This window comes from Mytilus trossulus, chromosome 7, assembly GCF_036588685.1.
Source record: "Mytilus trossulus isolate FHL-02 chromosome 7, PNRI_Mtr1.1.1.hap1, whole genome shotgun sequence".
NCBI lineage: Eukaryota > Metazoa > Mollusca > Bivalvia > Mytilida > Mytilidae > Mytilus > Mytilus trossulus.
The window spans coordinates 73,863,537-73,935,625 of record NC_086379.1 but is presented as its reverse complement, the minus strand read 5'-3'; the positions used below and the strand labels follow the sequence as shown (position 1 = coordinate 73,935,625).

The 72,089-nt window shown below is 31.5% G+C and overlaps 1 protein-coding gene and 2 long non-coding RNA genes across 3 annotated transcripts; 2 read left to right on the top strand and 1 right to left on the bottom strand.

The window, feature by feature from the left end:
* Positions 1 to 1,870: 1,870 nt before the first annotated feature.
* LOC134725781 (uncharacterized) lies at positions 1,871 to 7,490 on the bottom strand. Its single transcript, XR_010108592.1, has 3 exons — positions 7,390 to 7,490; positions 3,626 to 3,825; positions 1,871 to 2,441 (listed from the first exon to the last, which is right to left on the bottom strand). It is a non-coding gene; the product is annotated as an uncharacterized LOC134725781 (long non-coding RNA).
* Positions 7,491 to 15,935: 8,445 nt separating this feature from the next.
* LOC134725780 (uncharacterized) lies at positions 15,936 to 17,318 on the top strand. Its single transcript, XR_010108591.1, has 2 exons — positions 15,936 to 16,214; positions 17,044 to 17,318. It is a non-coding gene; the product is annotated as an uncharacterized LOC134725780 (long non-coding RNA).
* A 29,591-nt stretch (positions 17,319 to 46,909) lies between these two features.
* On the top strand, positions 46,910 to 59,458 carry LOC134725778 (collagen alpha-1(I) chain-like). The gene is made up of 5 exons (XM_063589932.1): positions 46,910 to 47,026; positions 55,192 to 55,245; positions 55,997 to 56,056; positions 57,425 to 57,539; positions 59,080 to 59,458. Exons 1-4 carry the CDS (start codon positions 46,976 to 46,978, stop codon positions 57,509 to 57,511), a joined length of 252 nt encoding a protein of 83 aa, XP_063446002.1. The 5' UTR covers positions 46,910 to 46,975; the 3' UTR covers positions 57,512 to 57,539; positions 59,080 to 59,458.
* The last annotated feature ends 12,631 nt before the right edge of the window (positions 59,459 to 72,089 follow it).

Here is a 72,089-nt window from a genome sequence, read left to right as displayed (position 1 = left end):
TTCTCTACATTTTCTTATAGTCTGTTCATTCTCTACATTTTCTTCAGTTGTCATTCTGATATTTGATAGCTTATTTCAAATCAATCAAACTACTGACCCTCCTTATATTTTTTGTTAAATCATTGGACAAATAACATAAATTTCAATAATTCTGATATTGTTCATAAATGTATTCTAAAAGTGCTGAGGGTGTTAAAATATTTTGATGTTATTTGTCACTTGTTTGCTTAATATAGTTGACAATCTGTTGAAAGTTTTAATTAGACTTAATGTTCAATGCACAAAGCCATGTACACTATTTCAACAAGTTAAAAGATCTGATGGCAATCCAATTTCAGGTGACTAGTTTTTTGGACTGGTTATATATGTTAATCAATGGGGATATATCAATTAAGGCAAACGAATGTGTAAAGGGATTTACTTGAAATTAACATGAAAACAAGATCTTCAAACACTTCACTGACTTCTTTTAATGTGCTTCTTCAACAATTCACAATTGTTCACTTACACCAGATCTTCAACCACTTGTCAGGTACTTTCATGGTTTGCACCTTACTTCCAGCTCACTTTTCATCATAGAAATTATCTCACTGTAATTAAAAAGTGTGTAATAAATATATAATTTAAAGAATATCCTAAATCTACAAAACTGTACACTAGCTGAATTATTTTTGTAGAATTTTTACTTTTGAAACTTTTGTGAGTTAAAAGAAAGAATAGGCACATTTGTTTGTTAGAGGTGAAGCAGGGGAGAAAAAGCCAGTCTTACTAGGTAATTTGATATTGCTCAACCCAAGGCATTTAATTGAAATGAAAATTGTCAGGTATAACTAAAATTGGGGTCTTTTCTAACAGATATAAGAAGTACTTGATAAATTGCATGCTCATATTGGTGATTTTGAATCTGTTCAAAGTTTTGATTTTTCTACCCTGTATACCACATTGCCTCACATTCTCATTAAGAAAAAATTCACACACCTAATTAAATGGGCATTCAAAAAATCAGAATGTGAATATATATGTTCAAACTCTTTTAGGTCATTTTTTAGTAGCAATAAACAAAAAAACTATGTTAATTGGACATGCTTTGATACTATATATGCCCTTGAATTTTTACTAGATAACATTTTTGTTTGCTTTGGGGATTCCGTATATCGTCAGATTATCGGAATTCCAATGGGGACTAACTGTGCACCACTTATTGCGGACCTCTTTTTGTATTGTTATGAGTTACAATTTATGACAAAAATAAGCAAAGACCCATCAAAACAACATCTGATAAACAAATTTAATAATACTTTAGGATATTTGGATGATATTTTGGCTCTCAATAATGACGACTTCAGTATGTATATTAATGAAATTTATCCTGCTGAACTTACTTTAAATAAAGCTAATACTAATAATGACCACTGCCCTTTCCTCGATCTTGATATCTATATCACTAACGGAAAGCTGAATACTAAAATTTATGATAAAAGGGATGATTTTTCATTTCCTATCGTTAATTATCCGGACTTCTCTTGAACTGAAATTTAATGTGCATATTGTTATGCGTTTATTTTTCTACATTGGTTAGAGGTATAGGGGGAGGGCTGAGATCTCACAAACATGTTTAACCCCGCCGCATTTTTGCGTCTGTCCCAAGTCAGGAGCCTCTGGCCTTTGTTAGTCTTGTATTATTTTTATATTAGTTTCTTGTGTACAATTTGGAAATTAGTATGGCGTTCATTATCACTGAACTAGTATATATTTGTTTAGGGGCCAGCTGAAGGACGCCTCCGGGTGCGGGAATTTCTCGCTACATTGAAGACCTGTTAGTGACCTTCTGCTGTTGTTTTTTATTTGGTCTGGTTGTTGTCTCTTTGACACATTCCCCATTTCCTTTCTTAATTTTATAAATAGTATTTTTGTTGAAAATCACAAGAATAAATTGCTGCTAAGTCGGCTGAAAAATAAGTTGGTTTACATAAATAATGTTAAGTTGTTACCATCAATAAACATACAACTTTCAGAAAACGATTAAATATTACAATTTTCTTTAAAAATTTGAGATATGCAGTTATTTATCTATATATAAACACAAAAAAAATAAGATAAATAAGTTTCATTTTAGTTTTGTTTGATCAGGGGTTTCTTCCATTAATCATACACCCCCAACAGCTCCCAATAGTAGTGGAAAACATAAAGGCATGGTATGCAAAGTACCGTTTAGACTATATCTAATCACATGCTGGTAAATGGACAATAAAATGAAATCCTTGTGGATCAATATCATATTTACTAGTGAGGCTTGTCTTTTCTTCACTATTTCATCTGTGACAGACAAAATATAGGCATATACCACATGATGTGTCTTGAACTTCTTCCCAGTACTGTGTGGTGATCATAGCTGAAATCATCATGCACTCCTGTCAAGTGAAACTGAAAATTCTTTCAGCCTAGAATAAAGTTGGAATACAGGTGTATTAGTTGCAGAATAACATTTTATATACTCTATATATAATTGATACTAGGATTTATAGATGTTCGATTAATTGTATGAATTTTTATAAATATATATATAACACAAATATCATAAAAGTGGAATGCATGAACCTAAATTAAGGACTTTTGCTATATTGTTGGTTTTCTTTTTTGTTGACATTTCATAGGTAATGTAGGTAATGTAAATGTACATGAATATAACTGTGTTAAAAAACTATAAACTTTCTATCCATTTCATAAAAGTTCTAACTAGAAACTTGAAATTGTAAGTCTACAATGTAGGTAATCAAGTGATCACAGGTACCCCTGGTTGCAAAAACACTCTTACTGTAGTTGCCACAAACCAAAATTACAATTGAGGGTGACATGTATTTTAAGTTTCCTCACTTGTGTTAAATTATAATGAAATTGAAATAGATTTTTTCAAATGGTGCATAATATCAACTAGAAACATAAAATAAATCCAAATTTCAGGTAAATAAGGGTAAAAACTCAAAATTAAACTTGATCTGTCATTAATGAACCAACTTGCACTGTGTTCTTTAAGTTAAAAATAGTTGGCAAGAGATTTTTAAAAAACTTCCAACATTGTCCAAGGTGGATAATTATATAAGCCATAAGGGGCATTATCATTTAGTCATAACTCTTGATAACAATAAACATCAAAGTTATCATAATCAAACTTGACCAGTATAATATTATACAAGACAATATGTTCAAATTTTAATAAGATTTGGTGATCATTAATTATTATCATCAGGAAAAACATGCCAAAACCCACCTCTAGTAGTAAACAAGGGACAAAACTCTTGAACAGTATATGTTAAAACCATTAATATCAAAATCAACCTGTACATGTAGGTTATTAAGGTCCTAGAATGATGTGTTTAGATTTCATCAAATTTGGTCAAGTGATAATTTAATCAACATCATAAAACTAAAATTTTGAATGGTGGACAAGCAATATACTGACAATCATGTGCATCAATAAATACCCCATCTTTTCAAGATACGAGGTATGATAATAATTGGGAGTCAGGAACATTTCAATACTTGCTATCATTTTTAGTACAAATGTAGTAAGATATTTTCTGAAAGGTGTAATTAAAGTCTTTCACAATATATACTTTTTTCAAACATTTCTGATTTGATCATGCCCATGTTGATAATTTGCATGTGATAAACAGTTCCAAGAATCCAGAGGTTTTCTGATGTTAAGCTTAAGCTTAATGTCTGTGCCTTGCCCAACAAATTTCTCCATGCATTTTCAACAGTTTCTTAATTTTTCGTCAGTTAATAGTAATTGTATATTCTGCCAATATAAATGAGAAGGTTGACCTGAAATGTATGATTAAAGATTTCTATATACAAATTATAATTTTTAGATAACTCCTAAAAGATGTAGTGGAACTAATGTATGTACACAATGTTTTCATAAAACTTGAATGAATAAATTTTTACAAAACAATATCTTCCTTTGAGGTCAAGCTTGAAACAAGTAAAGGTATGCTTTTTTTCTATTAGGGATGTTTTTTAGGCCTAAGGGATGATCAATTTAAACATACTTGGTGTTCATGGGAGGTCATTTTAAAATGGGGGGTATCCACCAATACACAGTGTATATATAAAAAAAATATAATTTCATATTTATTTTCACCATGTTCACTCATGTACATCTTTTATCGCACTTGACACTCTATCATAAAGCAGATTTTAAAGTGACTTTACTGATTTTCATGTAAGTTTAAGATAAACAGCCTTTTTGTATCTGGGTTTGGGGGAAATAAACTCTCAATAATTAAACTAGAAAAGATCAAATTTTGGAAATCACATCAAATGTAGGATATAAACAACATCAAATCTAAAATACATGATTGTTTGTATTGTAAAAAATCTTTGTTTTATCATATTCAATATATATTGGACATAAGAACAACCCTGGTTAAATATTTAAATGCTTTTTTATACATGTATATCTATTCTTTCATTTACTTTGTTTTGTACATAAATCAAGTAACTTAGTTTTCCCCTAGAATTGTTTTATATTTGTTATTTCAGGGCCTTTTTGAGTTTTTTTTTTTTACTATGCATGGGTTTTGTTCATTGTTGAAGACAATACATATGTACAGTGTGTTTATGTTGTAATGTTACACTGTTGTTTCAGATAAGAGTGAAGGTTGGTACCTATCAAAACATTCTGACGTTCAATCCAGCTGCATTTGTTTGCACCTGTCCTATTAGTCAGGAACATGATGTTTAGTGGTTGCCATTTGTTGATTAGGTTTATAAGTCTTTTCGTTTTTATATAGATTAGACTGTTGGTTTTTCTATTTGAATGGTTTCACACTTGTCATTTTTGGGGCCCTTTATAGCTTGCTGTTTGGTAAAAGCCAAGGCTCCATGTTGAAGACTGTACTTTGACCTATAATGATTTACAAATAGTGACTTGGATGGAGAATTGTTTCATTGGCATTCATACATGTCATATAAAATCTTCTTATATATCTAGTGACCCATAGTTATGAACTAATATCAGGCCACACTTAAAAATATTTTGATTTGCCCAAACCCTACCCAAGGTTGAGACAGTGGGTAGGTAGGTAGGCATTTTCTTTTTTTTTCTTTTTTAAAAGAAATTGTAGTATCAGATGTCTATTAGTCTTCATGCCTATTTGATTAAAAAAAAACTTCTTCAAATTAGGACAATAAAAGAATTTGAGTAGGCAGCTTTTTTCTGGGTAGGTAGCGTTTGGGCAAACAAACCTATTATTTATTTTGGGATCATTCACTGAAGTTTTTCATCAGTCAAATGTATGAATGGTGACAGAACTATATATTGTTCAATGTACAGGATTACTGTAACTTATATATTTACTCATATCACTCATTTAAAGGGACACTAGCTACACAAGATATATGAAACACCTAATATATTATTTTTCTTGACTTAATCAGTAATGAAATACAAATAGTGAAATAATAATTCCTTTTTAGTACCCAATATTATAGGTTCAATTTTGTCAAAATAAGCAACAACAAAAAAATTGATTATGAATTATTCACTTGCAAGTGAATAATTCTATCTCATTGTATTCATATGAACTTTAATTTAACCCCTTAGCTTGAGATGGATAACACATTAATTGTATGTGTAAAGTTATTTAAAGGAAGAGAATGTCAACATTAAAAGTGAAACAAAAGTAAATCATTTGATTGACTGATTCAATCCACAAATAAAAATTCTAATACAGGTAAAATCGATAATAAACATTCAATTTTTATCTGTAATATGCAATTAAATAGACCTAGAATAATTCAACAGCACCTGTTTACTAATTTATTTATCATTATATATATATATTTATGTTTACATCGCTTATATGGTCATCGGATGGCTATAGATGTCAAATAGATAAATAATTAGAAGGTGTCTAGACTTAATTACACGTACACGAAATAAAGCTACGTATTTTCATGCCTGTGCCTTGTTTATTGTTTTCTTTAGCCTTATAATAGTTTGGATAAATGTTTTACATTGTTATAAATCAAATATGAGAATTTGATTAGAAGCGTTGAACATGAATTTGATACATGTAGCTAGTGCCCCTTTATTGTTTTACAAGTCCCTGTCATTTAACATGTTAGTATGTTTTATATAATAACATAAAACCAGATTTTTTAAATGGTTGTCAAACTGTATATTACAGTTCAGATCACAAGTTTTCTCTTTCACATTGCATGTATGTATAAGTTTTTCTCAAAACTGAAGGCAACATGTACAGTATATGGTTTAACATCCCCTTCATCTGAACTCTCGTGGATAGTTGTCTCCTTATTTAAATATGGAAGGAAAGAAATTAAGCATTAAGAATCATGATATTCATTGCAGGATGTAAAAAGAGGGAGAAGATACAAATATGGTAATCAAAAACAGACAAAACAATTTTAAAGACTTTGCTTATTGTTGAAGGCCGTACAGTGTTAGTGACCTATAGTTGTTAATTTCTGTGTCACTTAATGTGTAGAGTTGTCTCATTGGTATGCCATATATTCTCTTTAAATGGATATATTCAAAATATGTTTTCAAAATTACAGCAAAACACATGAAAAATGTGTTCCGATTATCGGAACACATTTTTCACGGATTGGAATAAATGCCAGGGATAGAATATTTATTCCTACAGGTATAGATATTATGACAGTTTAAAACAAAGTTTCCAGTGGAACTTCTGTTTGGCTAAACATTTATATGTTCAGAGGCGATTGGGGGGGAGGGGGACCCTTTTTGGGAAAAAATTTGGTTGCTTATAAAGAGAATCACTGAAGCGTGACTGGGGCTGGCAGTCAGTGGGCCCCACTTATGAAAGTTTCTAGATCCGCAGTGATGTTTACACAGGGACCAAATATATACACTAATTTTTAGGATATATGTATCTTGTTATTGAACCTCTTTAAATGTTTAATTTTTACCTGAGCTCCTATTTTTTCATGGAAAAAACAAAAAAAATACAAATTTATATTATTTCAGGGGGAATAACTCCAAAACAGGTTTACAGGATTTTCTTCAAATTTCAGTAAAAAATAATACATCTTGTCATACTGCTCCATTTTCCAACTGATTTTTAAACTATAGCTTATCATGGTCACAGTTAAAAACTGAAAAATAAATTTTAGGGGGCAAAACTTCAAAATAGATCTGATTTTCTATACATTTTTTTTTCTTCTTCTCCACTAGCTAGTATCTATATATAATAGTGAAACCCCGTATTACTCCTGTACTTGTATTTCTTGTAAAAGTTCCATACCTATAAATGTGGAATTTATCTTCAGAATAGGACAGATTAAAAATGTTTTGTAAAACCTGAGACTACTATAACACATATAGTCTCAGGTAAAACCTACAATGCGTTCCAAGGATAATGGCGGCGCCTCTTCATCAACATCGTGGTAAGTTCCGAATAGAAATGAATTTTTTCCGATTTTTTTTTTTACAAGTGTGGACACATATAGGTGTGGATAGTAAAGTAGAGAGCACTTGGGGCAGAGCTGAGCATGACGTAACTATGGTTAGATGCCCAATGATAAAGGAAGAAGCAGTACTACATGTATTTATAAAGAGAGCACCTGTTCTACATATGAAAATATGGTTCCTCTATAAAGGGGGGTTAAAGATAACTTGAGTCACATTAGATTAAGTAATTGTTAGATTTGTGTAAGTATGTTTGAGTTTCATCATTACTGAGTGTATATATTAGGCATGTTGTGTCCTCTTTAAATGTTGTTTGAGCTATTTCTTTGTCTTTTACATATGGTTCAACTTGAAGGTCTTCTATGTGAAGGTGTGTGCAACGATGAGTCATCTCGCCTCAGTTTCAGACTGAGACTACTGCACGTTATAATATAGTCTCGGCTTCAGATAAAAAGCAAAAAGCAAGAAACATATACAAAAAAAAATAAAAACTGTGTGTTCCGGGGTTCGACATAAGTATATTATTCAACAACCTGACTGTTTCGGCAGGTAACTCATGATAATCTGAAAGAGACAACAACTTAATTGTCGCTGAAAGTTTCTACTTGCTTAGAGAGATACTTCCGATATACTGTCATTACTGACATACAATGATATGAAATTAGTGTTCTGATTTTGTGACGAGAATTTCCATAGAGAAAGCTGTCCGGCGCCGCTTCATCCTTTAATAGATCAGCTCGAGATTATTATTTAGTTTAGAAACACTAAATGCTCCTTCGATGAAAATGCTGGGAATAAAACTATTTTCCAAGGTCTCTAAGTTTATCTCTGGTATATTTTCATCCACATAAATCCTTTCCTATGATAAAGTAGTCCTAAACTTTGAAAAAGCTTTTAAAGACCGAACAGCCCGTTCAGTTCTACTGAGTAGTGATTTCCCCCTAATAATTTTGTGTGAAGGTATTTCATGATTTCAGGAACAATATACGATGAAAAAAATGGGGGTCACCGATTTAGTTTTGTCACTATAGCCACCTTGAATTTTGATTGGAAAATACACTTTGTTATTAATATTTTAAGCTTTTATACCGTACTTATAGGATATGATGGTTATTAGTACTTCTGTTATATCATTATATTAGGGAACAGTGCATATCTTTTTTACTTTGAATAAATTATTGTGAACTAATCTAAGTAATTTTATTGCACACTTTCCATAATTTGGTGATTTCAGAGGGATGCTTCTTTATATAAAAAATAATCATTTTCGATATTGTCTTATGCTTTTTATCTACAATTGTTATTCGAATGCGGTCTCGGCTGTATATCTGGAAGTTCAATCAAACATACCATCTTTATAATCTATAATTTATAAGGTCAACAATAATAAATCAAATAAAGTGTTAGTCTCATGGTATATGGTGGTTAGGCCGCAGTTTTAATTTCCGGATTTAGGATAAAAAAAAAATATTGGCTTCAACATAGTTGTACCGTTTTACCCTATTAGAATAGTATAACTCCATACCATCTGCAAAATGTGTATCATTGCTGTGTTATTTTACTTGAATAAGATAACCTCATACCATATACTAGCATGGTTATACTACTGTGTTGCTCTATTTCAATAGAATAACCCCCTAACATGTGTTAACATAGTATACCATACCCTCTATTGAACAACGTAACATCACTAACATAAGATCTATTTAATAGGATAACCTCAGTTGCATCGGGTGTTAAGACTTATTTTCTTTGGAAGAATTTAGGGCAATAACACTGGGAAATGATACAAAGAAAAAGAGGATAATTACAAATAACACAATTTTAAAATCATTTTACCCAACTATATATTAAGGATTCTACGCGATCGACAAGCGCAACATGTGGTTTATTTAAGTTTATTGTGACATTATTAATTGTAACTTGAAACTAAATTAATATTAACTTTTTACAAAATATTAATTAAAAACCCAACAAATCAATAGAGGTTAACATTTCTTTGTTACTTCTATAGTTTCTGAAAATGCCTGTACTAGATGAGGTATGTTACAGTTGTTTTTGCGTCGTTGCATTGGTTGGTATAGTGAAACCTTTGGTTTTGTTATCTTTAAAGGACACCCCTTTCTAATTTACTTTGGAGATCGGTATTTTTGTTCTTACCTTTAAAACAAATTAGCATGTTAACTTGGTTTGCAGCAATGCAAGCAATGAAGATTTTATTTAATCGAACAACTGAATGTCCATTGTCTGTTGAACTGCATTTATATTGATGGTTAGAAGCTAGAACGGATGCTAAGATTTGAACCTCCTTTTGATTTAAGTGGCAAAGCCACTCATTTCTATCCTCTGCTATTTATATAGTTGTGAGTACTAAGTTATAAGAAGATATGGTATGAGTACCAAAGTGACAACTGTCCATCCAAGTCACAATATTCTAATGAAATGAGAGGCGAAATATACCTGAGTGAAATTCATACTTATAAAACAAAAATAAACTTTAACAGCTGACTATGCGGTATGGGCTTTGCTCATTGTTAAAGGCCGTACGGTTACCTATAGTTGTTAATGTTTGTGTCATTTTGGTCTTTTGTGAATAGTTGTCTCATTTGCAATCATACCACATCTTATTTTTTATATTTAAGCCACGGCTTAAAAAAAGAAAATAAAAGCAACAGATAAACAACTGTTCACAAAACACAACAAGAATACTCAAGACAGATACACAGGAACTCCACCAAAAAATTAGAGTGATCTCAGGTTTTAAGGTGTGATATACATCTGTCTCCGTTTTTACAGAATGAAAATGTTCGGAAAAGGTCAAGGCAGAGCAAGTAAGGACAACAAGTCTGACCAGTGTTGTCCAACCAGCCCTTGTTACGAAGGACATTAGACTGGTTATTCTGAAACAAGCCCGAACTGGAGAAGCACTCAAACCAGCAGAATCCAAATAATTAGGATTGTAAGGGGTCGAAATAACAATGAATGTTAACAGCAGATATAATCTTGTATATACCTGTGCGTGACATGAATAGTATGAGCAATATGATACATTAAACTATTTTAAATCAATCTTATCTGTTTGATTTTGTGTGTAAAACATTATTGCCACGCGAACATGATATAACCTTACATAATGTGAAGGTTCTTAAATTTGAACACTTGAACACTTTAATACAGAAATAAGAAGATGTGTTATGATAGCAAATAAGACAACTTGAGTCTAAATTCAACAAATAAAGATAGTCGGCAAGATAAATTCGTTACATAGTGTACAAGTGACCTAATACGATATATACAGGGTCAGTAAATTCCATATGGGGTTCGAGCGAATTTACTGACCCTGTATATATCATTTTAGGTCACTAGCACACTATGTAACTATACTATCACTCCATGTTAATTTTTCAGTTCTTACTGCTTAAGTGCTACTATAGTATACACCTATTGACTGGGTGTGAGGGTAATAGCAAGTTTGTTGTCCCTAAGATACCAACTATTGCTCGAGGCAAAGCCGAGAGCAATAGTTGGTATGAGAAGGGACAACACACTTGCTATTACCCGCACAACCAGTCATTTGGTGTTTTATTATACTGAACAACACAGCCATTTAGTGTTTTTATACTAGTATACAAAATAATTAATTTTCTAAAAGTAATCATCTTTAAGAAACGAAAAAATGTCACATAACTTGACAGGCACATGATGAACTATACTTTTTTTATAATTCGTTTTATATTTATGAATGTTTCATTAATTTTAATCAAGACTTGAAATACTTGTGTTTAACTTTCCGTGCTTAAAATAAATTCTAGCTAAAGTAAACCAAACGCAAATTCACTTTTAATATACGAAGAGCGATCCTATATTATGAATGAGGTACTATATTTTAGATCTTTAAAACATTCCCGTGAAGATTTTCTTTCTCTTTTATAATTGCTTCTTGCATGTAAGTGATATTACAATCGACACAAACAGATTCCACCGTTTACAATATTAGAGTTTGACGTTGCAAAGCATACGTAACCAAGCAGAGTAGTCAATGACATCATTATCATCTAATGAAAAATAAGCATGAAAAAGTACGGGAAATATTATTATGAAACTATTAACCGGGGCAATAGTCTTTGAAACTATTGACTGGCAAATTGTTTTGAGGAATGAAATAGCACAACTATTTCATTATTTTTTATATAGAAAAAATATACTGAGGTATAATAATCTACACTAACGTCTATAATAAACATATCCTGTTTGATTGTAGACCAACTATTGTATTTAAGGTGGATCGGGACTATTTGACTACGCATAATTTCACGCATGAATTACAATGCACACGAACAGTATTTGTCATAAATTCGATTTTTTTTTTAATATTTTGATTAATTAGAAATGTTTATTCATTATAGTTATGTCACTAAACGAACATGTTCAATATAACGTGTATCTGTTAAAGGCTCAAATTGACATTTCATCCATTTTCACCATTTTCCCAATTTGGGTTAACAGATGATATCGGATATGTTCCTTATGTCGTATCTACAATCCGATTCCATTTTCATAAATGTGACTGACAGAATAAGACTATTTACTCGGTTTGTAATAACATGGGCAACACGACAAGTGCCACATGTGGAGCAGAATATGCTTACCCTTCTGGAGCACATGCGATCACTCAAATTTTTGATGGGGTTCGTGTTGCTTAGTCTTTAGTTTACTATGTTGTGTCTTGTGTACATTTTTTGGTCTTTTTGTCTTCTATTTTTTAGCAGGCGTTGTCAGGTTTTTTTCCCCGATCTATGAGTTTGATTGTCCATCTGGTATCTTTTGCCCATTTATTTTAAAGGTCTGGTGTATGCAAAGCAGATGAAGTATTTCATTTCGATGTATTTTGTCTCATTTTGATATTTTTTTATTTGTTTACCGTTAAGATCATAACGGTCATAAGTATTTGTCCCAACAATGGACACGTCAATACTGGTATTTGTTCGTGAAAGATCACACAAGAAGCAATACTGGTAATCAAACAGGTTAGAAAAAAACTGCTCTTAGTAAATGTCAAGACCAAGTACGTGTCAATGCTGGTAATTTACTGTGGAAGATCACGATAAGCAGTTGTAAAGTATTGAAACTGAGAACATGTCAATAATAAAAGACAACATCAGTCTTTCGAATGAATAGAGACGAATCAAGGTAACAAATAAACTACCAAAGGAATGATAATGGGTGCGTCATAATGATAAGAAACCAATATTGATTATAACAGACAATGAGGATCTTTAGAAAATGTTACCACAGACAAACTTGCGGTATTGCAACTATTCTTTTACTGAAGCTTAGTTTTGGAGGTAGAATGCACATGCTAAAACATCTATTTCACCTAAAATAGGGCATTGGTTTAATAGCACTATATTAAGATCCACAAAACCGTTAAAAAGAGGGCGAACGATACCAGAGGAATAGTCAAACTCATAAATCGAGAAAAAAACTGACAACGCCATGGCTAAAAATGAAAAAGACAAACGAACAAATAGGATACAAGACACAACATAGAAAACTAAAGACTGAGCAAAACGAACCTTCTTAACACTGGGGTGATCTCAGGTGCTCCGAAAGGGTAATCATATCCTGTTCCACATGTGGCACCCGTCGTGTTGGTCGTGCTATGACAAACCGGGTAAATAGTCTAATTTGGTAAGTCATCACATGCATGAAAAGGAAAGGGAATTGTAGTAACGACGTTAGAAACAGATCCGATGTCATCTGTGAAACGGTTATTTCATAACGGTCAACCAACTCGTGATGGCGTTCGTAAAATTACAAAGGAATGATTTCAACTTCACCATTTGGCACTATTGGTTTAATAGCTTCCTCGTGAGCAGCAATCATAATAGGCAATACAAGTTCGGGAATATCGTGTCAATTGGGAGATATATAATCCGTATGTAGCTATATATATAGGTGCTACTGAAATCATCTCGTTTTTCGTAAAGGTTTGTTTTCAACTGACCCTCATTGTGAATTTCTAGATGAAAGTCAAGATGTCAGGCAGACTTAGCTGCAGCTGTTGTATCCTTTATCTCTGGTTTGATGGGATAGATGCGTTCAACATAGTCACCAAATTTTGAATTTTGAAAATGTCTTGGTCCATTAGATAAGCATTAAGCCCCAAAAAACTTTCAAAAAGACAAAAGACAGGCATGTCATATAAGTATTTGCAGTTACCGAAAGCTAGTTCAAACGAAATTATAGCTAACAAATCAATAATGTTCTTCACGTGTAAAGAAACAATCTGTCAACTATTCTGGTATTGGAGGAATAAAAAAGTCGTGTTCATTTTGTACAAAAAGATACATTCTTGTTATTTCTAAAATTATTTGGAAGTCTACTTACAGCCAAAAAATTCTAAAGATCAAAGTACAGTAAATTGGTCATGTCCATGTTTTTGGTAGAATTGTTGCTCGCTAAACTATACCTATCTAAATGTGTCTTAAAATCATCAAATCTTCAATTGTCAATGCATAGATTATTCCTTAAAATTGATATGTTGTTGTTTACTGTATCTTGACCGTTATTCTCCGTATATATTTGTAGAATTTGCTTAGTATAAATAAATGGTATTGTCAATACAGCTGGTCAACTATGCAGCAATTTGTTTCATACAACATAGCAAGCTATCCAGGAAACAGCTTCATTCATCAGTTTATCTACCGTCTGTTGTATTTTGAACATTTAAACTGTCTTCTAAAACTACAGTTTGAGAATATGCAAGTAGATGAAAAATGTAAAAACAAATTGTAAGAATGCATTAAAGCATATTATGTTTGGACGTTATGTACACATTGATATATATGATACATTTTAGTGAGAAACAATTGTATGTGATGTCCTGTAAATCAATGTACTGAAACTATAATCACCAACAAGATAAATAAAAAATAACTACAAAATGTTTAACATGAACTAACCTTTCCACTACCTACAGCTAAGGAAAATAGTCTGAGTAAGAATTTAACAATAGAATTCAGAGTGGATTCAACTTTTTAGAACTAGAATCTTTTATTTGTAGCCATGAGCAGCTATGGTATAATTTACCCAATATATGTCAAATATCTCAGATCTTGGAAATCAAAGCAAATATCAATTTTATTAATGTTAAATCAATTTATGTGAGGATTTTAACAATAAGATGTGAATACTTTTAAAATAGTATTAAATTGTGCCCAAAAAAAATGTATTATTCTTATTTGTTTCATATCAGTTTTACAACTTTCTCATTTCCTTTGAAAAGCACTAAAAAGTAATCTCTTCAAGCTTCTTAAGTATTCAACCAAAATATTTATCCATGACCAATGATTCTAACGACTTAGTCCCCTAAGAAAGATTTTGCAATGAAAATTAAAGATATTACTCGGCTAAACTAATCAAAACTTCAGGTCGATTTGATGAGCATTAAATATAATTTATTTCTCACTTCATTTAAACGTAATTAAAAAAAAAGCTAGGAGTTACCAAAAGTAATAAAAAAGTTAATATTTTTAGAGGATATTTTAAATTGCGTATTACTTATTTATTTACTATGACCTTGACAGTAAACCTTGATATTCAAAAATAGATTTTGTTTTCGCCTCTGTTCTCGTATTATTCAATAACAACAAGTTAATAATAGCGTTTAAAAATAGATATTTTTAAGACATGAGCATAATCAAAGGTTTTTTATGCAATGAAATGATTTCGGAATACCAAAGCAAAGATGTATTGCCTTTTCAGAATTTCTTATGATCCACTAGAGAATGACTTATAAGACTTTTGTTTTATCAAATATGTCTAAGTCGATTTATTAAATTTATCATAATGATTGGGGTTCTTTTCTTGAAATCGTCGAAGCACCCCTTTCCCTCATTATCGTTTATGCGGAACTTGAATTGGTACTGATATTGAATATAGCAAACTGTAAAAAAAACAAACAAAAAAAAACAACCAAAAACAAATACATACATAAGATATGACAAAGGTTTAAGGTCTCTAATTTGTTCCGTTAAGGTACAAAAATATATGAAAAATAATTTTTCGTAATTTAAGTGGTCAAATTTGCGTAGGCAATATGTTGAATGTTTCAAGTATAGTGTCTGACGATTTCCCTTATTTATTTCAGTTTCTCTGCATTACACCTATTACAAAATTGATTTGAGAAACATGGTGAAAGGACTGTTATAAATAGTAACACTCAATGGCCGTGTAAAGTATTTTTTTATACCATGCAATGATGCTAAAATCAGTAATAATTGTATTTACGAAACATGATTGTCATCTTAAGCTAACAACAACCCTTCGTTCACCTCTTCCATATTTGCACATTGATGAAAATATTTTATTTTTAGATATTGAAAATTTTCAGACAAAGGTTCCGAATCATAAAAAATAGAACTGTGTCATAATTTAACGGAGGAATCCAATATACCACAGGTAAGTTATAGCAGTATTAATCGTTATAGACATGCAATTTCCTAGATATTAATACATATGTTTTTCAGAAATTGAAAAAAAAAATACCTCTTACAAAGTGGTTGTCAAAGTTGATGCAAGGAAATGTAAACGGTCCAATCAAAAACCGTAGTTTACATATCTTCTAGATAGTACGACCCGACTATAAAGCTTACTACAGACATATCTGCGTCGCACTGAACTATTTGACACGCTTACGTTCTAACCAAGCATACAGAAATATCTCACTACTTTTTCAACCACAAGACAGAATCAGGTATGTACGTACTATTGGATATATTTGTATTATTCATTTACACAATATGCTCGTCTTCAAATATATATTCATGAAACGTGTATAATAATTTAAAATAGCATAGATTAACATAGGTAACAGACTCACATTTGATTATCTTTACATAGTTATATCTAAAAGATTTGTTCTATGTACATGATATATACAATAGACCACAATTTCGTTTAAAGCATCAGTCCGAATCCTTAAACCTGAGACATTTGGCATATTTAGTTATTGTATCAATTCAAAGGTCAGAAACAGATATAAAAAAATATAGTTCTTTACACCGAACGAAACAAAAATCAAGTGTATTGTAATAATAAATCTGGGACATTTAAAATACGAAATTGAATACAAAAGAATGTAATATACATTGTACAACCAAATTTTCAGAAAATGCACCATGTTTAATGAAATATAAGCGATCGATTAACGTAGTATGTGCGTTTATAATAATGTGCTATTGCATCCTTTGTACAAATTATAAATACATGTTTTCATAATACCCGCAATTTTTAATACACAATAAGAAAACAAATGTATAATTTGCATATTTTCAAATGGATTGTAGGGTTAATTTGTAGTAAGTAAAACAGTATTTAAGCTATGAAATGAATGCATTTAAATACTGTCCATTGGATTGCATTGATTTTTGTTGATGGCATGCAACTTCACTTGATGCTTTACATAAATGTAAACGTTGATTGTATAAAGCAAAACATTGAAATTTCTGTGTTATGCTTATTTGAAAATTCGAAATACCAGTGCCTGCTAGTCTCTTACCTGAAATCGTATTTATTTTTTACAGTAGAAACATGTCTGGAAGAGGTCAAGAACAAGCTAGTAACGACAACAAGTCAGCACAGTGTAATCCAACAAGCACTAAATTTGAAGGACATCAGGCTGGTTATACTGGAACCGGGACTAAGCCCGACCTTGACAACCATGGAAAGCAACTGAATCCAAACAATGAGGAACATAAGGGATCGAAAAAAACCTGATTTTTTCACGCATTTTGTTATGTAAATCTATGCGAGACACGTACTGTTTCAGAATTTGTTCAATAAAAATATTTTAGATTAACTTTATCTACCTGATTTCGTGTGTAAAACACTGCGATGCAACGTGGTGTTGTAATGTAAGATCTTACTGTCCAAGTGCTACTAAAGTCTATTCTACTGTCTGTTTTGAACATATCTTGTTTGAACATATGTTAGATTTCGTATTTTAGAGTTGATTTTACGTGTTTGGATAACTATTAACTTAGTATAAACTTCAAACTTATTTTAAGTCATTTTCATTTCCGAAAAAAAAATAATTGTGTAATTGAAAAACTGTTGCCTCAGTTTATCATTTGTTCTTAAATAAGTGAACAATAAATAAAGGCAAAAGTAGTATACCGCTAAGTAACTGCCAAGACAAGGTACACGTCTTTACTAGTATTTTTTTTAACCTGGTACCTTTTGTTGGCTATCATTCGTTTGGTTCTCTGTCCTATATTTTCTCCTATTTATTTATTGTAGCCCTGTTAGGTAATGTTGTCATTTTAATGCCCTGTACCAAGTCAGGAAAATGGCCATTGTTATACTATAGTTCGTTTCTGTGCGTGTTTCATTTTAATGTTGGGTTTCTGTTGTGTCGCAGTTCTCTTATATTTGATATGTTTCCCTCAGTTTTAGTTTATTACCCGGATTTGTTTTTTTCTCTATCGATTTATGAATTTCAAACAGCGGTATACTACTGTTGCCTTTTTTTTTTTACCAAGAAAGACAATATTATGCTAGTTATTTACTTTTATTCTGAACTGCTATAATGTGCTTAATGCTGTGGTTGCTATATGCTTTACTTTATTTTATCAAATACAGACTGACACAAATGAGTTGAAGTTAGAATATGTAAAGTACAGACCACTTTTAAAGTGATGTTTATTTCATATTTAAGAATGAGACGCTTGTTTAAAATTATCTTTCCTTGGTTGTGTTTATGGTACATGTACATTATAATGAAATGACTTTACTGTAGTAAGTTTTACACAATTTTTGCTGAAACTTACTCATTAATAAGATATGCATACACACACTCAGAATGTGCAGTCTGTGTTTGACTGTTAGATAGTTTTGTTAGTTTTCAAGATATATTGATCATGCGTTAATTTGATTTACACTGTGATACAAAAGTTTTGCTACATGTATATAGTGACACTACATTTGAAGTCAGTCAGAGTTTTTAATTTTTTGAAATCATCTCTCAATTACGCACTGTTCTTTGAAGCAAGAAATATTAATATTTAGATAAATCTTATATATTTACAACTGCACCTCATAATATCATAAAGAATATTGATCTTTAATGGTACAAATGTATCAGAGATATATTGAGTATAAAACATCTCTGCCTTCTTAAATAGACATAGGATTATATAAATCTGTGTATTTGACTTGGGAGTTTTAATACATAAATACAAAGGACAAACATGGAAATTCCAATATCTATATGTAGTCAATTGAACAACTCTGACAGTCTTGAAATATTGTACATAATAGGCTTATTTAGAATGCATCTAATAGTTCATTTAACTAAAACTGTTTTTCAAAATGAATGAAGCGTTATAAAGACAACATCTTATGATAAAACTATTGACAAATCTGACTGGATCAGATTTGAAGGCAGAACAATGGACATTTGTATACTTGTGCTTCTTGTGTGATCTTTTCTTTTTTGCCATAACCACATATAATGGAAAAGTATCCGTGTGTGTTCGAAAGAATGACAGTAAGAAAATTAAATGTAATATGAAATTATAGGAATGAAATAATCTTTCAAAATATGTACATAACATGAACTATACAGATATTCACTGTTGGGTGCTCAAATTAAATTTCCATCTGAATCCAATGTATTTATTGAAATTTCTTCTGAGTTTTCTCCCATAGACCATTTAGAGTGACTATCCTATACAACAACAGTGAATGTCTCAGAGTGCAAATTTAGTATTTGATTTTAATGTTGGACTTTGTCTTGCTATTGTATTTTATGTTTTCTTATATATGTATTTATTGTAAATTACAAATATGTCTTAAGGTTTCACAGATCTGGAAAAACTATACAGTTTAAAAGGAAAAGAACTTTAAAAGTCACTTGATTTCACAAATTTCATGGTATATTTATGTATACTCACTAATCATTAGAGTTATAAATATTGATAAAGCTAAACGCATGCATGAAGGGTGATATTCTTAAAATAATTTCTTATAATTGTCAAGGTCTGTATACAAAGGAGAAACGGAGAGATGTTTTGAACTATTTAAAGTCGAAGAATTTTAATGTATATTGTCTTCAGGACACACATTTTACAGAACAAGATGAATTAAATATTAAAAATCAGTGGAAGGGAGAATGCCTTTTCAATTCATTTACATCCAATCAGAGAGGGGTGGCCATCTTTTTTAATGAAAACTTTGATCTTCAAATTCACAAAGTTAAAAAAGACGAGGGTGGAAATCTTCTTGGATTGGACATTACAATTGAAGAACAAAGAATTACTTTAGTAAATATTTATGGGCCAAATGTAGACACTCCTTGCTTTTATCAAAAGGTGGCTGACATTATTGAGGAATTTGATAACCAATCTTGTATTCTTTGTGGAGATTTTAACCTCATTCAAAGTTTTAATCTTGATACCCATAATTATGTAATATCAACAACCCAAAGTCTAGAGAAAAAGTATTACAGCTAATGGAAGACTTTAATCTAGTTGATCCATTTAGAGAATTATACCTCAATCTGAAAAGATTTACTTGGAGGAAAAAAAAAACCTTTAAACAATCTCGTTTAGATTTTTTTCTGATTTCTGATAATATTTTTCACTTTGTTAATGATGTTAAAATTGATAATAGTTACAGGTCTGATCATTCACCTGTGGTCTTTTCTTTCAAGATTAATGAATTTATAAAAGGCAGAGGCCTTTGGAAGTTTAATAATTCTCTTCTTCATGATACTGACTATGTTAAAGAGATAAAAAACCTCATAAATATAGTAAAAGAACAATATGCCGTCAAGATATATAGAGATGAAAATTTACAAAATATTGACAACTCTGAAATTGAATTTACTGTTGATGACCAGTTATTTTTAGAAACTCTACTCACAGAAATACGTGGCAAAACTATTTCATATGCCTCTTATAAAAAAAAGGCGGGTATAAAAATTGAAAATGAAATTATTTCAAAATTAAAACAATTAGAAGAAAATGCTCTAACAGTAGAAAATCTGGAAGAGATTGATCAGAAAAAAGCAGAACTTAAAATGTATAGACAAAAGAAGGTTCAGGGACAATATGTTAGGTCAAGAAGTCAGTGGATTGAAGAAGGAGAAAAACCTACTAATTTTTTTTTAAATCTAGAGACTAGAAATTATATTAATAAGACTATTCAAAAACTTACTTTAGAAAATGGTGTTATAGTGGAGGAACAAAAAGAAATCTTAAATCAGACAAAGGTGTTTTATGAAAAACTTTATAGAAAACAAGATTGTTTAAAAAAGGTTTATTTAACACGGGAATGTTGTTATGACGAGATACCAAAGCTTAGCGAGGATGAAAAGCAATTATTGGAGGGAAATATTATTTTTTCTGAATTAACTGCAGCATTAAAGAGGATGAAAAATAATAAAAGTCCTGGATCTGATGGTTACACTGCAGAATTTTTTTAATTTTTTTGGATTGATATTGGTAAATTTGTCCTTAGATCTATAAATTTTGGGTATGGGAAGGGCCAAATGTCTGTCACCCAGAGGCAGGGAGTGATTACATGTATTCCAAAAGATGGTAAACCAAAACAATTTCTTAAAAATTGGAGACCTATTACTTTACTTAATTCTACATATAAATTGGCATCAAGCTGTATAGCAGAGATAATAAAATCTGTTTTGTCAAAATTAATAAGCTCGGATCAAACTGGTTTTGTTCCAGGTAGATATATAGGCGAAAATTGTCGATTGATATATGATATTCTACATTTTACTGAAGAAAATAATATTCCAGGAATTCTCCTGCTGATTGATTTTGAGAAGGCATTTGATTCCATATCTTGGTCATTTCTTTATGATACATTAAGATATTTTAATTTTGGTGAATCTGTTATATCCTGGATTAAAACCTTCTATAACAATATAACAGCTGCGGTGACACAAAACTGCTGTCTGTCAGAATTCTTCACTATAGAGAGAGGCTGTAGACAGGGAGATCCTTTATCCCCTTATATTTTCTTGCTATGTGCAGAAATATTAGGCATTTTGGTAAGAAATAGTAGGGAGATAAAGGGTATTACTATAGATGATACAGAGTTTGTACTTTCTCAATATGCAGATGATACATCCTTGATATTAGATGGCTCGCCAGAATCGCTCGATGCATCTCTTCGTGTTCTCCAATTGTATGCTGAAATCTCGGGACTTAAGATAAATATAGAAAAAACAAGTGTTATTTGGATAGGTAGCAAAAAACATAGTCAGGATCAAATTTGTGTAAAGTGGGGATTGAAATGGGGCTCCAGTACATTTAAACTACTTGGAATTACTTTTTCAGTCGACCTAGATAGAATGATTAATTTAAATTATAGGCCAGTTTTAGATAATATAGACAATACTTTGAAAAAATGGTCAAAACAGTATCTCACCCCCTTTGGAAAGATTACCATTTTAAAAACTTTGGTCATAGCTAAATTAAATCATCTGTTTCTATCTATCCATAGTCCAGATGAGAATATGTTACTTAATTTAACAAATAAAATGTATGCTTTTATCTGGGATAATAAACCAGATAAGGTCAAGCGAGATCTTTTATGTCAAGATTATTATAAGGGTGGTTTAAAGATGCTAAATTTAAAAGCATTTATACAGGGACTAAAACTTACATGGGTGAGACGTTTGTATAATTCGAATTCAAAGTGGGTGAGATTAGTCTCTATTGTGGAGCAAATAAATTTTATTGAAATAAGTTATATTGGGCCTATTAAAAGGTCATCAAATAAATTTTGGCAAGAAGTTTTTGATGCTTGGAAAACCCTTAATCAAATTAGAAAACCAAGATGTATTGATGAAATTCTATCTTATTCTTTATGGGAGGTAGAAAACTTTAAAATTGGTGGTTCAAGAGTCTACTATAAAAACTGGGCAAATGCGGGAATTTGGACAGTGCAAGATTTGTTAGATGACCAGGGCAAAGTTATGTCATTTCAAAATTTCCAACAATTATATCAATTTAGGCCAAATATTTTACATTATTATGGAATAGCACACTCGCTTAATGAGTGGTTAAACACGATAAATATTGAAGTAAACGAGAGAAAAATTCATGCAATAATACCTTTTAACATAAGTATCTTTTTTGAATCAAAAAAAGGTTCAAAAGACATGTACAACATATTGAATGAAAAATATATTACATTTGCTGCAAAGGAAAAATGGGAGAACCATCTTAATATGACTGGTATTAACTGGAAAAAAATACACACTTCGTGTACAAAATATAGTAAAAGCACTAAGCTTAGCTGGTTCCAATATAGAATTATCCATAGAATTTTGGGAACTAATTCACTACTTTACAAGATGAAAATAAATAGTAACAACATGTGTACATTTTGTAAAGAAGGACCAGAGACCATAGAACATTTATTTTGGAGCTGTCCGATGGTCGCCAGTCTCTGGCATGCACTAAACATTTGGATTTTTGAAATGACAAATATTAAACTGCCTTTGAATATTATGATTATTTTATTTGGTATCTTAGAAAATGTTAAATTGAATTTTGTTAAAAATAAGATTATTCTTTTTTCAAAATACTACATCTACCGAACAAAACTACAAGAAGTTTTGCCAAATTTAAATGCTTTAAGAAACTATTTAAAGGAACACTTGAATTTAGAAAAATACATTTCATTTAAAAACCTCTCTGTAGAGGAATATAGCAAATACTGGAGTCCCTGGGCCCCTATCATAGAATAGATAATAAATGTTAAAATTTGATTGAAACACCACTTATGCATATCGCAAGAACAAGTAAGACTTTAATGTTATAAGATATTTATTTATTTTCAAGCTACTATTGCACCACCATATATATTCAATTGTTGTTTTATTATATAATACTTCTTTTGTGTTAAAATGCCATTATGTACACCTTTGTTCATACATGTTGTGCTAGTCTATATGTTACAATAAAGAAAATTCATTATAAAAAAAAAAGAAAGACAATATCAGTCAACAGCAAATGCCAATACCAGAATTATGTCAAAGCTTGCAGTCAAACAAAAAAGATCCAAACTACTCAATTCAAGGGACTAGACTATGAATGTGAATGGAAGTAAACTAGTGTAATAATAAGAGCCGACAGTAATTTTTGACGTTAAAATCTCATTAATCGATTAAGACAAATGAAGGTAACAAACACAATATGAAGGAACACAAAATAGATAATAGCATACCAAAAAGATATTCGTCATAGTAAAAACTAGATATCATTGAGATGGGAGCCATCTCTGTGGGCCCCGCTGTTCATTACGTGGGGTTAATAAGTTGTATGGATAATCTGATATGAAGCATTATTATTTGAAGTTATTACATAGTCTCATGTGTGATTTTAATCTAAGATTTTAAGTTAAAACTGATAAAAATTCTCATCTTACTTTCATAGTATAATAGTGATATATGACTGCATGATGTGAACTCATTGTTGACTACTCTAAGGTGACTTCTGGATATATGGATTGATGTTTGAACAATATGTTTAAAGGTGCTGCCCAAATGATATTTGTCACATATTTTTAGAATTATGCTTTCAATATATTATGACCCACCAAGTATAAAGTATGAAATATTAACGGTTCTCGAGAGGTAGAGCGGACACAATTTGTTAAGAACAACGAACGGATGGACAGACCGACAGACTGACCTTAGACCTAGGAAGCATACATTATGACACATTCCCTGGTGTTGGTTAATATATATGTTAAGTTGAAAATGTTTGTCAGGTATAAAGTATGAAATAATAACAGCTGTCCTCATAAAATATTGTGTGGATCAAATTTGTTGGCGATGGACAGACCAACAGACAGACAGACCTTTGACCTAAGAAGTGGTACGTACATCATGACACACCCTCTGGTGTTGGTTAAAATGGATGTCAAGTATAATATTTAAAATCATAACGGTTCTCAAGATATAGAGCGGACACAATCTTCACCACAGGACACAGGGTTGTCAACTGAAACCAAAGTTTTTTTGACGTTGACCTTTGACCTAGAGAGTTGTACATACATCATGACACGCCCTCTGGTGGTGGTTAAAATGGATGTCAAGTATAAACTTTGAAATCATTACGGTTATCTAGATATGGAGCGGACACGATCTTCACCACAGGTCACCGGGTTGTCAACTCGAAACCAAAGTTTTTGACCTTGACCTTTAACCTAGGAAGTTGTTCATACATCATGACACGCCCTCTGGTGGTTGTTAAAATGGATGTCAAGTATAAACTTTGAAATCATAATGGTTATCTAGATATGGAGCGGACACGATCTTCACCACATGACACGGGGTTGTCAACTGAAACCAAAGTTTTTTACCTTGACCTTTGACATAGGAAGTTGTACATACAACATGACACACCCTCTGGTGTTGGTTAATAATCATTTAATTATTAAGTATGAAATCATAATGGTTTTCTAGATATGGAGCGGACACGAAAGTGTTACGGACGGACGGATGGACGGACAGACGGACAAACGGACGGACGGACGGACAGACTGATCAATATAGGGCGATCCGCCTAAAGGCGGGGCCCTAATAAATTAAGGAAATGAAGACGTAACACATCTGTTACAGCATACTTATTTCAAGTATTTACATACCTGGTGTCTGTCTGTTTGTTAAAAAAGTAAAATCTGATTACATTGGGTATGTACATAAATAAATATATATCAAATCAACCGAGTTTTTAGGTCTGTGATTTATATCGTTAAGGTTTACACAAGGATGAAAATGGTTTTTTTTTATAATTCAGTGATTATCTAAATATACGGAAGGAAGAAATTGAATGTTTCGTGTACATGTATGACGAGTTTCCCTTTGTGAATGATTCCTGCATGACACCTGTTAGTGAAACAGCTAAAAAGGTTATGAACTTTAGATCTTCTATGATATTGATGTTGGTGCAAAGTTCTATTGAAATACAAATTTAGAAATCTATAACTAATAGTAACCCTTTTTGACTGCGTAAGAAACTGAGACGAGACTTTGCCATTTTGGCATCTTATGTAGGAATCTATGAACCATAAACAAAAAGACGCTTGCCACCTCTAGTATTGACAATCCTAGATCCGACTTTTATTGCTAAACATATAAAACATTTTCTTACAAATGTTCCAAAAATGTTAAATCACAAAAATACTGAATATGACAGAATCAAAAGCTCAAAAACATCAAACAAATGGATACCAATGTCATATTCCTGAATTGATACAGGCATTTTGGTATGTAGAAAATGGTGAATTAACTTGGTTTTATAGCTAGACAAACCTCTCACTTGTATGACAGTCGCATCCGAAAGAACTTTATCATTTTACCACGGATGATTTCAAAAAGAATAAAGATAAGTTATGGATATCATTAATCAACATCGGTTGTTACTTTCTAGACACTAATGAATTCACTTGCAGTTTGATGTTAAAATTGATTCAATACAATGTTTATAATATGTCCACTAGAATGCCGTTGTCTATACATGGCTGCTAGATTGTACGACACGACTAAATACAAAAATATTAAACATTGATCAACGTCACACTGCGCTAGGTGGCACACCAAATCTATAATAGAGTATACTGAATCCTTTAACCACTTCTTCGACAAGAAAAATAAATCTTGTATGTACTACTATTGAATAAAATTCGGAATTCATTTTAACAAAAGTCGCATCTTAAACTATCCATCAATAAAAGTAATATCAGAATTCAATGCTATGTAGAATTACTTTGATATAGACTGATGTGTGTTTATATAAATATTAGCATATCAAAACGGTTTGTTCTTTGTATACCTTGTACATAAGACCTACTCTCTAATTGCACTCAGCAGAGATCTTGACAAGTGTCAAATACAAATTTATTTCATAGTATTTAAGTATATGACTTTTGAAAATATAATTTGGGACTGCTAAATTGTGTCATTTATGCGAGTAAAAAAAAAGCCCTGTGAAACTTATTTCTTTTGAAGAATTTAGAGCAAAAACAGTGGGAAATGATACAAAGAAAAAGAGGATATAACAAAATAACACAATTTTCAAATCATTTTACCCAACTATGTATCAAGGATTCTACGCGATCGACAAGCGCAACATGTGGTTTATTTAAGTTTATTGTGACATTATTGATTGTAACTTAAAACTAAATTAATATGAACTTTTTACAAAATATCATTAATTAAAAACCCAGCAATTCAATAGAGGTTAACATTTCTTTGTTACATCTATAGTTTCAGAAAATGTCTGTATTATATCGGGTATGTAACAGTTTTTGCGTCGTTGCATTGTTTGGTATGGTGAAACGTTTGGTTTTAAAAGACACCCTTTGCTGATTTACTTTGAAGATCGGTATTTTTGTTATTACCTTTAAAAAAAATTAGCATGATAATTTGTTTTGCAGCAATGCAAGCAATGAAGATTTTATTTAATCGAACAACTGAATGTCCATTGTCTGTTGAACTGCATTTATGTTGATGGTTACAAGCTAGACTGGATGCTTGAATTAGAACCTCATTTTGATTTTAGTGGCAAAACAATTTATTTCTATTCTCTGATATTTGTACAGATGTGAGTACTAAGTTATAAGAAGATATGGTATGAGTACCAAAGTGGCAACTCTCCATCCAAGTCACAATATTTTTATGAGAAGAGTCAAAAATAAACTTTAAGACACGGCTTGAAAATAAATAAATAAAAACAACAGATAAACAACTGTTCACAAAACACAACAAGAATACACAACACTGATACACAGGAACTCCACGAGGCGTGATCTCAGGTTTTAAGATGTGATATAAATCCCTCTCCGTTTTTACAGAATGAAAATGTTCGGAAAAAGGTCAAGGCAGAGCAAGTAAGGACAACAAGTCTGGCCAGTGTTGTCCGACCAGCCCTTGTTACGAAGGACATTAGACTGGTTATTCTGAAACAAGCCCGAACTGGACAACCACTCAAACCAGCAGAATCCAAATAATCAAGAATGTAAGGGGTCGAAACAACAATGAATGTTAACAGCATGTAGAATATTGTATAAACATGTGCGTGACATGAATAGTATGAGCAATATGATACATTAAACTATTTTAAATCAATCTTTTCTGCTTGATTTTGTGTGTTAAACATCATTGCCACACGAACATGATATAACCTTACATAATGTGTTCCTTAATAAGACATATCAGTAAATATCACTCCATGTTAATTTTTCAGGTCTTACTGCTCAAGTCCTACTATAGTCTTCTATTATGTCTATAATGTGCATATCCTGTTTCATTGTAGACCAACTTTTGTATTTAAGGTGGATCGGGATTATTCGACTGCGCATAATTTCACGCATGAATTTCAATGCACACGAACAGTATTTGTCATAAATTCGATATTTTTTTTTTAATATTTTGATTAATTATAAATTTTTAATCATTGTAGTTATGTCACAAAAAGAATATATTCGTTATAACGTGTATCTGTTAAAGGCTCAAAATGACATTTCACCCATTTTTACCATTTTCCCGCCAAAATTTTGGTTAAAAAAAATAAGGCAAAATATTATTTTTTCCTTATCGGTGACCTATGTTTTTTATTTGCTCATTCTTTGAAGCTATATTACAGCTTTTTTTAATTTACAGTTTTGGACCAAGTGTCATAGAACGTTTTTTTTTTTATTTTCCGATAATAATATGTCAACACCTCTATTTTCTCTATCATTTCATTGAAAAAATTGTCCCTTTTACAAACCTGTTTAAAAGTAAACATTTTAGCTTAAATAGTCCGTGACCCCTTATTTTTTTCGACCAATCTGATTCCCTTTCTGTAAAGAATAAAATAACTTCGCGGTGGTGTCTTGCCATAGCTTTGTTTGGACCTTTGGGTTTGCTTTTTTGCCTTTAATGTTTTTCCCTATAAATAAATTACTATCTATGTATTTGCATTCAGGTATCGCAGATCAAATTTATACGTTCATATTGTGTTTATTTACGTGTTTTTTATTGAGTTAAGCTTTCTAATTGGTATTTTATTGTGTGTGTTTTCTATTTTGTGTTGTTATACTATTGTTTCAGAAAAAAGGAGAAGATTTGATACCATTTTAACATTTAATCCCGCTGCGAATGTTTGCACCTGTCCTAAGTCAGGAATCTGATATACAGTAGTTGTCGTTTGTTTATCATGTTTATGTAATTTATACGTGTTTCTCGTTTCTCGTTTTTTTATATAGATTCGACCGTTGGTTTTCCCGTTTGAATGGTTTTACACTAGTAATTGTGGGTCCTTTATAGCTTGTTGTATGATGTGAGCCAAGGCTCTGTGTTGAAGGCTGTATATTGACCTGGTTAACTTTTTATAAATGGTTATTTGGATGCAGAGTTGTCTCAACATCGTAAGGTAGTGTTAGAGCCACATCGCCGTCATATACAAAACGACAATTTTTTCGCTAGAATATCTGATGTAAAACTGAAATTTCTAAATCTAGAAGATGGCACTCATTGGTGTCAAATTTTTGAATTATCTAAGGTTAGTTCCTATGTGTAAATTTTGGTGTCTGGCGTATTATAATATAATCCTGATACCTTTGATAACTAGTTACATAACTTGGTCGATGCCACTGCTGGTGGACGTTTCGTCCACGAGTATATCACCAGCCCAGTAGTTAGCACTTCGGTGTTGACATGAATAACAACTATGTGGTCATTTTTATAACATTTTTGTTAACAAAAACTTTGAATTTTTCGAAAAACTATGGATTTTCTTATTCAGGCGTAGATTACCTTAGCCGTATTTTTAGAATTTTGGTCCCGTAGTGTTTTTTAACTTTGTACTTGTTTGATTTTATAACTATTTTGATCTTAGCGTCACTGATGAGTTATATGTAGACGAAACGCTCGTTTGGCGTATTAAATTATAATCCTGGTTCCCTTGATAACTATTTACATTACTGGGTCAATGCCATTGCTGGTGGACGTTTCGTCCACGAGGATATCACCACTTAAGTAGTTAGCACTTCGGTGTTGACATGAATATCAACTATATAGTCATTTTTATAAATTTCATGTTTACAAAACTGAATATTTCGAAAAACTATGGATTTTCTTATCCCAGTCATAGATTACCTTAGCCGTATTGGGCTAACTTTTTGGAATTTTGGATCCTCAATACTCTTCAACTTTGTACTTGTTTTGCTTTATTACTAATTTGAACTGAGCGTTACTGATGGGTATAATGCAAACGAAACGCTCGCCTGGCCTATATAAATTTATAATCCTGGTACCTTTGATAACTTTTGGCAGTATATTAAGTCACTGGTTTTTTTTGTTTAAATCTTGTTAATATTTTTACTTTGTAAATGATGTTATTTGCAACCGGCCAAAGATCGGAGTATCAAAGAACTTTTTTTTGTTCTGTATTTGATGATAATTTCGGTACTGTGTCTATCTTTCATTATGTTATGATCAATTGATTTGACTATACTTGTTTGATAAATGGTTGAATTTTAACCATACATTTGAGGCTATATAAGTTATCAGTTTAAAAATAGAAAAACTTAGTTTTACTTTCACTTTCACTCTAGGTATTGAATAGCTTTCAAGAAATCGATTGCACTTTAACGATTCGGTTTATAGTTTACGGTTTATTGTCGAGGAACGTTAACCCCTGTGGCAATAGTGCTGTTTAAAGTAAAATATGATTACATGGGGTTTGTACATTAAATAAATATATATAAAAAATAACAGAGGTTTAAGGTCTTTGATTTATATCGTTAAGGTTCAAAGAAAGTGATAAATGATTTTTTAATAATTCAGTGCCTATCAAAATAAACGGAAGGAAGAAGTTAAATGTTTCGTGTACATGTATGACGAGTTTCCCTTTATGCATAATTTCTGCATGACACTTGTTAGTTAAATAGCTAAAAAGGATGTGAACTTTAGATCTTCTATGATATTGATGTTAGTGCAAAGTTCTATTGCAATGCAAATATAAAAGTCTATAACTAATAGCAATCCTTTTTGACTACGTAAGGAACTGAGACGAGACTTTGCCATTTTGGCAGCAGTGCAGGAATTTATATATGAACTTTAAAAAAAACGATTACCATCTTTAGTATTGACAATCCTAGATCCGACTTACATTGCTAAAAATTTAAAAGATTTTCTGACAAATGTTCCAAAAGAAGTAAAATCACAAAAAAACTGAATTCAAAAAAGAAAGCCCCTAATTAAATGGCAGAATCAAAACTCAAACACATCATACGAATGGATAACAATTATCATATTCCTGAATTGGTACAGGCATTTTGTTATGTGGAAAATGGTGAATTGAACCTGGTGTTATAGCTAGTTAAACCTCTCACTTGTATGACAGTTGCATCCGAAAAAACTTTGCCATTTTACCACGGTTGATTTCAAATGAATATAGATAAGTTATGGGTATCATTAATCAACATAGATTGCTACTTTAATTTCTAGACACTGAAATCTGCAATTGCACTGTCGTTGTCTATATATGTCTGCTAGATAGTACGACACGACTAAATACAAAAATATTAAACATCGATCTACATCGCACCGCGCTAGGTGGCACACCGTTATAACAGAGTATACTGAATCCGTTATCCACTTCTACAACAAGAAAAAAAAAATTTGTATGTACAACTATTTGGTAAAATTGAGAATTATTTTATACAATAGCCGCATCATTAACTATCCATCAATGAAAAGAATCTCAGAATTCAATGCTACATAGAATTACTTTGATATAGACTGAAAGAGGGGCGAAAGATACCAAAGGGACAGTCAAACTCATAAAACTAAAACAAACTGACGACGCCATGGCTCAAAATGAAAAAGACAAACAGACAAACAATAGTACACATTACACAACATAGAAAACCAAAGAATAAACAACACGAACCCCACCAAAAAATAGGGGTGATCTCAGGTGCTCCGGAAGGGTAAGCAGATCCTGCTCCACATGCGGCACCCGTCGTGTTGCTTATGTGATATCAAATCCGGTAAATAGTCTAATTCGGTAGGTCACATTCATGAAAGGGAAGGGGATTGTAGTTACGACGTATTATAGTATTTCAGGATATGACTTTTAAAAATGTAATTTGGGATTGCCAAATTGTGTCATGTATGCGAGTCAAAAATAGCACTGTAATACTCATTTCTGTTGAAGAATTCTGGGCAATTACAGTGGGAAATGAGGATATTACAAATAACACAATTTTAAACATTTTACCCCTCTATATATCATGGATTTTACGCGATTGGTTAACGCAACATGTGATTTATTTAAGTTTACTGTGACATTATTAATTGTAACTTGAAACTAAATTAATTTTAACTTTTTACAAAATATCATTGATTAAAAACCCAGCAAATCAATAGAGGTTAAATTCTCTTTGTTACTACTATAGTTTCTGAAAATGCCTGTACTAGATCAGGTATGTAACAGTTGTTTTGCGTCGTTGTATTTTTTGATATAGTCAAACGTTTGGTTTTGTAATCTTTTAAAGGCACCCCATTCTAATTTACTTGTATTTTTGTTATTGCCTTAAAAACAATTGGCATGTTAATTTGTTTTGCAGCAATGCAAGAAATGACGATGCTATTTAGTCGAACAACTTAATGTCTATTGCCTGTTGAACTGCATTTATATTGATGGTTAGAAGCTAGAATGGATGTTTGGATTTGAACCTTCTTTTTGACTTTAGTTGCACACCAATTAATGTCTATTCTCTGCTATTTATACAGTTGTGAGTACTAAGTTATAAGAAGATGTGGTATGAGTACCAAAGTGACAACTGTCCATCCAAGTCACAATATTCTTATGAGAAGAGAGGCGAAATATAACTGAGTGAAATTCATACCCATAAGTCAAAAATAAGAAAATAAAAGCAACAGATAAATAACTGTTCACAAAACACAACAAGAATACTCAAGACTAACACACAGGAACTCCACCAAAAAACCATGAGTGATCTCAGGTTTTAAGGTGTGATATAAATCCCTCTCCGTTTTTACAGAAAGCAAATGTTCGGAAAAATGTCAAGGCAGAGCAAGAAAGGACACCAAGTCTGACCATTGTTGTCCAACCAGTCCTTGTTACGAAGGACATTAGACTGATTATTCTGAAACAAGCCCGAACTGGAAACCACTCAAACCAGCAGAATCCAAATAATCAGGAATGTAACGGGTCGAAATAACAATGAATGTTAACAGCAGGTATAGTTTTGTATAAACCTGTGCGTGACATATATAGTATGAGCAATATGATACATTAAACTATTTTAAATCAATCTTATCTGCTTGATTTTGTGTGTAAAACATTATTGCCACGCGAACATGATATAATCTTACATAATGTGTTCCTTAATAAGACATATCAGTAAATATCACTCCATGTTAATTTTTAAGTTCTTACTGCTCAAGTCCTACTAAAGTCTATAATATACATATTCTGTTTGATTGTAGACCAACTTTGGTATTTAAGGTAGAGCGGGACTATTCTACTGCGCATAATTTCACGCATGAATTACAATGTACACGAACAGTATTTGTCGTAAATTTAATAAAAAAAAATTTAATATTTTGATTAATTAGAAACGTTAAATCATTGTAGTTATGTCACTAAAAGAATATATTCCTTATAACGTGTATCTGCTAAAAGCTCAAAATGACATTTCACCCATTTTCACCATTTTCTCGGCAAAATTTGGGTTAAAATAATATTTTTTCCTTATCGGTGACCTATGTGATTTATTTGCTCATTCTTTGAAGCTATATTTCAGCTTTTTTAATTTACAGTTTTGGACCATGTGTCATAGAACGTTTTTTGTCCGATAAAAATATGTTAATACCTCTATTTTCCCTATCATTTCATTGAAAACTGGTCCCTTTTACAACCTGTTTAAGAGTTAAATTTTGAGCTTAAATGGTCCGTAACCCCTTTTTTTCGACAAATTTGTTTCCCTTTCTGTAAAGAATAAAATAACAAAACAAATGGCACCTCTGTTAAAAACTTCGAACAGGCCCGGGCCACCTTAAATGTGTTTTTCGATAGTTTTTTTTTATCTGGTATACTACATAAAGAATTCACAAACTTAGTTGAGACTAGCCCTCTTCAATAAAATTTAATGTTAAAAATTCGGAATACGAAGAAATTTCGCTATCTTTAACAGCAGTCGGTTGGAAAATTTTATATACACAGTGTATAGTATGAAAACCCTTTTTTTTTACAAAAGTGATTATTTTCTAATAGTTATTAAGTATTTCGCGATGGTGTCTTGCCATGGCTTTGTTTGATTTTTCGCCTTGAATGTTTGTCCCTAATATTTAATAAACTATGTATTTGCATTCAGGTATCGCAGATTAAATTTATTCGTCCATATTGTGTTAATTTACGTTTTTTGATTTAGTTAAGCTCTCCAATTGGTGTTTTATTGTGTGTGTTTTCTATGTTTTGATGTTATACTATTGTTTCAGAAAAAGGGAGAAGATTTGTTACCATTTAAACGTGTAATCCCGCGGCAAATGTTTGCACCTGTCCTAAGTCAGGAATCTGATGTACAGTAGTTGTCGTTTGTTTATGTAAGTTATACGTGTTAATTTCTTGTTTCTCGTTTTATTATATGGATTAGACCGTTATGTTTTACCGTTTGAATGGTTTTACACCAGTAATTTTTGGGCCCGTTATAGCTTGTTGTTCGGTGCTCTGTGTTGAAGGCTTTACACTGACCTGGTTTTATAAATGGTTATTTGGATGCAGTGTTGTCTCATTGGCACTCAAACCACATCTTCTTATATCTATTAACTCTTCAAATGGAAATAAACAAAAAAACATGAAACAAAAACACAGACATGAGGTAGCAGGGTATATTTGTTACAGTGAATTTGTATAATCAGGGATTATGTCGAATCCCTGATTTTTTATGAGAATATGTAGAATCACTAAAATCATTAGTAATTATATATAATCCCTAAAAATTACCAGTGATTTCACATAATCACTGAACATTTCAATAATTATTTTACAAATTCCCCAATATTATTTTACAAATTCCCCAATATTATTTTAGGAATTATGAATAATTTAAGGATCCTTTGTTTGATAAAGAAAAACAATATAGACAAATTATCATTTTACTTTCATATCCCTTGACAGATTAAATAATTTTGCTTTCAAACATAGGGGTTTCTTAAAGATATAGCGTACACAGGGTTTCGTGATAAAGTTGAAGACTTCAAAATTAATAATTTCAAGATTCTCATTATAGCGATAACTTTACATGTACTGTTTGTTTATTAAAATCAAGGGTTAAATGGATATCCGTGTTCTATTTGTAAATCTACAAAGCATGTTGTTTGTGGTACATGTAAAATAAATGGTGAAGATGATTATGTAACATCTAAATTTTGTTTAGAAAAAACTAAGGATTAACAATTAGAACAAAATATGAGAGGAAGTTGGCATTTGGTGTAGTATTTTCATAGCAATTCCACAGGGTAAAAAAAGAAAGGAAATCCCAAAAAACATAATGGTAATTGTTCATGTTTTAAAAAAAAAGAAGAAGTTTTAGGTTGATAATTCCCTTTTTAACTCACCTGGCCAAAAGGGCCGTGAGCTTTTCTCATCACTTGGCATCCGTCGTCCGGCGTCCGTAAACCTTTACAAAAATCTTCTCCTCTGAAATTACTGGGTCAAATTTAACCAATTAACCTATTAAAAGGAGTAATTGCCCTTTATAGTCAATTTTTATAAATTTTCATATTTTCCTCTGTAACAACTGGGCCAAGTTTATTATAGATATAGATGATTGTAAGCAGCAAGAATTTTCAGTAAAGTAAGATCTACAAACACATCATCACCAAAACACAATTTTGTCATGAATCCATCCGTGTCCTTTACTTAATATGCACATATACCAAGGTGAGCAACACAGGCTCTTTAGAGCCTCTAGTTTGGATGTTTTTACTGAACACTACTTTTATTTCTCTTAGACGGTTCATACAATCTTTTGACTTTTATTCATTTTCTTTATATAAATCTATTTCATCATTTCAGTTATTATGTATAATCACTGACGTTTTTTCTAATGATTATACATAATCCCTGAAATTTTTAGTGATTATATCTAATCCCTTAACTGGCCAGTGATTCTACATAATCCCTGAAAATCCCTTCACTGATTGTACATAATCACTGATTATACAAATTCACTGTAACATATATACCCTTCCCTCATTCCTTATAACAAAAAGATACTAAGTACAGATCTGAGAGTATTTGTATTCACGGTTTACAAAATTTAGAATTTTTGAAATACTAAGGCTTTTCTACCTCAGGCATAGATTACCTAAAATTGGTAAAACTTTTAGGAATTTTGGTCCTCAATGCTCTTCAACTTCGTACTTTATTTGTCCTTTTTGACTTTTTTTGGATTCGAGCGTTACTGATGAGTCTTATGCAGACGAAACGCGCGTCTGGCGTGTATACAAAATTTAGTCCTGGTTTTTATGATGCGTTTATTTACAGCTTGTTCAAAGCCAATTACAACTTAAACAAAACATATTATGTCTAAGACTAAATGTTAATAAATACACAGCCAACATACAACGGATAAATGATATATATACGTCATTAACGGACAGAAAAAATCATGATCGTGTGCACTGCCAAAACATAGGGATCGACAGATGTAGTACTGTCAAAGTACAAATGCATATTTAATATCTACAAAAATTGAAAGTTATATTAATAAAAAAAAAAATCAAATATTCGATTACAGACTGGAAAAGATATGCCTTTATGTCAAACATTTAAAAGATCGGATTGATACGTTTATCCAGATCGTAGCTTAATTACAAGCTTTAATTAACTACAATCCCGGAGAATTCAGCAAATGCTATTTCGTTTGAAATGAAGTAACGGGTTCAGCCAAATCTTTGTATCCATGGAAATATTTAGTCAAGGTGTTAAGGGCATACGATACAGATTTGATCCTGTATTTACAAGTTCATGGAAATTTGCATATAGGCTATTTTTTACCTGATTAAATCAAATATGTAATAAAAATATATCTTCATGTGCTACTTTTTGAGTAAAATGAGGCAGAAATTTCGTATATTTGCTCAAAATTCAGATTTGTGGCCGTAATTTCTTTTTCGAAAGAAAGACATAACTTTTTTGTTATAAAAGATAAACGCAAACTGTTTTATTTGTTATTCTCGTGGTGTTTTGTCTGTTGTTTGGTCCGTTTCTGTGTGCTGTTGCGTTTCGGTGTTGTGTCGTTGTTCTCCTCTTATATTTAATGCGTTTCCCACGGTTTTAGTTTGTTACCCCGATTTTGTTTTTGTCCCTGGATTTATGAGTTTTGAACAGCGGTATACTACTGTTGCCCTTATTTGTTAAATAATCGGTAATTTCTGTTTTTTATAAGTATCATAACAAAATATGCATTTTTTTTTCAGAAATAACTCATATTTATCAAATGTTCATGAATTGAGGAAAAAACGTCATTTTTGCGGCATGTTTTTCAAAAATTAAATTTACAGTTTTATAAAATTTGGGTTACATAATCTTCCTGCAAAATTAAACAAATTGCCGTTTTGAAAAATAGGGGTCCATGAACATGTTTTCAAATTAAATCAGTTTGAATGATAAAAATCAGTTGAAAAATGCATCTTTCCCCGATATGTCACAGTTTGACGTCTCGAAAATAACATTTTACGTTAGCATGCATTACCTCCCCTGTAACTGTATCGTATGCCCTTAAGGATGTATTCCTTTGAGGTATCAGTCTCGTAATATTGTCCGGATTTTTTTCTTCCGAAACATATGATACAAGTGTTAAAAAAACCTTTGCTAAAGTGTGTAATTAAGTTTTAGTAATAAAATTTTCAAAAGTGTCATCAGCCAAAATGTTGAGAAAATAGGTGAGGGGACAAGGCAATGGTTTTATCTTAGTCAAAAGCCTCTGGTATATAAGGTTAACTTAATTGTATTTGGCAAAACTTTTAGAGATTTTTAGTCCTCAATGCTCTTCAACTTCGTACTGCATTTGGCCTTTTAACATTTTTTTATTCGAGCGTCACTGATAAGTCTTATGTAGAATAAACGCGCGTCTGGCACAAATATAATACGTCAATCCTGGTATCTTAGATGAGTTTTTTATACGAAAGATATGTAAATTCCATGTTAATTTTTTCCTGTTCAAAATTTATATTAATTATTTTATCAATCTTTTTTAATAAATAAGTTGAAATAATATTCTTTTTGTTATAGAAAAACAAAAAAGTCAAAATCTAAAAGATTTGTCCACTTCATAGCAAAATCATAAAAAATAGGTACTTTTAAATGGCCGTAGCAAAAAAAAAAAGAATTGCACAACCATATGATTTCTTTTCTTCATCAGTTGTTTCTTACAGTCATATAAACCCAAAAATCAAGGTTAAGAAAAAAGTTTAATTCAAGTATTTTTTGGCTCCTCCTGGTAACGAAATCCTTGATAATTTACCAGTTATACATAGATTCCGTTTATTGAAATCAAATATTCACAACAGGCACGGGCATAACGAACGTGTTAGAATATCTCAACACCGTAAGGTAGTTTTAGAGCCACATCGCCGTCATATACAAAACGACAATTGACAAAAAAAGAGATAATCTTTTCTGTCGAAACTTTTTTTCTAGAGTTTCTGATACAAAACTGAAATTTTTAAATCTAGGAGATGGCACTTATTGGTGTTAAATTTTTGATTTATCTAAGGTTAGTTCCTATGAGTAAATTTTGGTGTCTGGCGTATTAAAATATAATCCAGATACCCTTGGTAACTAGTTACATTACCGGGTCGATGCCACTGCTGGTGGACGTTTCGTCCACGAGGGTATCACAGCCCAGTAGTTAACACTTCGGTGTTGACATGAATAACAACTGTGTGGTCATTTTTATAATATTTCTGTTAACAAAACTTTGAATTTTTCGAAAAACTATGGATTTTCAGTCGTAAATTACCTTAGCCGTATTTTTGGAATTTTGGTCCCGCATTGTTTTTCAATATGTAATTGCTTGGTTTTATAACTATTTTGATCTAAGCGTCACTGATGAGTCTTATGTAGACGAAACGCTCGTTTGGCGTATTAAATTATAATCCTGGTTGCTTTGATAACTATTTACACCACTGGGTCAATGCCATTGCTGGTGGACGTTTCGTCCACGAGGAATCACCAGCTAAGTAGTTAGCACTTAGGCGTTGACATGAATATCAACTATTTAGTCATTTTTATCAATTTCATGTTTACAAAACTGAATGTTTCGAAAAACTATGGATTTTCTTATCCCAGTCATAGATTACCTTAGCCGTATTTGGCACACTTTTTGGGACCTCAATGCTCTTCAACTTTGTACTTTTTTGGCTTTATTACTATTTTGAACTAAGCGTCACTGATGAGTCTAATGCAAATGAAACGCGCGTCTGGCGTATTGAATTATAATCCTGGTACCTTTGATAACGTTTGGCAGTATAGTAAGTCACTGTCCATTTTGGTTTAAATCTTGCTAATATTTTTACTTTGTGAATGATGTTATTTGTAACCGGCCAAAGATCGGAGTATCAAAGTACTTTTATTTGTTCTGTATTTGAGGTTTTAATCAGTTGATAATTGCTGTACTGTGTCTATCTTTTATTATGTTATGATCAATTGATTTGACTATACTTGTTTGATAAATGGTTGAATTTTAACCATACATTTGAGGCTATATAATTTATCAGTTTAAAAATAGAAAAACTTAGTTTTACTTTCACTTTCACTCTAGGTATTGAATAGCTTTCAAGAAATCGATTGCACTTTAACGATTCGGTTTAAAGTTTACCTCGATTAAAAGTTAAAACCATTGTAAAGTTGAATAGATGGAATACACTAGTTTATCACGTAGAATATAAAACGTAATAGGTTGGCGCCATTTTATAATGAATATTATCTCTCAAAAAGGGAAACACTTTACTTTCACGTTCACTCTTAAATAATTTTTAGGAAGTTAATCTGCTGTTTAATGATTTGCTCATTTCAATGAAAGTTTAGAACATTCAAAAGACGTTTTGTTCGACTGTCGTTGAGTTTTGTATGTAACTACACTCTATCAAAAGTGTTTTATATCTCCTCTTATATTTAATGCGTTTCCCTCGGTTTTAGTTTGTTACCCCGAATTTGTTTTTTGTCCATGGATTTATGAGTTTTGAACAGCGGGATACTACTGTTGCCTTTATTTTACCAATATGAATACAGAAATAAAATGATACAATTTCAGCATTTCCATTACGTCATCAATAACATGTAGTGCTTTTATATAAATTAACATATATGGTGTATCAATAATGTGAACTATTTGAACGAATGAATGAGACGTAGATTATAAAGTATCGTTATTCAGTGCACGAATTGTTATTTCTGGTGGCACTTTGGACAGTATGGTGTCATTAACTAATCATGGTTCAAATATTTCAACAAAAATGTCTGACACATAATATTCGAGATTCAAACAAAAGAGTAAATATTAAATTCCTAATTCAAAAATAAAGTTTTTGATAATGATCAAGCAGACGATTGATTGAAAGTGAATGAACAGTTTTCAAAACGCTTACAATTTTTGCTTTATGTATCTTAAATACTTAAGTTTTTTTAATTCAAGGGCGAATTAGTATTTACAAAATCCAGTAACTTCCTTTGATGTCTTTCAACTGTTTTTAGTTTTCCATATATAGCAGTAATTCGTTTATTATTTTTGCAAACTTTCTTTGAATTGAAGGCATTATTAATTGACTTTTTTCCCGTTTTAGCACATTATTACACATTTTTCAAACGATTTCCTCATCAACATTTGAATCATGACTAATGATTAACTGATGCGAAATAGACAGCAGCAGCTTCCCTAAATTTTCCCTTAATCTCTTCCTCGGTTCAAAGAAATTAGGTTGTGTATTTTATATCAAAATATGATTTCTTTATTTAATTATACCATATAGCGATTCGATATGCATATTTGAATATTCATAAATTAGTTTTCTTGTTAGAACATGAACAACTGGTTGCAGGTATTGCTTTTTAATTGAAGTAACTAGTGCCTTGTGATGACCAAGTTAATATAAGAAATAGTTTTTCAGTGAAGTCATTGGTAAAAAAGGGATAGACTTCTTTTTTCTCTCAGCCCTTTGATAACTGTAAGGCAATTAGACAGCAGCTACATCATTTTGTTTTCTTTTCACTTTTTGTGAAAGTTAAGACCACTATATAAGGTTTGAATATATAAGATGTGGGAAATACGTATACAACTTGCCATTTGACATTGAATGTCCATCAGTCAAAAAGGGAGAAAATTTATTTAAACAACGTCTTTTAAAACTCTCTAAAATGATTAAAATTGAGAAAGGAAATGGTGAATATGTCAAAGCGACAACCACCCGACCATAGAGCAAACAACATCCTAAGGCAACCAATGGGTCTTCAATGTAGCGAGAATTCCCGCACCCGTAGGTGTCCTTCAGCTAGCCCCTTAAAATATGCATATTAGTACAGTGATAATGGACGTCACACTAAACTCCGTATTATACACAAGAAACTAAAATTTGAATATAGAAATGATAAAATGTTCCATTGTTTTTAAAATTATTTCAAAGTAGAAAGATCATTTCAGGTCACTGCATTTCAAAACGACTTTTTTTTCTTTCTTTTTTTAATTCTAATGTGTTTGTCATGAAGCCTTGATGTTATTTTTGTTTGAAAAGGTTTAATTTTATATTATCTTTGAAAGAGCAAATACTACTAATTCTTGAATACTTAAATATTGATACAATTTGGTTAAATGTAGGATGACAAATGGTAATTTTGTTGAACACAGTTTGTTATAAATGACAATATGGAAATCTGTTTGCATAAGCAAAGCTGTAAATTGTTTTCTGAATTTTGTCACGGATGAAGAAAAAACACAAAATATCCAAAGAAAGATAACTAACACTGCATTTTCTAAATATTTTCTTTCGATATATTTTAATAAATAAATGATAGAAATTATTCGTTTCTACTTGCCTTTTGATTGGCTTATATTTGCATAATTATGCATTTTTCCTTTGGTGTTGTTAACTATGTTGTTGACTATGTTTGTCTAACTTATCACCATTACTGATATGTGATTCATCCGTTTTCGTGTTTTCCATGATATGTAAAGTTTAAATGGATTGATGCAACTTGAAAATAAATAATCCACTGTTGACTCTGATAAACTTCTTTCAACTTGATGAATATAGCAATTGAATAAATCATTATAACAAACTTTGTTCATAAATAAATTTTGTCCTTTTTAACATTTTCTTTTGTTGTGTTGTATCATTATTGTTCTGGATAAGGTGATGTTTGGATGCCCGCAAATATGTTTAACCACTTAACATCTGTATTTGACTGTTATTTGGTGGTTTTCGTTTTTTGCTGTTTTACTATTTGTTTTTTATTTATTGTTTTGTACAAAAATCAAGCGGTTAGATGTTTCGTTTGAATTGTTTTACACTTGCTAATTATGTGCGTGATATATCTTACTTTGCCTATTAGGTTTTGATCAGTGTTGTTATTTCTCCTTCATTTGGTCTCTGGTTGAGAGGGGTCTAATTTCCTGGTATCCATTATGAGAGTTTTACAATTACTCCACATCTTAATTTCGAAAAGATGATTATAAAAAGTATTGTCATATTAGTAATTTCATTTGTGTATGTTAATACGATGTAAGTCGTATTTCATTATTGACACGTTTAGTCAAAACTTGCCTTTCTTTTATAATAAATGCGATAAACAGGTAAAAACCAATTTGATGTGCAATCTTACATCACGAGATGTTACCATCTTATTCATTTTTTGGCATCCGTGTATAAGACATCTTACATTATACATACAGTTTTGAAAGGGCTTTTGCAGAATATTGCTTCATTGGTTTATGTACTAATAAATGCCAGGGACAAAAAACACGGCGATAACATTTAGCGATTTTTTTCTTTGGTAAGGGGTTTAAGCATTGATGTATAAACCTACTCTGGTTGATGGTTTACTGGTGACATATACACAACAGTATACACAGCCAAATTTTGCTCACATGAATTTCACGTGAATCTCATTTCACGTGAATTTCACATGAATTTCACATTAATTTCACGTGAATTTCACATGAATTTCACGTGAAGTGATTTCACGTGAAATTCACGTTAACTTTTCACGTGAATTTCATGTGAAGAGATTTCACGTGAAATTCACATTAAATTTTCACATGAATTTCATGTGAAATTATTTCACATGAATTTCACGTAAAATTTTCACGTGAATTTCACGTGAAAAAATATAAATGGTTTCTAAGTTATAAAAAATTAAATGAAAATCAAAAATTTTGTCAACATCTCATACCTTGTATTTATGTATCATATATTCGCTTGGAATCTCAATTTAATTTAAAAATTTATATTTTCACGTGAAATTCACGTGAATATTTCACGTTAAATTCACGTTAAAAAAATCATGTTAAATTCACGTGAAAAATTTCACATTAAATTCATGTGAACAATTTCATCAGAAATAAACATGAATCAAAACCCCTGTGAAATTTATGTTTCATTTTATCTGAATTAAACCATGAGTTCATAAGAGAAATTTGAATTTATTGAGTTAGTTTTTTGCAATATATAAATGAAAACAAATTCACATGAAATTTACACATACTATTGTTCATTTCAATTTTGCAGAAGTGAATCATTTCAAAGCTGTTATTCTTTGTGTCTAAAGATGTACATAAAAGAAGGACATAGAACCAATGTTAATGGTTAATATTTATCATTTTTAAGCATGAATTATCTCCCTTGATAGTGAATTAAATGCAACTACAAAAATATGTTGGTCTTTAAATATATATTTTTATCACTGTTTATATTAACTATCTCTAGTAGAATCACAAAAATGGAATTTTGTATACACATGTGTAACTCTCATTTGAATTTCAAATTCATAGATGCATATATTATAGTGATGGACTAATTGATTTAGTAGTAGTGTTTCTATAATTATTAATTTGTAAATTTAATTACTTTCACACATCTAATATCTTCTTTACTTTTAAACTTTTAAAAAATGAAAGTAACTCCACCTTATGAAATAGATACTAGCTGTTACTGTAAATAGATCATTTACTTCCGAAAAATGAGTTATCTCCCTTTTTTTTACTGTGCATGAAACTTTTCCTCAAACTATTAAATTTAGGTAAAAAAAAATTGTGAGCAATTTCAATCTGCACAGTAGTTAAACATTAAATAGTACATGTGAATAAAAACAGTAAGCATACTAAGAAAAGAGTTTTATATGTACTATACTTTGTCAATAAATGTAAATTAATTTGAATGTATATTAATTTTTGAAGTTTCTATATTTAAAGTGCAGTATAAAACTGCTATGTTTTCACAAATTATATATATCAAAAATGTCTGATTCAACATGAATTATAAAAGTGGCGAATGTTAATAACTTAATCCCTTAACCAAATTTAAAGGAAGAAAAAATATCATATCAAGGATTGTTTGTGTATTGACTAGATAGCAATTTATTTGTTTGTACCCTTTCCAAATATTCCATACTGTTTTTTATACTGTAAAATATTTCTCAATTTCCCTAAAGAGTTGATGAGTTATCCGGTTTGTCAAACAATGGGGAAAATTTAAACTAAAACATGTAAAAAGCTTTATCTTTATTTAGTTTTTATATTTTTTGGTATTAAATATTAGGTATATTTTAAGTAGTTTATTTAGGATTGTCCTTATTACTCTGGAAAAGGTTAATGTAAAATTTTGAGTGTCCCCATTCTTATGGGAATTATTTTCCAATCAACATGATCAATGTAGGAAATAGTTACAGAAAAAAAAGGCAAAGTAAATAAAGTTGCAATAATTGACGGATATGGGTCAAGGATATTGAAAAAGTGTGAGAAGACTTGTAAAAATAAGAGGTACCTTGGGAATGTGGTAAATCAAATCCCCCGCACCCCCCCCCCCCCCCTTTCCCATACAATCTGCTTCAGAACTGATTTCAAATTTTTAATTATCTTTTTAAACTTTATTTATAATGAATAAATTTATGGTCTTTAATATACATAATGTCTTAAATTATTAGTCTGTTTATTGTCTGCTATTTGGACAGGTTGTTGTCTCTTTGACAATTGTTTTCCACTTCCATTCAAATTTTCTGCAGGTGGCTGTACCCCACTTTTAACATTAGATATCATTTAACGTCATATCATAAGGAAACAACTGTGTTGATTTCTCTTATTCAAACATATCTGGATAACAATTTATAGAAAACTACCACAAGGGCCAGAGAATTTCCAGCTAGGGGAGGGAAATGTTCCCATACATTTTTGTAAGTCTTGAACTGGCAAAAATATATGAATCGATAACTACAACAAGACGATACAATATAAAACAGATGTGGAATTGATTGTCAATGAGACAACTCTCCACAAGACACCAAATGACAGAAAAGTAACAGCTTAAGGATGTCTGCTGCTCTAATTTAAAATAACAAGGATTTCATGTGGTTGCTTAAAATGAAAACAACTTTGATATTTAAACAAAATAAAGTAATAAAATCATTAGTCTCGTGTGTAGTTTTCAAAATACGAGACATTTAGAAAATGGCGGGAAAAGGGTTTTCTTCAGACTTTACTATTTGTTAACATTGGAATTGTTTTTTACCCTTTAAACCAAGAAAAAATAACAAGAATCTCATGCCGCCGGATCACTAAATCTTAAATGATCTATTGAACAGATTTATGAAGACAAAAGTGGGGTGTCGTTAAAAAAAAAATTTAATACATTTGGATGGATAAAACCTGAGAAAATCGAAAATATGACAAGAATTCAAAAACATGACCAGCAGACATCCTTAAGGTCATCGTACACCCTTCAACAATAAGCAAAGGTTTAAGCCAATATCACCTACTCAGCTACATTTACATGTACATTGTACATTGACATGATGGAAGACCCCAAAATCACAAATGTATATAAAACATAAAAACAAGAAAACTAATGGCTAATTAATAAACAGAACAATGATAAAAAACAAGTATCATTAAGTTACTAACAAAGCAACAAAGAAGAACCACTAAATTACAGGTTCCGGACTTGGGACTGGCACATACATGTACAGAAAGGGGCAGGCTTAAACATCATTGACATGTAAGGAAAATCCCAACTCTCACCCTTATTATAGTTATATTTATTTTAGATCATGACAAGCAGTAACAAGTTTACAGATCAACATGATCAAGCTCAATATATATTCTGTTCAGAAAATAATAACTTCAGATGTTTTATTTTTGCAGAGCTATGTAGTCCTTGGACAGTGGCGCAAAAAAAATCGATCAAATAATCAGTTAATTTATTTTTTGGGGGTTATATATATATTTTAGGAATTAGGGGCCAAAAAGGGCCAAAATAAGCATTTTCTTGGTTTTTGCACAATAACTTTAGTTTCAGTAAATAGAAATCTATGAAATTTTGACACAAGGTTTATGACCACAAAAGGAAGGTTGGGATAGATTTTTGGAAGTTTAGTTCCAACAGTTTGTGAATAAGGGGCCAAAAAAAGGGCCCAATAAGCATTATTCTTGGTTTTTGCACAATAACTTTAGTTTAAGTTAATAGAAATCAATGAAATTTAAACACAAGGTTTATGTCAGACCACAAAAGAAAGGTTGGTATTGATTTTGGGAGTTGAGGTCCCAACATTTTAGGAATTAGGGGCCAAAAGGGGCCCAAATAAGCATTTTTCTTGGTTTTCTCACCATAACTTCAGTTTAAGTGAATAGAAAGCTATAAAATTTGAACACAAGGTTTATAACCATAAAAGGAAGGTTGGTAATGATTTTGGGAGTTTTGGTCCAAACAGTTTAGGAATAAGGGGCCCAAAGGGTTCAAAATTAAACTTTTTGTTTGATTTCATCAAAAACTGAATAATTGGGGATCTTTGATATGCTGAATCTAATTATGTATGTAGATTCTTAATTTTTGGTCCCGTTTTTAAATTGGTCTACATTAAGGTCCAAAGGGTCCAAAATTAAACTAAGGTAGTATGTTACATTACAGGGAGACAACTCTGTAAAAGTCAGTTGAACAATTTAATAATATTCTATTGTTGAGGAAAAATTAAGCTTCTCAATGATCAAAATTAGTGTTTGTCAAATTGCAATATAGACAATAATTTTTTTTTCTGATAATGTGTGTAGAAAATAGCTTAAGTTACAAACTTTTAGAAGAAGTAATTTTTGATGTTGATTGGTGTAATTTTACACAATATTATTTTCAGGGAGACTCGGGAGCACCTGGTGCATTGTGGTGTACTCGGGGCAATAGGAGAAGTTGGAATTAAAGGAATGAAAGGAATGAAAGGAAATTCTGGACCAAGAGGACCAACTGGACCTCCAGTAAGTACATGTACTATCTAAAAAAAAAAAAAAAATATAAAAAACAGTTGGATAGCAAATATTTGTAAGAATATAAATTGTGTAAAAACTGTTAAACTTTGATAATTTTTATTTGGAAAATTATGTCTTAAGCAAAAAAAAGATGGCTATGAAAAAAATTAATGTAGATCTGAATGCATAGTCATTAGTGCATAACCTTATATTTTTATAAAGACTTTCTAGTGATTAATGTGGGGTCGCCCCGGTATTCCGACACCCCGTTAGTCCGACACCCCATTAGTCCGACACCCCAAAGGTCCGACACCCCATTGGTCCGACACCCCAATAGTCCGACACCCCAATAGTCCGACAAAGGTAAGTAACCGCCGAAATACAAAGGTTAGAGAATAATTGCAAACAATATAAAGAATAGAGAAAATTGCATATCAATTACAGAATATCTATATAAACGACCCCTCCCCAAATCCCTACACTCCTTCGTAGAAACTTGATATTTGAACTACTCTTGCTTATGTGTATATCACAGAAACAGATAATATCATGTCACCTGTTTGATATTACCATTGAATAAGTACCATGACTACGTCAATATAAGAAAGACCAAGGTCCTTGCAAGTTTTGGTAAACTAATTTAAGATATGTTATAGATTGGAACACATTCTACTAAGGGGACGACCATTTGATATTCTGGGGGGGGGGGGGGGGGCAGGAGGATTTTGAAAATAAATAACTCAGCCTTGATAATCACAAAAATAAATGGTTTGTTCTGTGGTAGTTACCTCAGCATGTCTATAGCTTCTTGGGCCTTCAGCGGTTCCAAAACCCTTCCAAAAATTGTTTGTCTCGCTCCGCTCGGCAAAATATGTTGAACAATACTTTTCAAAGAGGCTAGGTAAAACTAGTTCAACTTTAATACTATGTATGTATGACATACATGTATATTGCTTGGGAACATAAATGATTTATTATTTATTATGTGAAGAAAATTATAAAATACTTAAATAAAATCTAATTATACAATTGTCTTTTATAATATTATTATTTCTATGTATTTATGTTTCGTTCGTCCTGTATCGCTATGTATTATCTTAAAATGTTTGTATATTATATTGTCCTCTTGTACACATGCAAGTATGTGTCTGAGGTTATCATGGTTATGAATGAAATCTTGAATCTTAAAATTTCTGCAGGGGATAATGATCTTTTCTGATTAAATGGTACATTATGACTTGACTATACATGTATTCATACATGTAACTAACAAATATCTAAAAAATTGTATGTTTTCGAATATCATTAATATTGTTGTGAAAATGAATAATCAGTCCCTTTCCTTAATGAAAATGAAAAATCTTGCTTCAATAGTGCAGAAAATGAATAATCTGTCCTCTCAGGTTACAAAAATAAATAACCAATCAAAAACAAATCCTCCTGCTCCCCCCCCCCCCCCCCCCCCCCTCCCCCAGAATATCAAATGGTCGTCCCCTAAAAAAAAATGTCATCAGCAGTCTCTCATCGTAATGAATCGTGTACACGTGATAAGGTCTCGGATACAGTCAAAACTGGAAAAACTGTCATTTTACCATAAATAGGGACTATTGATTTCCAACCAGTACTATTTCGATTCATATATATATATATATAGTACACGAATTTAATTATCGAACACTGATAGCCATGGCGAGTGTGTTTAAGTTTATAACATCTATAGTGAAATTGTCCAATCGGTAATTATCTTTCTATACAAAGAAGACTTGATTAAGGTTGAAACTTCGATATAAATGGATGAAATGTGCTATCAGAATGAACATGAAACATTTGCCACTGGACATCAGACAAAAATTAATTACCAATCAAGTATTCAAACCGTCATGTCCATGAATGATGACATAAGCAACAATAATTGTCATTGCATAATCATAAAGCAACAAACTTTCTGTAATTATATTTTAGTTATTTTCATTTGACTAATGTGTGTTCTTTGTTGCATCTTTAAAAACACAACTTATCGGTTGTCTTATAAACAAACCAGGCAAACATGCGACATGAAAATAGATCTAGCAACAAACTCCACTTCTCTTGACATTGACACTGTTACAGGAATGTACTTGTTTTCATTATTTCTTTTTACCAGAACAGTTTTGGCTGATTCTTTACGGAGAACGCACCAAACTTAACAAAGTTCTGTTTGGTTCACCCCTATTTTATGTGTAATGTATTTGCTTTAAATAATTCACTCTTCAAGAAGTACAATCATTGTTGCATAAAGACAAACTAAGGTGGCTAGGGTGTCTTAATTAGAACTGACAGAATTTTTTGATAACTTGTCAAGATAAAGCTTTTATCATGCTTTTTTCAAAACTGTATTAAAAAGTATGGGTCACCGGACTTTTTTTCACGCTACAGGTTGCGCAAAATTGTCAGATTTTGTATAGATTATTCATGGAAAATTAAATTTTGTGTGATAAAACGAAAACATACTATAAGAACTTTAAGATAAAATGTGAGAATATTGCTCTTATAACATGCTTTCAAATAAACAAAAGAAAAAATGGGGTCACCGAACTTGTTTTCTTGCTACATATCAAAATAGGTAAATTCATAACACTTTCTATTGTAAAATTTACTTTATCGGAGTTATCTCCCCTTATTTGGCAAAGTTTGAAAAAATCTAATCAAACACAAACAAGGCGTTTTTACAAAATTACAACTGAAGTTATGTTAAAACACACAATTTTCTATATTTATATCAAAAGTCTTTTACATAATTTACATACAACTATCAAAATTTGCACATTTCATCAAATATATAGACCAAAGATATCTCCTTATTTAAAATCCAAGATGGAGGAAGACACCCGAGCCACCTTAAATGTTCTTCTCAAACAAATTATGTACACCACACCGAATCAACTTCGCATCTTACATACAAACTTTTATTCAGTAAAGCTCAAATGAAGCCTTAACTTTTATATTTCCCTCCTTTGGGAGAAACACAAAGTAGCGTATCGCCATGTTAGTTATTCGACAAAACTTCAAAAAGTGCATTTAGTTTTACAAACTGTTCGCTACTCGGCACCTCAGTCAGATTTTCCGCTGTATTTGTTTTGAGTAAATATATGCCATTATTTTCACGAATACCCATCAACCTTGATATTCCTAAGTTGCATTACCAGTTCTCAGTCATTCGATGGACAAGGTCAATGAGTTTTGATATCTATTTAAAATTAAAGTGGGAATAGAATTATGATAACTTTTGCCTTCTTCCAACTAGCAGTAAACCCTGGGTACGGGGCGCCGAATGGGACTCTTGTGGTTTTGTACAAAATTCAATTCTGTCATAACAAAATCATTTTTGTCTTACAAAACTATGTGCTACAGACTTGTTTTGTGAGAACTTCAATTTTGTGATGACAAAATTCATTTGTGTAGACAAAATTCATTTTTGTCATGACAAAATTCAGTTTTGTAGACAAAATTCATATTTGTCATGACAAAAGTCAATTTTGTCTAAAAGGTATGTAAATATAAATATATTTGCATACAAAATTGACTTTTGTTACCTGATATGGAAATTAAATCACAAAAGTCAATTGTGTGAGGTAAGATTCAATTTTGTCTGACCTTTTGTGAGACAAAATTACCTTTTGTGAGACAAAATTGACTTTTGTGAGACAAAATTCAATTTTGTCAATTTTGTTGAGACAAAAGTCAATTTTGTTAATTTTGTTGAGACAAAAGTGAATTTTGTCAATTTTGTTGAGACAAAAATCAATTTTGTCAATTTTGTTGGGACAAAAGTCAATTTTGTTGAGACAAAAGTGAATTTTGTCAATTTTGTTGAGACAAAAGTGAATTTTGTCAATTTTGTTGAGACAAAAGTCAATTTTGTCAATTTTGTTGAGACAAAAGTCAATTTTGTCAATTTTGTTGAGACAAAAGTCAATTTTGTGAAGACAAAATTCAATTTTGTAACAACAAAATTAACTTTTAAGAGACAAAATTGACTTTCGTGAGACAAAATTGACTTTCGTGAGACAAAAATCAATTTTGTTGAGACGAAATTCAATTTTGTCAATTTTGGTGAGACAAAAGTCAATTTTGTCAATTTTGTTGAGACAAAAGTCAATTTTGTCAATTTTGTTGAGACAAAAGTCAATTTTGTCAATTTTTGTTGAGACAAAAGTCAATTTTGTCAATTTTGTTTAGACAAAAGTCAATTTTGTTGAGACTAAAGTCAATTTTGTCAATTTTGTCTCACAAAAGTCAATTTTGTGTAACAAAAGTCGATTTTGTATGCAGATTAGTTCACAGAAACCAAACTTAACTAATTTGAATACAAAGTTGACTTTTGTCGCCCAATTTTTAAATTAGGTAACAAAAGTCAAGTCTGTGTAACAAAAATGAATTTTTTCATGACAAAAGTGACTTTTGTCCGCTGATAGATAATTTTGTATGACAAAATTTTAAATTTGTAGTATGATACAAATTTTGTTAAACTGAACTAATTTTTGTTGAACAAAAGTCACTTTTGTCCGTACAAAATTGAATTTTGAGTACAAAACCACAAGAGTCCCATTCGGCGCCCCGTACTGGGTGCATTGAACGTCCGTTCGAGGTATATAATTTTCCACAGATGTCAAAGTGGTGACGTTTTATCCGATGCCTCGTGTAGAGATTGGGCGACAAAAGTGAATTTTGTATGCAAATTAGTTTAGTTTGGATTCTGTGAACTAATTTGCATACAAAATCGACTTTTGTTACACAAAATTGACTTTTGTGAGACAAAATTGAGTTTTGTGAGACAAAATTAAAGTTTTGTGAGACAAAATTGAGTTTTGTGAGACAAAATTAAAGTTTTGTGAGACAAAATTGAGTTTTGTGAGACAAAATTGACTTTCGTGAGACAAAATTGACAAACAAAATTGAGACAAAATTGAATTTTGTCAATTTTGTCTCACAAAAGTCAATTTTGTCGCTACAAAATTGAATTCTGTCGTCACAAAATTGACTTTTGTGAGACAATATTGTTTGTCTCACAAAATTGAGACAAAATTCGATTTTGTCAATTTTGTCTCACAAAACTCAATTTTGTCGTCACAAAATTGAATTTTGTCGTCACATAATTGAATTTTGTCGCTACAAAATTGAATTCTGTCGTCACAAAATTGACTTTTTTGAGACAAAATTCACAAAATTAAATTTTGTATCACAAAATTGAGAAAAAATTCGATTTTGTCAATTTTGTCTCACAAAAAGTGAATTCTGTTGTCACAAAAATTAATTCTGTTGTCACAAAAATGAATTTTGTCTAACAAAATTGAATTTTTTCTTCACGAAATCAACTTTTATGAGACAAAATTGAATTTTGTCTCACAAAATTGAGTGTCTCACAAAATTGAGTGTCTCACAAAAGTCAATTTTGTCTCACAAAACTCAATTTTTTCTCACAAAATTGAATTTTGTCATCACTAAATTGAATTTTGTCGTCACATAATTGAAGTTTGTCGCTACAAAATTGAATTCTGTCGTCACAAAATTGACTTTTGTGAGACAAAATCGACAAAATTGAATTTTGTCTAACAAAATTGAGACAAAATTCGATTTTGTCAATTTTGTCTCACAAAAGTGAATTCTGTTGTCACAAAAATGAATTTTGTCTTGACGAAATCAACTTTTGTGAAACAAAACTGACAAAATTGAATTTTGTCTCACAAATGTCAATTTTGTCTCACACAACTCAATTTTGTCTCACACAATTGACTTTTGTGTTTTAATTTCCATATCAGGTAAGAACAGTCAATTTTGTATGCAAATAAGTTTGTATTTGCATACCTTTTTGACAATACTGAATTTTGTCCACAAAAATGAATTTTGTCATGACAAAATCGAATTTTGTCGAATTTTGTCTACTCAAATGAATTTTGTCATCACAAAATTGAAGTTCTCATAAAAAAAGTCTGTATCACATAGTTTTGTAAGGCAAAAATGACTTTGTTATGACAGAATTGAATTTTGTACAAAACCACAAGAGTCCCATTCGGCGCCCCGTAGAGAGTACCACGCTCTCTGCAGGTTAAGAAACATTGCAACAAATCTATGAGGGGTCGTCGGTAGCCTTTTGACTGAGCCTGTTGCAAGGCAAATGTGTGTTCCTATTAAATGTACGTTTATCATCCATCAACACTCCAAGTTGCATTAACCCTTTTTTTACCCCGGATCGTATCTATTACATTACATACCTATTGTATTTATTGTTAAATTGTTTTCGCATGTAATATTTGTCATTGGACATTAAGCAAAATTATAATATAGTAAGTACTTCATGACTTATGTTATTATAATTATGAGGACTCTCAGGAGGATTAGTTTTAACTAATGATATTATTCCCTTGAAATGAAGATAATGTATTTCTTCGTTCATTTTTCCTGATGTGCTTTGTCTATTACTATATGCCTTTTCAGCTCATCTTGCCCATCATTTGGCGTCCGTCGATCGTCGTCGTCCGTTAACTTTTACAAAAACCTTCTCCTCTGAACCTACTGGGCCAAATTTCAAATTCAACCAAATTTGGCCACAATCATCATTTAGGTGTCAGCTAGTTTAAAACATGTGTCCGATGAACCGGTCAATCAACCAAGGCGGTGGCTGGCACGGTTAAAAATAGAACATAGGGGTAATGTAGATTCTGGAATTTATCTCTCTAAATCCAAATCATTAAGAGCAAATCTGAAATGGGTTTAAATTGTTTACTAAATCAAGATCTATAATTTTCAGACAAATCGTACAACCCGTTGTCGGGTAGCTGTAACTGAAATTTGTGAATTTTAAGGACATTTTGCAGTTTTAGGTTATGATCTTAAATATTATTATAGATAGAGCTAAACTGTATGATCTACAAAGTCAAACATGACCAAAATGGTCAATTGATCCCTTGATTTTTCTTCTCCTCTGAAACTACTGAGGAAAATTAAACCAAACTTGGCAGCAATCAGCATTATGGTATCTAGTTTTAGAAATGTGTTTGGTGACCCTGCCATCCAAGCAACATAGCAGACATGGCTAAAAATATAACAATGAGGGGAAATGCAGTTTTTGACTTATATTTCTGAAACTAGAGCATAAGAATAACGGTTGCATTATTTCATACATGCATCATTTATAAATAAAAATATCAGGAAAGCGACACAGGCTCATTGGAGCCTCTAGTTACATGTTTCCTTGTTACATGTTTGTTGTTATAGAGATTACAAGACATGGTTGACTATTATACCCCTATTTTTGACATTTTTACCTATTATGTTTGTTTTAATTTGTTCAAATAATGTTGTCAATATAGTGGAATTTTATACGACTGTCATGCAAGAGAGAGATTCAGAGAATATGTACATTATGTAATGAGGGAATAGGGATGAGTTATATATATTGTTCATCATTATTCTGTAAAAATACTGACCCAACTGCTCTTAAATCAACGTTTATACCAAATTATTATGTTATGAATATTATATTATGGAATCTAGACAAGAACAAATTTACTGGCTTGTTGTCTGTATATGTAACGTACAAGTTCAAAGGAAATTATCAATGTTCGTGAAAAAAATTATGAAATAATTATATCAATTGTCCTATATAGTATGCTATGTATTTATGTTTCGTCTGTCCTGTCTCGCTATGTATTATCTCATGTTTGTATATATTGTCCTCTTGTACACATGTATGAGTCTGTGGTTATGAATAAAATCTTGAAAATCTTGAATCTTGAAACTATATCTTTAAAACCAGATTTAATCTACCGTTTATAATGAAATGCTTTTACCGAAGTCAGGAACATGGCAGTTTTTATCCATTCATTTGATGAGTTTGGGCTTTTGATTTTTTCCATTTGACTAAAGACTTTCCGTTTGGTATTTTCTTATTTTACTTTTTATTATAATATTGTTAAATTATATCCGTGTCGGACTAATGGGGTGTCGGACTATTGGGGTGTCGGACCAATGATGTGTCGGAATAATGGGGTGTCGGACCAATGGGGTGTCGGAATAACGGGGCTGCCCCATTAATGTAAGCAAAGAATCACAAAGTATTACTATAAAGGATTTTTTATTTGAGCATACCTTTTGATGGAAGGTCAATATTAAAATGATTACTTTGTTTACTTTAGGGCCAACCAGGAGTACAAGGAACTTCAGGACCTAGAGGAAATCCAGGCCCTGTGGTATGTATTCAGCAGTGTTTGTCACATGTAGATTTAATGTATAAAGTAGGCTTTGTTTGGTAGCAAATATTGTAGGATTGATTGATAAGTGTTTGAGTTATGCTCACATTAGTATGCTTATACACCACTTATAAATAAGTAAAAAGACAACTCAATTAACATTACTCTTGTACAATATATAGGCTTTTATCGGACCACAGATAAATTATCACGTTGTGATTGGTTAAACGCCGTCACGTGGTGACCCCCTATGAGACCGTATGGGGTTAGTAAGTTTCATATGGGTTTCATGACGCGTTAATGGCAACGTCATCTATTAATGTTGTTGTGTTTCTTTTCTTTTTTTTAACAAAACACCGCAGAAAAAGTCCAGCGTCCGATAAATTCGTTATACTATTAACTACTGACCCCCTACGGATCCATAGAGGGTGAATAAAACTCATAGGGGACTCGGCCTCCGGCCTCACCCCCTATGGATTTTACTTACCCTCTATGGATCCGTATGGGGTCAGTAGCGAACCATATAACTTATAATATCTATTTTAATGAATGTTGTATGTTGTTGTGAGAACAGATATATTGAAAATATCGAAAACAAATTCATATATGGTTGAAATTAATGCCAAAGGACAAAAATGAAGGAATTAGAAAATTATGTATCGTTAATGATTAAAAAATGTATAAAGTAATGAATGGTAAAAAGTATGTTTTTCATTGATTTAAATTAATAATACAAATGTGCATGTTTTAGGGAGGAGCTGGTTCCACAGGACCACCTGGCCATGGGTTATCAGGAGAACAGGGACTACTTGTAAGTAAACATCACAATATAGATTTTATTATATTTCAAGTATTATGGGGAGTCACAATTTGTATGAAGAGGGAAAGGTATTCTGCTATAATAAAAAATTGTTAAATCTGACTTAATATTGAAACGATTTGACCTAAAACAGAGGAAGGAGACCACTGAAAAGAGATTACATCAACCAGCAACAATTGATAGCTGTAAGAAAAACAACAGCTAACCATGCAATCTATTTGACAATAATTTAATAAACAAACAGTTACTTAAGTTAGAGTCAAATAGATATAATTAAGAGATATCTTTATCAGAAAGTTTGAGATTTTACCCTCATTTCAGAAGACTGGTAACCAGAGAAAGATTTTCAATACATGTTTTAAGAAATTACAATTATGGTCCTTGAAAGATTTGAAATTAGAAAAATCTATAAACTGTGCTTTGACAGTTTGTTTACTTATACAATAAAGAACATTCAAGAGTTTGATTTTCAAAAAGAGTTAAAGTGCATGTAAAGCTGACAAGCTAGATAAGGTTTATTAAGCCTTTATGTTAATGGTATCTGGGTTAGAATTAATGACTTTTCTCATCACTTGGCGTCTGTCGTCCGTCGTTGCTAACTTTTACAAAAATCTTCTCCTCTGAAACTACTGGGCCAAATTTAACCAAACTTGACAACAATTATTGGGGTATCTAGTTTAAAAAATGTGTCCGGTGACCTGGCCAACCAACGAAGATGGCTGTCATGGCTAAAAATAGAACATAGGGGGTAAAATGCAGTTTTTGGCTTATAACTCAAAAACCAAAGCAAATCTGACATGGTTAAATTGTTCACCAGGCCAAGATCTATCTGCCCTGAAATTTTCAGATGAATTGGACAACCCCTTGTTTGGTTGCTGTCCCTGAATTGGTAATCTTAAGGAAATTTTGCTGTTTTTGATTATTATCTTGAATATTATTATGGATAGAGATAAACTGTACACAGCAATAATGTACAACAAAGTAAGACCTTAAATTAGTCAACATGACCAAAATGCTCAATTGACCCCCTAAGGAGTTATTGCTCTTCATTGTCAATTCTTAACAATTTTAATAAAATTTGTAGATTTTCACTAATATTTTCCACGGAAACTACTGGGCCAAGTTCATTATAGATAGAGATAATTGTAATCAGCAAGAATGTTTAGTAAAGTAAGATCTGCAAACACATCACTATCACCAAACACAATTTTGTCATGAAGCCATCTGTGTCTTTTGTTTAATATTCACATAAACCAAGGTGAGCGACACAAGCTCTTTAGAGCCTCTAGTTTTATTTGGAAAACATTAATCCGGTTCAGGGCTTATATTTATAATAATTAATGTAATTTAAATTTTCAGAAATACACATTTGTTGCTCCAAAGATGAAAGAGGATTTAAAGTTATACAATGACATGAATGAATTGATTAAAAATGCATGTAGATGAGACCCTGTATCTACAGTACATGTAACTGGTATGTACAGTTTTTGTTATGTAGTTTTTATAGTCAAAATGGTATTAAAAAAAATTTTAATGATGAAATCTGCAAATTTAAAAAGGAGTCAACTCAAACTGACAAAATAAAAAAAAACACTACCAACCAACAGATCAAGGGAAAAATTAATCTGCTATACATGTATGGAATAGACACTGTAAATTTATGAGAATAGAATTTTATATTCTGGATTTTCCTAAGATTCAATTCTTATTACATATAAATATACCCATGTGTTATGCTTGTAGTTGGAGGAAAACAACTTATCAAAATAGCTCGACCAAGATTAAACAATTACTGATATCATGAATTAGGTTATGTAGGTATATTTTGTCCCGTCTGCAACTGATTGTATGGTGAAGTACATGTCTTTCTGGGCATGGTTCATCTTACAATGACCTGATATTCATTGTGATGGTTCATTGGTCAATATCAAGTTTCATATTTTAGTCTGGTTGTTGTATACTGTATAAAATCAATTAAGATATCAGCTATAGTTGGTGTAAGCAATGATTGTAAGGGGTTAAGACATGAAAGAAGGGGGCTTGAAAATGATGAGTTGTGTTTTTATAGGCACTAAGTATACTTACATATACATAGTACAGGTTATGTGTAGTACAAATACATGAATAGAGTTTGTTTTCATAAGAAGTTTATTATACAAATTTAACATGGTACGATTGCCAATAAGACAACTATTCACTAGAGTCCAAATGACTAAATTTTGCTAACTATAAATGAGCATATTTACAGCTTTCACCAATAAGAAAACTGATACAGAATAGTGAGCTATAAGGTGTCAGATCACCAATTAAAAATACCTATCTGTTCAACCAAATTTTGCAATTTTCACAGCTTTCGAAATATTTTACCTTAAGTTTAACTTCATAGAAACCAGGTATATCCTGATTTGTACATGTATCAACTTTTGACATGCCAATTTTTTACCATACCTTAAAAGCCTTCTAACAAAATAACTGGCCTTCGAACAGAGGTACATGTACTCCAAAAATAATCCCTGGTTTTCTGGAAATCTTAAATTAGTATACTATGGAGCTTATAAATCCTCAATTGTTATTGCAAACTCATAGACAAGTAAATTTTGGCTCAAAATGGTATAGATATATTTCTCTTTCACCAAAAGTTTCATTTCTGCAAATTTGTTGATTAGTTTAAGTAAACAAGGACATCAAACACGCTATTTTTTTTGTCAGAGTAGGGCTACTTTTACATACATTCTAAATTGAAGGGAGTAATTGGTAGTCTGGCACCATAAAATGTCCTGAAACTGGGTTTGTGAGTTTGTGGGAAATACTGGATAAACCCAGGTTTTACTGTCAAAATTTTACTGGGTAAATCACCATAAAATCACCAATTTATCATGTCAGAGCTTAAAATACAATACAGTTTTCTCCTGATTATAAGTTTGGTAAATTATTGGAGATTAAATTGATGTTACCTTTTTTGCTGGACTACAATACAGAAATAAACATTACATGCTGATTTTATTATATTACAGGAACTGTAGGAAGTATTCCAAAGTCTGATTGCAAAGTATGCATTACAGGATTCTATCATTGGAGCAACATCTTAGGAGGATAAGTGGAAATGTATGAAGGAATCCTTGGGTACAAATATCAATTATATGCAGAAGTGGACTCTTAAACTTTACTAACAGACATGGTAGTCAAGAAATTTATACCATTACCAACTGGAATTAACTATTGTGTTTATTTTTTCAACCATAAGTACTTTCAGAATACAATACAATTCAAAATCAGATTATTGCGTGAACATACAAAAATGTACAAGTTACATTTAAAAAAAATGAAAATGCATATATCATGTACACGATGTATTGAAAATGAATTTTATATAAAAAATGAAGTAACAAAAATGTTTAGCTTTATATTGTGCAGCCAAACTTTGAAATCTTTAAATGGTATATAGATGCCTGTTATTTGTCAACATTTTGCCTTCACCTTAAGATCAGTGACAAATGAGAAAACTATTTTGCATATATGAAAAAAGAAGTAGATGGTTGTAAATTAGAGACTTTCAATTTGGTACATTTGTATATCAGCTAGCCTTTGTTTCATAGAACTTTCTATTTTAGTTTATTAGTACAATGAGATATGAGGTATACACAGCTACTTTTGTATAGGTACTATTTCTGTACTAAAAATATGTAGTACTGGAAATTTACTTTTAATTTTTAGCACTATTTCTTTACTTTAAAATTATTGTAATATTTGGGTACTTGTATTTTACAGTACTTGATTTGTACTAAATATTTTGGTACAGACATGATACAATATTCTATGTTTGAAAATCATAATTTTAAGAGATTTGAAATAGAAAAACTTTCAAAATGCTGAAAATGTAACAGTAATAACCAAAAATCTGTAGTACCTAAATTTCCAGTACAAATTAAGTACTGTAAAATACAGGTACGTAAATATTATAATAATTTTAAAGTAATAAAATAGTACCGAATTTTAAAAGTAAATTTCCAGTACTACATATTTTTAGTACAGAAATAGTACCTATGCAAAAGTAGCTGTGTTTATCAATCTGATTATCAGACAGCAATAACACAACAAAAACACCCGAAAGGCATTTAGCTATAGGTGCTAACATGCAGTCCTCAACAAAAGCCAGGTGTCTAAAAGATAGGCCATGATATATTGAATTGACCAGAGACTATAAACAATTACAATATGAGTCAAAATAGAGCTGCCATCAAAACCAAATTCTTTAAATAATTTTCTTTTAATAAATATGAGAGTATAGACAACCACTGAAAAGGTTTCTGACTATAAATGGGTACATGAATTTGTGGTGAGGTGAACTAGTTATTTCTTCAAAACCATATAAAAAAATTGGCATCTTTCGCAAATAGTTCTTATCCAGAATATGATTAGTTTGTATCATAACTGATGACCACATATTATGACTTTACATATATGTATACATTTGAACATGATATAAATCGTTTCTAATGTTATAGTACATGTAGTACATCAGTGCAAATATCTTCTTTAAATGGCCACAATCCATAAATCATTTACAGTTTTGTTTTAGACAAAAAAAAATGTGGATACAAAGAAAATAAAATAGAATGGAAGCATGAACACATGACCAAGAAGAAAATTTTTCATGCTTATATATGTATCAAAACAGAATTTGTATTAGATTAGAATTGACTTGCATGAAGAAGCTCAAATCCTGTGAAATTTGTGTTATTACGGCTGAATTCACTTTAATTTCATTTAAAAAGAAGAAGCTCGGTTCATGTTAATTTCACGTGAAAAGTTCACGTGAATTTCACGTGAAGGCTCAATTCACGTGAATTTCACATGAAAAATTTAACGTGAATTTCACGTGAATCAGATATTTCACGTGAAATTCACGTGAATTAAGCTTTCACGTGAAATTCACGTAAATTTTTCATGTGAAATTCACGTGAAATATTTCACGTGAATTACGCGTATAAGCTCGATTAACGTGAAATTCACGTGATTTTTTTCACGTGAAATTTATGTTAATTTCACGTTAATTTCACGTGAACAAAATTTGCCTGTGTAGCTTCCATCAATGTTTTGGAATTTTTACTAATGCCAATCTTAATTTTACTCGAATAATGAATCATTCTTTATTTAAAAGATCTTCTCTCTGTCAGTAAACGACACCCAGTAAATGCCTATTCCAATTGTTTAAAGCGCTTTGAATAAGATTGTAGATACAGGACTGTAATCATTGATATATTTCACTTTTAATACACGAATGATAAGTGTTATCAAACAGAAACTCAACACTGGCTTATTTGCAAATTGTAGATAATGATTTTGGTCATACAGCTTCAAATATTTCTGCGTAGTTTTCCTGGCTTTTAAATGCTTGGGTTTGAAGGTCCCAGTTATCGTCGTTTTGTTGTTTGAAGGTAAATTCAAAAGCAAATTTGATATTTGTTTTCATAAAGCCTCGGTCACACCTTACCGGATAGCTCGAACGGACGCCTAACGGATAACTTTTTTCAATCCGTTCATGTCCGTTAGACGTCTGTTCTTATCCGTTAGGCGTCCGTCCATATCCGTTGTATGTCCGTTTTATCCGTTGACGTCCGTTCTGTCCGGCGGAAAATTTTGAGCATGTTCAAAACTTTGAACGGACGTCCAACGGATAAAATGTCCGTTGAACGTCCGTTAGGCATCCGTTAGGCGTCCGTTTTGTACGGTACTCGTCCGTTTTGTATCCGTTACGTGTCCGTTATGCATCCGGTAGACCAATTCAACCTAGGACGTCTACCGGACGCCTACCGGACGCCTACCGGACGCCTAACGGATAAAACGGATGTGAAACGGACATTAACGGAAGGATAACGGATAAAACGGATGCCTACCGGATGTAAGACGGACAAATGCCAATTGAAATATCTCATGGTTTATTGCCTTTAATTTTTAGATGGTTTATTGCCTTTAATTTTCAAATTATTTTGTTCATCCGTTTTATCCGTTACGCTTCCGTTAGGTGTCCGTTTTATCCGGTACTGGTCCGTTGGGTGTACGTTCGACGTCCGTTCTGTCCGGTACGTATCCGTTTCACGTACGTTCAATGTCCGTTGTGTGTCCGTTAGGCATTCGTTACATGTACGTTAGTACACCAACGGAATCCCAACGGATACAAATTTTGTCAACGGATAACTTTTTTTTGATCCGTTAGGCGTCCGTTCGAGCTATCCGGTAAGGTGTGACCAAGACTTAACTGTTCACATCGTTGCGAAGTAGTCGAGATGTTTTTCACGTTTGAAATCCCACATTTTTAACATTGCGTGTTTCTTCGGGAAATCTTGTATACCCATTACATTCATTGTGGACGCGATAGAATTTAGTTTTCCATAAAATATTTAACATTTTGTAAGATTTATTGTCGTCATATACCGAAATCAACCCCGAAATCAAGCATTTCTTAAAAGTCAAGTTTCTCTGTTATCTATTCAGGTTAATGTGTGATTTACCTTGACATTTCTTGTGCATTTTTCAAATCAGTTTTTCAAAAATAGTCGTAAAGGATTTTCTGAAATAGATATGATATATTTTAGTTAAAATCATTTATCTGGCTACGACCCCAGTTCAAATCCTCCATTTTCTACATATGAAAATGCCTGTGATAAGATATGACAGTTGTTATCCATTTGTTTGATGTTTTGAGCCATTGAATTTGCCGTTTTACTAGGGATTTTTTCTTTAAAATTTTCCTCGGAGTTCGGTATTTTTGTTATTTTACATTTTACTTATTTAAAATGATGTCCGAATCAAGTGTAAATATTAAGCGTGTGGAAAGTTGTTTTGTTTCTCAGTACAACAAGGATTTTGTGAATAGGGTATCATTATATGTATTATATATTATTTCAAAGAGTACACTCATATTTTGCACCGAATGTGACTCAGAAGACAGTCGAACATTGCATATCTATTCAATAAATCCGATAATCAATAATGTAGGGTATAAAGTATGATGTTCGCTTGTTTTCCTTCAACATTTTTTCCGAAATGCATGAGTGCATCTCTGACTATTCGACAGTAGTCATTAAGTACATCAATTTATGAAAACAAAACCATTACTCTTATTCGGTATATATATTTTTTTAATTTTGTTAAAGCCCTTGGCCTTTAAAGAATAGGCTTGAATAATATGAAATAAAAAAAAATTAGTGTCCTCTAATAGCTACGTTAATAGTTATCAAAGGTACCAGGATTATAATTTAGTTAAAACAATAAATATAGTTATACAGTTGATTTTCATTAATAAAACAGGGAAAACGTTTATTTAAAGTCTCACATTTGCATAGTAATAACATTAACGGTACCAGTTTTCTACAAAAAAAAACGGATTCCGATAACAACTGCCTCTTCAGAGATGCTCGGGACTTAAATATTTGAAAATCTGACACTTCTTAAAAAAAAGAGCTCCTAAACCAAAACTGACAGGGAATATAGCCAAATCTAAACAATTAATCATAGCTTTGCATAAGAGAAATATATTCCTTGATTTAAAGTTAAAAGTTTGTCAACATCATTTTTTTAAATACCACTACCGTTATGTATGCATGTATCGAAGTACCGTCTTCTGGCTGAAGATACCATCGGAAACAATTGCTTAGGAAATTAGACTGCAGCATAAGTGTTCGGCTTCCTTTTCGCTAAAAGTTAATACTTATCAGACTTGTCATTTTAAAATACATTTCTATTTGTAAAAAAAGGGAGATACGGAGTCCCTTATGTAGATAAACGCTGATTATTAATAGATATGTTGTCAATATAAATACAGCATTAGAAATACAAGGATATGAAACAAATATCAATTTTTCAACTTTTTTTAAAAAAAGAAACAAGAATCTCAGGAAAAGACTACAATTATTGAAAACTGCATTTGAAAACATTTACAAAGTTACTTCTTTGCATTTGTCATAAAACTTTGTTGTTTTTTGTTTTTGTTTTTTGTTTGTTTTTTTATTATTAAAAAAGGTTATTTGAAAGGGCTTTCTCTTCCAATTGGCAAATACTGCTCAAATAATTTTATCGTTTCATTGAAGATGGGAAGATAATTGTCCATATTCACCACAGTTTGTCGGAAATGAAATGATGATAGTTAACTGCAAGAATATTTACGGAGGAAGTTGGTAGGGGTAGTATAAAGAAGGATAAAAAAAAAAGTGAACCTTAATATACGTTTATACAAGAATATTTCCTAATCGTTTTAGAAATTCATCTCTTTAAAAAAAATAAAGCGCAAAAGAAAGATAACTTAGATATTCATGCATTTAACTTTTTTTTTATTTCTAATTCATATATCTCGTCTTTAAACCTGTAATCATCTGACCAGAGTTGTATTTTATCAGTTTCAATCTTATTTATGATGATTTTTTTTTACGTTTCATTTTTGCGGGGACGGTGACGTTTTGATGATTCAAAACACATATCTTGTCGCTTTTGTACTTTTTAATTTGTTATTGTGTATGCATATTTTTTTATCAATGATATGAATCCTATATCAAAATCTTTCGTTTCATCGTATTGCTTTGCAATGTACTGACAAATTCAGATTAACAAGAATTGACAACATACCAAAATTAAATGAAAACGGGTATTACAAATAAAGGATAACACTGCAAGAATCAAAAGCAAATGGAAATTCTGCACTACCTTATTTACGTTCTATTATGCCCTTTTTTGTTGTTGATATGTGGAATTTCGCTAGTACAAATCGTGTTCCTTTGGTAAATTTGAATCGAAATTATTTCAATATCTGTCAACTTGAGTTAAAAAAAAATATTGTTAAAATACTGATAATTCGACTAATGTCGAATGTCGCAGGAAATGGTGTGTTTTTTTCACGCTTTTGTTCATAGACAACTATTAAACAAAGTTTAGACACAATAAAGGCTATAGACGTTCTCCATTCTCACTTCCCCCTTCTTTAATCTAGACTAAACAAACATAATATACTTTGATGGCGTATCCGGAGTTTATTTTTTATTTAAATGAAAATATAGATTAGACCGTTTGTTTTCCCGTTTGAATGGTTTTACACTAGTAATTTTGGGGCCCTTTATAGCTCTTTTTAGGTGTGAGCCAATGCTCCGTATTGAAGGATGAACATTGATTTATAATAGTTTACTTTTATAAATTGTTATTTGGATGGAGAGTTGTCTCATTGGCACTCACACCACTTCTTCCTATATCTATTTAATGTATGCCTTTTAAATGCAAGAATTAGCTGTCGCAACCACCAAACGACGTTACTATATTTCATGTATTTTTTTTTAAACTTCCCAAGGACACTGGTTTTCATTGTGGTTCTTTTTTCTCAGTCTCTATATATCGTTGTTCAAAATCAAGACGTAATCGGATCTTTTCAAGTTCTTATTTATCTTTTTTTTTTGGTTTTTTTTTGTCCCTTCATTAGTTACAGTAATTGGAAGTAGGCGATAAACAGCCTCGTAATCGTATGACCTATTTCCAAACATCTGTATATTGTTTTAAGCATGTAAACATCACACACATGATATTTTTGCATGCATTGTGTATAGAGCTAGGTTATTCACTTTTCTTTACTCTATCTTGCAATCAGTGTATGATTTATTGTTGCAAATCGAAACATTAAACAATTCTTAAAAATGAAGATTCTCTATAAACTATCTAGGTTATTGTGTCATTCGCCTTGATATTTTTTACAGAAGTTCTTATTGAGCTTTAAAAAAAATCGTTACTCGTAACTGGTTTTCCATAACATAAACAAGCAAAAGAAAGACAGTCATAATGGTATACTTAATTCAAATGTAAACCACTGGCTCGATGCACTGCTGGTGGATATTGATTCATCGAGGGTATTACGTGCACCAGGCTAGTAGCCAGCACTTAGGAGTTCTACCTTAGACAAGATCACATAAGCTGTATTTGGCCCAACATTAGGAGGTTTTGTTCACGATGTTCTTCATTTTGGTACTTTATTTGGCCTTTTTAATAAAAAAAAAAAATCGAGCGTCAATTGTGAGTGTTTTGTAAACGAAATGGGCGTCTGGCGCATATACAACGTTTCTATCCTGGTAATTATGATGACTTTATTTAAAAGTCTGAATCGCCTGTAAAGTAATAGAAAAACAGCTTCTTCTGTTAGAAAAGTGTTTCCCGTATAGGGTATATCATTATATGTATCATTATATTTAATAACATGCATTTGTAAAATGTATTATGGATATGCGAACCATTTGAAAAATATATATCAATTCAAATTTTAACTTAAATGTATAAACTTCTTCATCAACCGTTGCAATGTTGATATGATCGGATTAAGTCTAGATCTTGAACAACGATAGATCGAGACGGCGAAAATGGAAAAACAGAAAAAAAACAGGAACTTTGTTTATTTACTTATTTGATAAATCTGATACATAACACTGTGAAGTATAAAGCATGTTGTTCCTGTTTCGTTTGAATATGAAATATTGTATCTTGGACTGTTTGGCACTCGTTATCGATGGCAGCAAATTTTTAACCAAATTGATGAATGCTTTAGATAAATAATGTCTTTTTATTGTCTTTTCAATTCGGGTGAACTTTATGACTTTTCAACTATCTCCATTACACATTCTTGCCATCAACAGACATTTCCCTTTTTCAATTAAATGGTCCTTTGAAAAATTAAAAAAGTTAATCGATAGGTTATTTGCATTCTTATAGGCATCAATTTCGACCCTGTAATTGAAGACTTGTTCCTGTATAGTTATTATTCACAGTTGATGGTCAAACTCAGTAAAGATCAGTTGTAACTTTATTCTATTGCTAAATTTGTTACCTTAAGGATACGCTAGGACTAATTTTACGGCGAAAATTTGTCAGGAGCAATCCTATTAAATAAATATCATATCAGCCGAATAAATTATACTTTTCTATATTTTGGAAATTTCATTTCACACAGAAAACTATAGACCAAAAAAAATACGATGACAGGGACCATTTTTCTCTCTTTTTCTCTCTTTTTTGTAGATTTTTCTCTTTTTACGGTGTATATAAAAAGAATATGTGATATGATTGCCAATAAGAAAACTCTCCACAAAAGACCAAATTACACAGAATTAACAAATATAGATCACCATACGGCCTGTAACAATAAGCAAGGCCCATACCACATAGTGAGTTATAAAAGGCCACGAAATGACAAAGTAAAACTATTCAAACGAGAGATCTAACGGCCTAATGTATGTACAAAAATGAACGAAAAACAAATATGTAACACATAAACAAACTTCAACCACAGAATATAAGACTCCTGGCTTGAGACAGGCACATATAGAATGTGGCAAGGTTAAACATGGTAGCGGAATCCCAACTCATCCTAACCTGGGACAATGGTTTAAAATCGGTTTGAAAAGGCTTAACACATCAGATGGATACACATACAAATACTACGAAAACAAGTGGACGTGGCCGGTCACTTGTACATCTCAACAACAAAGAGTCACTAAGTAAGTACAGATCTGAGAGTACTCGCAGTTACTGACAGCCAGGTCAAAGCCACTAACAACTAATAAAAAAAATCTTACATCTAAGACTAAATAATCATTCAATACACATCCAACATCCAATGAAGTCAGTGTAGAGACGTACATTTCCGACCACGTTCACTATTCAAGTGTCTGTATTGATGTTTAGTATTTCAAGGATCATGATATGTAAAGTTAGTAATATGATAAGTTATCATCATTTCCTATGCTAGACGCGCGGTTCGTCTAGATGAAACTAATAAGTTGCGCTCGAAAAAAAACAATCAGATGGCCAAATCAAATTCAAAGTTGAAGAGCCTAAAATCGGAAATTCCGAAAAGATTTACCAAACAAGGTTTAGACAATCTATTTCTAAGATCTTTGGATGTTGATTTTATCATACCAAGCATAACTAAACTGTTTTCCGTCACAGAATTGAGCACTGATACTGTGAATTAAATTATTCTTGTTGGACCCAAATATTGCGGATAAAAGAAAATTTGATAATCATGAAATCTGATTTTAAGATTTTCAATAAGTGTGCATGCAAGCCTACAGTAAATTTTACCGTCGTTGAACATTTGAATTTATTCACTTCAATTTACCGCCTTATATGTTCACGACCATGGATAGAACTCGAAAATATAAAGCAATGACGTCATGTATCAGTCACGTGCAGCAATTTATCAATTCAATGCACGCTACTGCATTCATACAACCGACCAACTAATCAAACGGTTTATACGCATGAAAGTAGCTTTACTTACTATTTCATTTTACTTCATATTCTAAATCAAAATTACATACAGTTAAGACAAATTGCCGATAAAAAGAAGAAAATAGGTATATCAATTTTTGATAAAGACTTTTTTAGCTCGAATATCATCTCGCCCTAACGTGCTCGCTTACTATTCTCTACTAATAAAGTCAGCATACAAAACTAAATCATTCTATCTTGATTAATTGTAATTTGCTTTGAACGATCTTTCAGTCACAGTAGGCACTATTAAATTGGTTCCTTGTCTTGTCTTTCTATTTTAGTTGTTTTTGGGTGTCTAACCATTTCCAACTGATTTGTACAGTTTATTCCTATGTTGTGCTATAACACTACTGACCGAAAATAGGATGATGATTGATCGCTAACAAACATTGTTCGTACTGTCACACTATGTAGGTGCCAATGAGCCTGTTATTTAGTAGTTGCCGTTGTTTCGTGTTAGTTATATTATGTTATCGTATATTTTTTGTTATAAATGAGGTCGTTGGGAATTCTCGTTTGAATTGTATCACATGTTGTCATGTCGAGGCTATTCACAGCTGGCTATATGGTATTTGTTTTATTCATTATTGAAAGTCGAACAGTGACATATAATTGCTTACATGCACGCATTTGGACTCTGATGGAAACTATTTGGAATTCATACTACATCTCCCTGCTTTCTATTAGAATTTTAAACATATTTATTTACAGTTTATTTTTACTGGTTCAAGCCACGACTTTCAAAACCAATCTGCCTTCTTCTGGATTGGCTTCTTTATTCGGATTGGAATTCTCGAATTAAAAGGCTTCTTACATTACAATTAACAAGTACACAGACGGCAATTACAATTCTGCCTTCACTTCATTTTTCTAAAGAGTTTTCAATTGATAGTTTGGGTATGGATAATTTCCTGAATTTAATCTATTCCATTAATAATAAAATGTAGGAAATTGCCACTGTCATATTTGATGCATTAAGGAACTTAGCTTTTTCTTCCTGTCTCAAAAATAAATCAACATTTTTTCTGTTCTTCCGTTCGTATGTCTTTTCCTAGATTTAGGTTGATTTTTTATTATATTATTAGTATTTTGATAATAAACTTTAGTATATATCCCCAATGATACCATATTCCCGCGCTTGTATTTCTTATCATGATTTCCTTGATAGAGGGTTGCTGCTAACAAGGAAGCTATTAAACCAATAGTTCCAAATGGTGAAGTTGAAGTTATCCCTTCTTGTGGAATAACCGTTTCACAGATGATATCGGGTATGTTTCTTACGTCGTAAATGCAATCATCTTCTTACATGAGTGGGACCTACCGAATGAGACTCATTACCGTGTTTGTTATAAAATGAGAAACACAAAGGGTGCCACATGTGGAGCAGGATCTGCTTACCCTTCCGGAGCGCCTGAGATCACCTCCAGTTTTTGTTGGGGTTCGTGTTGCTCAGTCTTAAGTTTTTTATGTTGTTTATTGTGTACTATTATTGATCTGTTTGTATTTTTCATTTCAGTCATGTCTTTGTCAGTTTAATTTTGATTTCGCCCCTTATGTAGGATCCATATGATTAAAAATACAATTTAAACAGTTCGTCTAGGTCAACTTTGTCTAGGGAGTTCAAACCTTTGTTTCTTCAATTCGTTGTTAAATCAACGAGGAATTTGATAAAAGTGAGTAATCATGGCAGTACCGTAGAATTGGATAAAAACTGATGATAACACCGGGGACTACCACTCCACCATTCAATGTGGCAAAGCTAAGTGCTAGTCAATGGATACAACCCCTGCGTTTGGAGCCTTTTGGAAACCCACAAAAAAAAACCGACACCTTCATATTTTGAAAGACAGGGATTCATAAATTCGTATACACATGGTGAGCTTTATCACCAAATGGACATGCTTGAACTACTTCTTCCTGTTCAGAAAATCAATACCGTCGAACATCTGAATCATGTCATAAAATGTTGCAGGCAAGAATACATCAACATGCAGTTTCACTTCACAAAATTTTCGAACTACAATCTGATTAAGACAATAAAATTTATGTTTATATATATTTTTTTACAAGTATTTCTTTTCATATTTGAAAATATTAACGAAAAAGAATAACATAATGTTGAGTTCATAAAGTTCGTCTTTCTTTAGTTGTTTTTGTAGGTTTTTGTGCACTTTCTCGAACATTTCGGGTTGGGTTTTTTTCTCTTTTTTTCTAAAGCGGTTCTTTTACCTTCGCACTTTATCACTAAAATGAAAATCAGGATTAGGCACACTGTCTTTTCCTATTCGGCTGTTGTCTTCGGCTGTTTGCTATTGTTTATTCGATATCAGCTCGTTTAGTCGTGCAGATTGCTACACAATTATTATTGTTTAATTAATATTGTTGTTCAAAGGATATTGGGAGTCTCAAGTCTGTTATAACAATGATGATTTGTGGAATTTTACTGCATTAGTGTGAAAATCTGATAAGATAATTTCCAAAGATAGTTATTTTATTCTGTTAGTCTTTACGATTAGTAATTCGTTTAATCCAATAGTACATAAGACATCTGGAATGATCAAAGGGAATATTTCTCTTTGTATGTGATGAATGGCAATATCGGAAGTTGAATATTTGACGAAAATACTGTACTACGAAGAATTAAAAAAAAAAGTTCCTTATCAAATGGCAAAATCAAAAGCTCTAACAATCAAACGAATGGTTAACAATTGTTATTCATGTTTTGGTACAGACATTCTTTTATGTATAAAATGGTGAAAAAAAAAATCCTGATTTTATAGCTAGGCAAACCTCTCATTTGTATGACAGTCGTATCAAATGACATGTGTAAACACAAACAGACATAATAGGTAAAAATATTACAAGTCGGGGTACAGCAGTCGAAATTGTGTTATAATCTTAATCCCTATATAAATCATATATATATATATATATATATATATGTGTGTATTATATTTTCCAGTGATCAGCATTTCTATTTAATTTCCCTGGCGTCAGGTCTTTTTTTTTTGCATTCTCAGGTGATTGATAGTGTTTGCTCAAATTCTAACTTTTTATGTGAGCTACTTATGACTTTTTTTTTATAGAATTTTAAGATTTATGTCAACATACTTATTTATTTTCATGCTGAGTGTGTTTAAACATGCATCGTCTACACTAGTCTGTTTTTGATGATGTGGAGTGAAGCAATCACCAATCAACACAAGATGTGCTAAAACATATCACGACTATAGTTAATAAAAATAAACCATGCAAATTCTTTTGCAACGATCATATCGAGTGTCCGCTATGCTAATTTCTTTCCTAAGAAATTGTGTCTAAGTGATGTTACGATCTGTTTCTGTTGTTTCGTATTGTTCCATTTATAGTTTGCTTCTCTTGGTTTAAGTTTGTAACAACGGATTTGTTTTCTCCCAATCGATTGATGACTTTTTAACAGCGGTATTCTACTGTTGCCTTTTTTATGCTATGTTCCTCCACTTAGATATATATTTTTAGATTAATGCCGCATAATGATGTTTGAATGTAGGCAAATGGTAATCATCGCATCTTTATTAACTAATACATCTTACAGAAAAATTAACATGATTGTCAGACGGATCCATTCCAAAAATCATTTTCTAAAAATGAATTATGGAGTTATAAAATTGAGAATGGAAATGGGGAATGTGTCAAAGAGACAACAACCCGACCAAATAAAAAAACACAACAGCAGAAGGTCACC

What these genes read in the sequence shown, in the direction of transcription:
- LOC134725778 (XM_063589932.1), top strand. Translation starts at nt 46,976, where the DNA reads ATGAAAGGAATGAAAGGAAATTCTGGACCAAGAGGACCAACTGGACCT. An exon ending in GAGGAAATCCAGGCCCTGTG is followed by an intron (nt 55,246 to 55,996) that starts GTATGTATTCAG and finishes TGCATGTTTTAG; the next exon opens with GGAGGAGCTGGTTCCACAGG. An exon ending in CAGGAGAACAGGGACTACTT is followed by an intron (nt 56,057 to 57,424) that starts GTAAGTAAACAT and finishes TTAAATTTTCAG; the next exon opens with AAATACACATTTGTTGCTCC.